General features: G+C 37.0%; 1 protein-coding gene and 1 non-coding gene across 2 annotated transcripts in view; one reads left to right on the plus strand and one right to left on the minus strand.

The window, feature by feature from the left end:
- Positions 1 to 38,146: 38,146 nt before the first annotated feature.
- On the minus strand, positions 38,147 to 40,948 carry LOC145165181 (ACT domain-containing protein ACR8-like). The gene is made up of 7 exons (XM_079083865.1): positions 40,637 to 40,948; positions 40,126 to 40,171; positions 39,918 to 40,032; positions 39,754 to 39,821; positions 39,088 to 39,660; positions 38,899 to 39,003; positions 38,147 to 38,812 (listed from the first exon to the last, which is right to left on the minus strand). Exons 1-7 carry the CDS (start codon positions 40,705 to 40,707, stop codon positions 38,441 to 38,443), a joined length of 1,350 nt encoding a protein of 449 aa, XP_078939991.1. The 5' UTR covers positions 40,708 to 40,948; the 3' UTR covers positions 38,147 to 38,440.
- Positions 40,949 to 72,059: 31,111 nt separating this feature from the next.
- The window catches only part of LOC145168107 (small nucleolar RNA R71), a 107-nt gene continuing 77 nt past the window's right edge, over positions 72,060 to 72,089 (plus strand). Inside the window, exon 1 of the small nucleolar RNA XR_013741694.1 lies at positions 72,060 to 72,089. This exon is cut by the window's right edge and continues 77 nt beyond it. This is a non-coding gene — a small nucleolar RNA (small nucleolar RNA R71).

A 72,089-nucleotide genomic window follows, 5' to 3' on the forward strand; every position in this document is an offset into this window, starting at 1 on the left:
TAGAAGCGATATCTGGGCCCCTCGATGATTTTGTTTTGACCTATGTACCGGGCCCGGTCAGAACTAAATTGATGTGTTCAGTTAAGTTCTATCTCAAACAAATTGGAAATCGGGAAACAAATGCTGGACAATAAGCAAGACCATGTTCGTCCGGCTGATATCTAGAACAGAGGATTATATGATCACTTATCTAAAATGGCGCTTCATAGTTCAACAGAGTTTTAAGAGCTACGATTGCTGATCGGTTCCTGAAGTCATACTTGCAACTATAGTTATTAGACTTGTCCAAGTGGGAGACTGTTGGAGATAGTGTCTAAGTCCATAACTATATTTGGTATGTACTTGACCCGACCCGGCATGGTCCATTTGGGTTGCACTTCACCCGAACAATTTACGGATAATCTTTTGAGAATAGTATAAGTTATGATTTATTAATATATTATAAGTTCTAATATATTAATATAAAATCATATTATTTAATTAGTGTTGATCTATAATTAATTTAGAATTAATTTAGAGATCAAAAGTATGACTAATTAAATATGGGCTCTTGTATTTATATAGTGTGGGCTAATGCTTATTTGGAATGGGCTAGGCTTGCATGGAAAGTCCATGGATACTCCATGGAGCTTTAACCCATGGATCTCATGGAAATGAAAAGACATGGGTATTAGGGTTTACATGGATGTAACCCTAATCCACCACACTATATAAAGGAGGCTTTGGTTCTTGAAATAATACTAGTTGATGTGTGTAAACCAAGAGGGCCGATTTCAAGAAGTTTGTGACTATTCTCTCAAGTTTCCAAGTTTGTGGTGATTTGTGACTTCCATTTGAGGCATCCACATTATTGGTGCTAGGCTCTCAAACTCCAAGCAATCAACTACTACTACAAGGTAAGTAATTCTACTAGTTTTATTTGATTCAAGTACCCCATGCCATGCTAGTTAGGATAAGAACCTTGGGAAAATAATTATTTGCATGTATCTTAGTCAAACATAGATCCAAGGTTTCTAGGGTTGCATGTACACCATAGGAGTGTTAGAATGCTCAAAACCTATCAAATTTTGGTTTAGTGTGTCTTGTAGAGTAGACACTACCCGAGAAAGAATTTATAGGAAGAATTGGAAGTAAAATTTCTATCGACCTATGAAAGAGTATTAGAATATGCTAGATCGAGCTTATACATAAAAAGAATTCTAGAAGGTGAATTTAAGTAATCCAAGATATGTTTGATAGAAACGCGAAAACCCTAGTTGAGTCTAGGAGAAATTGTTGTATGTATTTGTTTAAACACATTCATGTGTAATAAGTTGTTTTGTGATTTTGAATGGTGACTTGGAAAACTGCGAGACAATACTTGGGACGAGTATGAGTAGGTGTGAATGATAGTAGAGGCCTATACTATCGGAAGCACAGGACTCACGCTTGGATCAGGGAAAGTCACAAGGTTAGCAAGAAGCTAGTAAATGATTCCGTTTTATTCATGTGTGTCGTTACCTTCGTTTCGGTAATGACTAAGAAGATAATTATTGTTCAAATCTTAATGTCATAAAGAGTGGAGTCCGATTAATATAAATCTACAAAGATAAAGTTGATTGGTTTAGAAAGCCATGTATTGAGTAATGACGAAACTTTAGTTAAGAAGGAGATGGTCGAGATGGTGGATAGAAATATAACGATCTTCATTAAAGAATTGAGCAACCATTAACTAGAGATGTTACCTGTTATGAAGGCGATGAAGAATTTAGTTATTCATGGAAGGATTACAGTATGAAATCCGTGATTTAGTAATCAATCGAAATATTCTGTCATTTGACAAAATTGATGTGTATGTCCGAAAGCACGAATTAGAGATACGTGGTGATATTCTTTCTATTCCGAAGCATCCACGTGTTGATCAAACTCTTTTTGTTTTCTTTATTCCATCAGCTCGATTTATTCGATCTGATTTTAATACAAGAGTTTGGTTCATTATGTGTCTTGTGCGTTATAAAATCAAAGGTCATTAGAATAAGACCATTCGAGTTGTTGTTATAGCAAAAGTAAAGGCCTTATCTTGGGTTTAGTCTATAAACCAAGAAGGAGCAGGAGTCTGCAATAAGAATTGAGTTTTAACTCAAAGATTAGGATAGAAGGCCCAATAGAGAATGATGAGCGGGTGCAGGTTTGAGCACCGCTAGTAACTAAGAAGTTTGAAGAGTTTGACAATCGTTTGGCAAACCAAAAGTTAAATATCGTACATTTTAGATTACCACAGAAGAAGTAAGTTAGGACTCGAATGTTGTGACTAGTAATTTTCTCGTAAACTTTAGATCTGCTCACATCTTATTTGATTGTGATGCCTCAGATTCTTTCGTGCCTTATAAATTTGCACATTCTTTTCAAATTGCTTGTTACGCAATTGTCCAATCATTTCATATAGATAACATAGGAAATATATCATTACTTGCTGATAAAGTCTATAGAGATAGCGTTATAGGAATTGAAAGTTATAATCTTCTTGCTAACCTAATTCCTATCTCCTTGCCCAACTTTGATATTATTCTCGGCATGGATTGGTTGTCAAAGAACCACACAAAAATCTTGTGCTACGAAGAGATAGTATGCATCCCTATTGAAGAAGAGGATTCTATTTATGTCTACGTTGAAAATAATAACTTCTTTCTTAAAAACTCGTAAATTTATAACGAAGGGATATTCTACTTATCCGGCTAATGCAGTTGATATCTCAAGAAAGGGGAAGAAAACTGTAAATGATGTTTCCATTATTAATAAAAATCTTGATGATCTACCCGATGATTTACCTGGAATACCTCCGGATAGGCAATCAGAATTCCGAATTGACCATATGCCTGGTGCTACTCTAATTGCCAAAGACTGCTATATAGAATGATAGCATTTGGGTAATTGTCGACCAGCTGACTAAGAGTGCATATTTTCTCGCCATACGTACAACGGTTCTAATGGAGAAATACGCACAAGTTTACTTAGACGAAATCATCGCGAGACATAGTGTGCCACTAAAGATTATTTCCGATCGTGATACTCGCTTCACTTCTCAGTTTTGGGCGAGTATGAAATGTGAATTGGGATCTCGAGTTGCTCTCAACACAGCTTATCATCCCTAGATAGATGGTTAGACGGAGAGAACAATCCAAACAGTAAAAGATATGTTTCGTGCATGTGTCTTGGAGTTCGGTGGTAATTGGGATAAATACTTACCTCTTGTCGAATTTTCGTATAATAACAATTACCACGCTTCAATCAAAATGCCACCATATGAAGCATTATATGGTCGTAAATGTCGTACGCCATTATGTTGGCGAGACATAGGACATAAGTCCTATACAGAAAAGAGAAGATGACCCATAGAATTCCAAGTGGGTGATACTGAAGGTAACCCTGTGGAAAGGTATTATGAAATTTGAGAAAGAAAGGAAAACTAAGTCCTAGATTTGTTGGTCCTTTTAAAATCATCCAGAGGATTGGTAAAGAAGCGTACCGCTTCGAATTGCCTGAAGATTTGGCAGGTATTCATGATGTATTTCATGTAATACATCTACGTAAATGCTTGAGCGTATATGATGAAACGGTTCCATTAATAAATTAAGTAGAAGAGATCTTAAATGAAAGAACGACTAATCTACGTAATAAAGAAGTGAAGTTGGTGCTTGTCAAGTGGAAACACCATCGAGGCCCAAATTATACTTAGGAAAAAAAATAATAACAATGAGATAAGAGTGAAATATCCTCATTTGTCTAAATCGTTGTAATTTTGGGGACGAAATTCTCAAAAGGAGGATGTATTTGTAACATACACGTTTTGAAATCGTGTTATATAATTTGAAAAGTTAATAATATTATGAAATATTATGTGAAATTGAGTGTTGAGTTCTAAGAGATAGTTTTTACTAGAAATGAAGTAAAACTATGTTTATAATCACTCAGAAAATATTGGGAGTCTTATGAGATTCCAATTAGAAGCCAAATAGTAAAATTTAGCGAAAATATAAAATTTGAAATAAGTAAAATTTTATTATTGAAAGTTATAAAGAATCTCGTTAGAAACATTTAGGCGAAAATCTCGTCGAAATCCGAGTTATAACGAAGAAGTTATGACCAATCGAAGATCCGCGACAAAACCGACACGGCACCGAATGACGTAAAAAGTGAGTTTTTGATAAACTAATTTTTAGCCTTGGTGATGAAAAAATGAAAGTCGTAGTATTTGTTAAACCGAGAATTTTGATATAAAGAACGCCAAAATCTGACTTCGTATGAGGAAATTATGATATTTCTAAGTTTCAGTTTAGCAGTAGACAGCTAAAAACTCGAATTTTAGATTGAGCGATATTTAGCCGACACAACCTAAACGATAATTGAAGATCTTGTCAATAGTAGTACAACGGTAAAAAGTATGACGAAAACGGACGCCGGATGAAGAAGTTATGAATTTTTAACGGATTTTCCTGTCCCGGTCTGTTAAAAATAATAATACTAAAAATAAAGTCAAAATTAGCCGACGAAGTCTAAACGAAAGTTGTAGAATATATTCCCGCCTACGCGTGCATATAAAGAACGTCAAAAACGGAACCCGTATGCAAAAGTTATGGATTTTAGAAGGTTTGGGTGCAATTTCCGAGAAATTCGCATGGATTGGAGCCGACCACATCACCCTCGCGAGATCACGCCTCGTGTCCGACACGCGTCGCAGTCCGGTTCGCCCTGAGCTTCGGTCCAATGCGCGTCCGACGCGCCTCGCACCTGGCCTCCTCGCATGCGTGACGTCTGGCGTCCGAACCAAGCTCCTGCTGCCGCGTGGCCTTCGCATCTGCTGACTCCCCTAGCCTCGGATCCGAACCTTCGGATCTCACCCTATAAATAGGAGGGCTGCGAACCCTCCCGAGAGAAATGGGAAATTAGCCATTTTCACCCCCCTTTTTAATATTTTTATTATTTTGACATCCCCCGAAGCCCCGATATCATTTTTAACACCCGAAACACGCCCCGAAGTGCCCATGAAGCCCGAGAAATTTATCTTTTCGGTTTGAAGCTCTACCTTCGCAAGGCCCAGTTTTTCAATAAATCTCCCGATTTTCAACGAATAAAGTCATATTTAGAGCCGAAATGCTGCACAAATTATTATTTTGACCCCCGGTTATTTCAAGGTGAGTTTAATATATAGGAACAATTGTATGTTATGTGTTATATGTGCTATGTGCTTTTCAGTGTTATTATTCCGGTTTATTTTCCCGTGTTATTTTTATTCGCTATTTTTAATAGCAAAAGAAATACCTTTGACCATGTGATCAGTGAAAGGACTTAGATTCATATTGGTACTGGTATATAGCCTCTGGCCATGTAGAACATGTCTCCGTAAGAGAATGATTTCTATTCTATGGTATTGGCAGAAGGTTAGACAGGGCTATAAGCCTGAAATCTACCAAAATGTTAATCCGAAGTTGTATGTCTTTTGTGCCATTTGGGCCAAAGCTTTATTGATGTATATCAAGTATGGAAATTGTTATGTCTCATTGATTGTATATTTTTGAATCAAATCAATGATTGATATGGAAAGTTTGTCACATGATTCACATATGCCTTTGTTGTTCCTTGTTCCTCTTTGCTTCTGCTATATTGAAGTATATATATGGCATAACGTTATATTGTATCTATTATTGAACTCACTAAGCGTCACCGCTTACCCTCTCAATGTTTAACAAATTTGCAGGAGATAAGTAACCAGTGTAGTCATATACTGTTGAAAGGTTTAGAATAGTTGTAATATTACTTTTGTATTTAGGGATCATGTATGTATAAAAGTACAGTATCCTGGGTAGCTGTGTAATATATAACATTTTGTAATAGTCGGTTTGTATCTAATCGTTTGTAATCACTTTATCAATGTAAAATATTGTTTTTATGAATATGCAAGTAGCATGTTTTGGAGTAACTATATTGTCAAGTATGAAAGTTTGGGTCTTTCAGAAATACGAAAGTGAGGGCCTTTCAATCATGGTATCAGAGCCAGGTTTAAGTGAACTAAATTCCATGGATTGGTATTTAGACTTAAACTATTGGAAGTTCAATATATGAACTGAATCATTGTAAATATATGGATACAAACCATAGGAAATACTTAAGTGGGGTATTGGGTAGTGATAAACCCTAGTATTCTAAGATATTAAGTTACTTCAAAATTTTTAGAGAATTAGTTTATGTGAACTAGGAATTTTGAGAATTTCTAGATTTAAACATGGATTGTTAAGTAAAGATGATACAATATGTATCTAGTATACTTTAGGTTGAATACCTAATGGGGATAAGCACTAGAATATTAAGAGGAGATATGCCTTATATTCTATTAAGTGTTAAATGATAAGTAAATATAGCATGCTTTAGGTTTCATACCTATATTGCTATTATTTGAGAAAGTTTAAGGTCTGTTGCCGACCTTGGTTTAGAAAATTTTATGTTCAGAATTCTAAGTATTTTCGTAATAGAATTTACATGAAACTTTTCGAAGTGATAAAGAGACTTATGATAGTTGACATCGATAATTTTATAAATAAACGATCGCGAATATCGTAAAATAATAAATATGAAGTGTTATCGTAAATAGTGTATTAATACCAATAGAGTGGTAATATATATTTAAAGTATGTTTGATATATAATAACATCTTTGGAAGAAAGATGTGCGTTTGAAACACGTTTGGGTGAGATAAATGTGTTGGTACAAATCCATGAAGTTGTTCCATCGCTGTTCCGATTGAAGCAGTGATTGTTTATAGAGTCGGAAGAACCGAAGCTAGTGATAAATACTTCGACAGTATCGAAATTTATGTGGTACAAGATTTAGAAGAATTAAATGAAGATCAAAGGAAAGGCTAATGAAGTTTTCAGACTCAATAGGCCAATGCTTTGTGATGTAGTATGTAGTTCAAGTAGTAACATTATACAGGATGCTCAGACTTAGTATTTAATAATACTAAGTGATGATTCACTTCTATCACATCCTTATGAAAGTTCCATTGTGTGTTAAGCCGACTTTAACATACATGATTAGGATGGTGAATTAAGTCATTTAGTAATAAAAGGTTAAGTAACTTACTTGTTTAAGTAAGGTAGAATGCTTAATTGAAGAAGCAATACACTCATAGTATTGTATGAGAAGAAATGTTGTAGTTAGGAATGACAGAGAACCAAGTTGAAGCTAGTAGAACTTGTTGAGATGCAGCTATAATACAGACTTCTTAGGATAGACTTCTATGAAGAAGACTTAAAGGATACAACCATGAGAAGAAAACTTACTCATATACAGGAATGACGATGTCATGAAAGGATAATAAAACCAACAAATGTGCATGATGGTTTGCATGAGTTAGAAGATGATGCAGGTAGTTGAAGACCGTTTGTCTCCATGCTGCTAGAGTAAATTTTGTTGGAGATAGTGTCTAAGTCCATAACTATATTTGGTATGTACTTGACCCGACCCGACATGGTCCATTTGGGTTGCACTTCACCCGAACAATTTACGGATAATCTTTTGAGAATAGTATAAGTTATGATTTATTAATATATTATAAGTTCTAATATATTAATATAAAATCATATTATTTAATTAGTGTTGATCTATAATTAATTTAGAATTAATTTAGAGATCAAAAGTATGACTAATTAAATATGGGCTCTTGTATTTATATAGTGTGGGCTAATGCTTATTTGGAATGGGCTAGGCTTGCATGGAAAGTCCATGGATACTCATGGAGCTTTAACCCATGGATCTCATGGAAATGAAAAGACATGGGTATTAGGGTTTACATGGATGTAACCCTAATCCACCACACTATATAAAGGAGGCTTTGGTTCTTGAAATAATACTAGTTGATGTGTGTAAACCAAGAGGGCCGATTTCAAGAAGTTTGTGACTATTCTCTCAAGTTTCCAAGTTTGTGGTGATTTGTGACTTCCATTTGAGGCATCCACATTATTGGTGCTAGGCTCTCAAACTCCAAGCAATCAACTACTACTACAAGCTAAGTAATTCTACTAGTTTTATTTGATTCAAGTACCCCATGCCATGCTAGTTAGGATAAGAACCTTGGAAAAATAATTATTTGCATGTATCTTAGTCAAACATAGATCCAAGGTTTCTAGGGTTGCATGTACACCATAGGAGTGTTAGAATGCTCAAAACCTATCAAATTTTGGTTTAGTGTGTCTTGTAGAGTAGACACTACCCGAGAAAGAATTTATAGGAAGAATTGGAAGTAAAATTTCTATCGACCTATGAAAGAGTATTAGAATATGCTAGATCGAGCTTATACATAAAAAGAATTCTAGAAGGTGAATTTAAGTAATCCAAGATATGTTTGATAGAAACGCGAAAACCCTAGTTGAGTCTAGGAGAAATTGTTGTATGTATTTGTTTGAACACATTCATGTGTAATAAGTTGTTTTGTGATTTTGAATGGTGACTTGGAAAACTGCGAGACAATACTTGGGACGAGTATGAGTAGGTGTGAATGATAGTAGAGGCCTATACTATCGGAAGCACATGACTCACGCTTGGATCAGGGAAAGTCACAAGGTTACCAAGGAGCTAGTAAATGATTTCGTTTTATTCATGTGTGTCGTTACCTTCGTTTCGGTAATGACTAAGAAGATAATTATCGTTCAAATCTTAATGTCATAAAGAGTGGAGTCCGATTAATATAAATCTACAAAGATAAAGTTGATTGGTTTAGAAAGCCATGTATTGAGTAATGACGAAACTTCAGTTAAGAAGGAGATGGTCGAGATGGTGGATAGAAATATAACGATCTTCATTAAAGAATTGAGCAACCATTAACTAGAGATGTTACCTGTTATGAAGGCGATGAAGAATTTAGTTATTCATGGAAGGATTACAGTATGAAATCCGTGATTTAGTAATCAATCGAAATATTCTGTCATTTGACAAAATTGATGTGTATGTCCGAAAGCACGAATTAGAGATACGTGGTGCTATTCTTTCTATTTCGAAGCATCCACGTGTTGATCAAACTCTTTTTGTTTTCTTTATTCCATCAGCTCGATTTATTCGATCTGATTTTAATACAAGAGTTTGGTTCATTATGTGTCTTGTGCGTTATAAAATCAAAGGTCATTAGAATAAGACCATTCGAGTTGTTGTTATAGCAAAAGTAAAGGCCTTATCTTGGGTTTAGTCTATAAACCAAGAAGGAGCAGGAGTCTGCAATAAGAATTGAGTTTTAACTCAAAGATTAGGATAGAAGGCCCAATAGAGAATGATGAGCGGGTGCAGGTTTGAGCACCGCTAGTAACTAAGAAGTTTGAAGAGTTTGACAATCGTTTGGCAAACCAAAAGTTAAATATCGTACATTTTAGATTACCACAGAAGAAGTAAGTTAGGACTCGAATGTTGTGACTAGTAATTTTCTCGTAAACTTTAGATCTGCTCACATCTTATTTGATTGTGATGCCTCAGATTCTTTCGTGCCTTATAAATTCGCACATTCTTTTCAAATTGCTTGTTACGCAATTGTCCAATCATTTCATATAGATAACATAGGAAATATATCATTACTTGCTGATAAAGTCTATAGAGATAGCGTTATAGGAATTGAAAGTTATAATCTTCTTTCTAACCTAATTCCTATCTCCTTGCCCAACTTTGATATTATTCTCGGCATGGATTGGTTGTCAAAGAACCACACAAAAATCTTGTGCTACGAAGAGATAGTATGCATCCCTATTGAAGAAGAGGATTCTATTTATGTCTACGTTGAAAATAATAACTTCTTTCTTAAAAACTCGTAAATTTATAACGAAGGGATATTCTACTTATCCGGCTAATGCAGTTGATATCTCAAGAATGGGGAAGAAAACTGTAAATGATGTTTCCATTATTAATAAAAATCTTGATGATCTACCCGATGATTTACCTGGAATACCTCCGGATAGGCAATCAGAATTCCGAATTGACCATATGCCTGGTGCTACTCTAATTGCCAAAGACTGCTATATAGAATGATAGCATTTGGGTAATTGTCGACCAGCTGACTAAGAGTGCATATTTTCTCGCCATACGTACAACGGTTCTAATGGAGAAATACGCACAAGTTTACTTAGACGAAATCATCGCGAGACATAGTGTGCCACTAAAGATTATTTCCGATCGTGATACTCGCTTCACTTCTCAGTTTTGGGCGAGTATGAAATGTGAATTGGGATCTCGAGTTGCTCTCAACACAGCTTATCATCCCTAGATAGATGGTTAGACGGAGAGAACAATCCAAACAGTAAAAGATATGCTTCGTGCATGTGTCTTGGAGTTCGGTGGTAAGTGGGATAAATACTTACCTCTTGTTGAATTTTCGTATAATAACAATTACCACGCTTCAATCAAAATGCCACCATATGAAGCATTATATGGTCGTAAATGTCGTACGCCATTATGTTGGCGAGACATAGGACATAAGTCCTATACAGAAAAGAGAAGATGACCCATAGAATTCCAAGTGGGTGATACTGAAGGTAACCCTGTGGAAAGGTATTATGAAATTTGAGAAAGAAAGGAAAACTAAGTCCTAGATTTGTTGGTCCTTTTAAAATCATCCAGAGGATTGGTAAAGAAGCGTACCGCTTCGAATTGCCTGAAGATTTGGTAGGTATTCATGATGTATTTCATGTAAGATATCTACGTAAATGCTTGAGCGTATATGATGAAACGGTTCCATTATCTGAGGTGAAACTAGATAATAAATTACGTAGAAGAGATCGTAAATGAAAGAACGACTAATCTATGTAATAAAGAAGTGAAGTTGGTGCTTGTCAAGTGGAAACACCATCGAGGCCCAAATTATACTTAGGAAAAAAAATAATAACAATGAGATAAGAGTGAAATATCCTCATTTGTCTAAATCGTTGTAATTTTGGGGACGAAATTCTCAAGAGGAGGAGGTATTTGTAACATACACGTTTTGAAATCGTGTTATATAATTTGAAAAGTTAATAATATTATGAAATATTATGTGAAATTGAGTGTTGAGTTCTAAGAGATAGTTTTTACTAGAAATGAAGTAAAACTATGTTTATAATCACTCAGAAAATATTGGGAGTCTTATGAGATTCCAATTAGAAGCCAAATAGTAAAATTTAGCGAAAATATAAAATTTGAAATAAGTAAAATTTTATTATTGAAAGTTATAAAGAATCTCGTTAGAAACATTTAGGCGAAAACCTCGTCGAAATCCGAGTTATAACGAAGAAGTTATGACCAATCGAAGATCCGCGACAAAACCGACACGGCACCGAATGACGTAAAAAGTGAGTTTTTGATAAACTAATTTTTAGCCTTGGTGATGAAAAAATGAAAGTCGTAGTATTTGTTAAACCGAGAATTTTGATATAAAGAACGCCAAAATCTGACTTCGTATGAGGAAATTATGATATTTCTAAGTTTCAGTTTAGCAGTAGACAGCTAAAAACTCGAATTTTAGATTGAGCGATATTTAGCCGACACAACCTAAACGATAATTGAAGATCTTGTCAATAGTAGTACAACGGTAAAAAGTATGACGAAAACGGACGCCGGATGAAGAAGTTATGAATTTTTAACGGATTTTCCTGTCCCGGTCTGTTAAAAATAATAATACTAAAAATAAAGTCAAAATTAGCCGACGAAGTCTAAACGAAAGTTGTAGAATATATTCCCGCCTACACGTGCATATAAAGAACGTCAAAAACGGAACCCGTATGCAAAAGTTATGGATTTTAGAAGGTTTGGGTGCAATTTCCGAGAAATTCGCATGGATTGGAGCCGACCACATCACCCTCGCGAGATCACGCCTCGTGTCCGACACGCGTCGCAGTCCGGTTCGCCCTGAGCTTCGGTCCAATGCGCGTCCGACGCGCCTCGCACCTGGCCTCCTCGCATGCGTGACGTCTGGCGTCCGAACCAAGCTCCTGCTGCCGCGTGGCCTTCGCATCTGCTGACTCCCCTAGCCTCGGATCCGAACCTTCGGATCTCACCCTATAAATAGGAGGGCTGCGAACCCTCCCGAGAGAAATGGGAAATTAGCCATTTTCACCCCCCTTTTTAATATTTTTATTATTTTGACATCCCCCGAAGCCCCGATATCATTTTTAACACCCGAAACACGCCCCGAAGTGCCCATGAAGCCCGAGAAATTTATCTTTTCGGTTTGAAGCTCTACCTTCGCAAGGCCCAGTTTTTCAATAAATCTCCCGGTTTTCAACGAATAAAGTCATATTTAGAGCCGAAATGCTGCACAAATTATTATTTTGACCCCCGGTTATTTCAAGGTGAGTTTAATATATAGGAACAATTGTATGTTATGTGTTATATGTGCTATGTGCTTTTCAGTGTTATTATTCCGGTTTATTTTCCCGTGTTATTTTTATTCGCTATTTTTAATAGAAAAAGAAATACCTTTGACCATGTGATCAGTGAAAGGACTTAGATTCATATTGGTACTGGTATATAGCCTCTGGCCATGTAGAACATGTCTCCGTAAGAGAATGATTTCTATTCTATGGTATTGGCAGAAGGTTAGACAGGGCTATAAGCCTGAAATCTACCAAAATGTTAATCCGAAGTTGTATGTCTTTTGTGCCATTTGGGCCAAAGCTTTATTGATGTATATCAAGTATGGAAATTGTTATGTCTCATTGATTGTATATTTTTGAATCAAATCAATGATTGATATGGAAAGTTTGTCACATGATTCACATATGCCTTTGTTGTTCCTTGTTCCTCTTTGCTTCTGCCATATTGAAGTATATATATGGCATAACGTTATATTGTATCTATTATTGAACTCACTAAGCGTCATCGCTTACCCTCTCAATGTTTAACAAATTTGCAGGAGATAAGTAACCAGTGTAGTCATATACTATTGAAAGGTTTAGAATAGTTGTAATATTACTTTTGTATTTAGGGATCATGTATGTATAAAAGTATAGTATCCTGGGTAGCTGTGTAATATATAACATTTTGTAATAGTCGGTTTGTATCCAATCGTTTGTAATCACTTTATCAATGTAAAATATTGTTTTTATGAATATGCAAGTAGCATGTTTTGGAGTAACTATATTGTCAAGTATGAAAGTTTGGGTCTTTTAGAAATACGAAAGTGAGGGTCTTTCAATATTTCCTTGGTATATTCTCAGTATGGCGGTAGATCCGGACTAGTCAATTTGAAGACGATAAGCATCAAAAATGACTTTTTGATGGAATATTATTTAGAAGTATTAATCTTAACCAAGTTGTAGTATATGTCTCAGCTTGGCAGTAGACAGCTAAAAACTCGAATTTTAGATCGAGTGATTTTCAGCCGACACGACCTAAACGAGAATCGAAGGTCTCGTCATTTGTAGCACAATGGTAAAAAGACAGACGAAAACGGACGTCGGATGAAGAAGTTATGAATTTTTAACGGATTTCCTGTCCCGGTCTGTTAAAAATAATAATATTAAAATTAAATTCAAAATTAGCCGACAAAGTCTAAACGAAAGTTGTAGGGCGTAATTTTAACTACGTGTGCATATAAAGAACGTAAAAAAGGAGCTCGTATGCGAAAGTTATGGATTTTATAAGATTTGGCGCGAAAATCGAGAAAAATCCCCAAAACCGAGGAATTTCGCACACGTGGACTTCGGCCACGTGTCCTCGCTTCGCATCCGACGCGTGTCCGAAAACTGCTGAGTCACCGAAGCCACCTGGCGAGGCGTGTCACTTTCTTCTCGAGTCCGAGGTTCGGTCCAATAGGAGGCTGCCCCGTGTCCGATCTCGGTGTGTCATCAGGAGCGTGCCCGAACCCGGAGAGCCGTCCGAAGTGGTCCAATCAGAAGCCTCCAGCGAGGCCCTCGCATGCGCAGCCCACGTGCGAGCACCTGCGCGCCTTCGCCTCCTGCTACCGCGTGTCCCTCGCTGTTGACTCCCCTTCTCGGCCGACCTTCGGATCTCCCCTATAAATAGAAGGGTTGCGAGATTTATCGGGTAATTTTGAGAAATTGCCCCTTTTCACCCCCTTTTTCAATATTTTAGCCATTTCCACTTCTCCCGAAGCCTCGATATTAATTATAACCCCCGGAATACGCCACGAAGTGCCCGAGAAGCCCGGAAAATTTATCTTTTCGGTTTCGAAGCCCGACCCTTCGCAGAGCCCGGTTTCTCAATAAAACTCCCGGTTTTATTAGAAACGATCGTTTTAGGAAACGAATTGCTGCCCGATTTTCATTAAATCAGGTGAGTGTGTAGTCACTTTCATCTTACACATAGATATGAAGTATTTTATATAAAATACGTGATATGTGTATATATGTTGTTTTTTTTAGATGAATGTTGAATGAATGTTTTATACATGTTTAAAATGATTTAAAATGTATATATATTTTATCTTCAAATATGTTGGGTAAAACATGGGTAGATAAAGTATGAGGGATAAAAGTACAGTATAGATGTACGTTGGTAGCTATGAATTTAGTACAGTATAGATGTACGTTGGTAGCTATGTATTTAGTACGTTGGCAGCTATGGACTTAGTGCCTGTTGTATAAACCCTGGCGACTATGAGACGTAGTGCCTATTAGATAAACCCTGGTGACGATGTGACTTCGTGCCTATTAGATAAACCCTGGCGACTATGAGACGTAGTGCCTATTGTATAAACCCTGGCGACTATGAGACGTAGTGCCTATTGTATAAACCCTGGCGACTATGTGACGTAGTGCCTGTTGTATAAACCTTGGCGACGATGTGACTTTGTGCCTATTTGACATAAATTGCTAAAGGAAAGCAATGTTGTCACCCCGGTGTTTGTTTTATTTGACATAAATTGCTGAAGGAAAGCAATGTTGTCACCCCGGTGATCGTTTTATTTGACATAAATTGCTGAGGGAAAGCAATGTTGTCACTCAGGTGTTTGTTTTATTTGACATAAATTGCTGAAGGAAAGCAATGTTGTCACCCCGGTGATCGTTTTATTTGACATAAATTGCTGAGGGAAAACAATGTTGTCACCTAGGTGTTTGTTTTATTTGACATAAATTGCTGAAAGAAAGCAATGTTGTCACCCCGGTAATCGTTTTATTTGACATAAATTGCAGAGGAAAGCAATGTTGTCACCCTATTGGTGGTCTTATTTGACATAAATTGCTGAGGAAAGCAATGTTGTCACCTTATTGGTTGTTTTATGTTAGGTTGTCTTGTTTGACATAATTTGCTGAGGAAAGCAAAGTTATCACCCCATTGGTTGCCTTATTTGACATAAATTGCTGAGGAACCCCCGAAGCAATGTTGTCACCCCTAATGAAAATCCTTAGGCTAGGTCCCTTGTGATAGTTGTTTTAGGGACGTAAGGTGAGGATAACGGGAATGGGTAATTAGGGTTGTTTTTGGTTGATGAAATTAATAAATTATTTGTTGATTGATAAACTTAAAGAGTTTATTATTTATTGTGGGTTGAAAACCCTATATGCTCACCAGGCTTCCAAGCCTGACCCACTCAGCTTTTTATATTACAGGTAGTGGACCCCGAGCATAGTCAGATGATGACAATGAGTGATTTTTGGATTATAGGCCAGTAGTTATAAATAACTGTTGTAAGGCTTATAATGTCTTGTTTATGCTTTTGATCTGTATCGGAACATGACATCCCGAGGTTTTGATATAAAAGGAAATTATATATTTCTTAAAGAAAGGTTTTGACAAACTTTTATCATGTTTTGTTTTGCGGACCAATTCCGTAACATCTTTTAAAAAGATTTCTCTGATTTTATTTTAAAAAGCATAAACGAAATCGGTCTTTTCTGGCCGTGAAATTGGGGATGTCACATTAGAGGTTTAGGATTAGGTGTTGGTGGCACTAGGAGAGTTAGTATGAGTGTAACACCTGATTCCTGGTACGTATTTAATTCAAGAATTTCATGTATTTTTCTCTGGGACTCGACGAGTTGGTGGCCCAACTCGTCGAGTAGAGTTGTGATCCGCGGGGAGTTTAAGTGACCTACTTGACGAGTCGGGAGACCGACTCGGCGAGTAGATGTTGTTTGAGTAAAACCCTAAATTTGAAGGTTTGCACCCTATTTAAACAACTTATCTCAGCCTCCATCGTCCCTTATACTCCCAGAAGACATCATATCGAAACCCTAGCCTTGTTTGAGTATTCTAAGGCAATTTTGGTGCATTTTGGTGGATTGTGAAGCTTGAGAAGGGAAAGGAGCTTGGGAGTTCAAGTTGGAGCTTGGAGATCCAGAGATTGTGTTCCATTTCCAGCTCATTTAAGGTAAAAAGCTCCTGCCTTGATCTTCCATGTGTTTATTCATCTTTAGGGCTTGGATTTTGGGTATATTTAGGGCTTTCTAAGCCATTTTCGGGTTGTGAAGTGTTATAGGGAGTATTGACTTCAGATCTTGGTCATTGGAGGGGTCTCATGGCATAAAGGTGCCAACTTTATGGCCATGAGATCCACATGCATCTTTTAGACATCATTTGTAGTCCTTTAGGGCTAAAAGACCCATAAATGGACGTAAAGTTCGTGGCTTTACGTGCTATATCGGCCCTAGGAGGTCAGATCTACCCTTTGGATGAGATGAGCTTAACAGAAATCGAGTTTATGGACATGGACTTTAGTGGACTCGGCGAGTTGTTCTTGGGACTCGACGAGTCGGGTAGTGGTTCTCCAACCCTTGCTGTTTTAGGGATCTGGTTGAGTCTAGAGAAGGACTCAACAAAGATGGAGGAGATTATAGACGTGGGAATCATGGGCCTCGACGAGTGTTTGATCAGACTCGGCGAGTCCAAGGCAATCTTCCAATCTTTGAATATGGACTCGACGAGTTGTTCATACAACTCGGTGAGTCATAGACTGGACACATTCTTATGATGGAGATGAACTCGACGAGTTCAAGGTCGAACTCGGCGAGTCGGATGAAGATGGCCCCGATGGTATGATTGAAGAAGAACCCGTCGAGTTCTTTCTAAACTCGACGAGTAGATACGGGGATTGGTTTGGGTTAGAGAAGTATGGAATCGACGAGTTGGTAGACCAACTCGGCGAGTCAAGTCAACTGGATGTTGACTTTGACCAAAGTTGACTTTGACCGGATTTGAGTTGACCCTGGTTAGGGTTACAGTACAAGTTGATAACTTGGATAGGGTTGTCATGTAGGGATTGAGGAGTCGAGGAGAGTCGGTTTTCACGCCGAGGACAGTTCGGACACTACACGACTTTGAGGTGAGTCTTCTCCTAGTAGGGGTGGGTCTACGGCCACAATGCCGGCCCACAAGTAAGAGTACTGGTTAGATGATTGTCTTTGTGATAATTATCTGGGACTTGATATGTGTTATGCTTACTATGCTTGATATGGTTATGATTGTTATGCTTATTGTGCTTATTATGTGTTAGCAGTAGGAGGGGTGAAATAGTCCCTGGTTACCGGTTAAAAGATACCGAAGGGGAGGGTAGTTCCCAGATACCGGTTGAAAGATACCGAAGGGGAGGGTAGTTCCCGGTTACCGGTTGAAAGATACCGAGGGGGAGTCCAGCTCCCGGTTATGCTTGACAGTTACCGGTTGAAAGATACCGAGGGTCATGTATTATTTTGGTATGGGTATGATCGAGGAGCTCACTAAGCTTCGTGCTTACAGTTTTAGTTTTGGTTTTAGGTACCTCTTCGTCTAAGGGGAAGGATCCGGCGGTGTAGCAGCGCGTCACACACACACATGGGTTCCACATTGAGTTTCTGGGATTGTACTCTGATTTTCATTACTTCTGATGATATGGTTTTGAGACACGACATTATGGTTTTTATAAGTTGATGTAATATTGACAATGTTTTGGTAAACTGTTTTATGAATTACTTAATTAAAAATGAAAATTTTTGGCCTCGAAATTTCGGATGTTACAATGAGCGAGGAGGAGATCCGTGAAATCATTGCTACCAAGGTGGTAGAGGCGATCAAGGAGGCGATTCCAGATCTGTTTGGGTCATTCAAGACTGTGTTGATCGAGGAATTTGACCGGTGCTATGTCGTCATTCCGCAGGTAGCTTCTGCCTCAGCCACAACAGCCGTCACCATTGCAGGATCTTACGGAAGCGGGGTAATGCAGTACCGAGAGTTTAGTTACATGAAGCCTCCAGAGTTCAGAGGTGAAAGGGACCCGATCATCGCTTCGAGATAGATTTATGACGTGGTGGGATGTTTCTTCACGTGTTCAGGTCTCGAGAGCCAGAAGGTGAAGTTTGCATTGAATATTCTTCGTTGGGGTGTGAAGGATCGGTAAGAGTTTGTGACCCAGGGCTTTTCGCAGGCTGAGCGAGCCGCAGTGACTTGGGAGCCGTTTCTGGACATGTTCCGAGCGGGATCAATTGGTAGAGATTGCAGGCGGAGTATCTAAACATCATATTGATTTAGATCTGAAGGTTGGAGACTTGGACTTAATGGATTAAGTTGAAAAAGATGCACTTTTGGTCCCTTTGAGACTTAAAGACTAGATCTTGTTTGTTGGAACCATTATAATGGATAAAGTTGGAAACTTTATACATTGTGAAGCTATAAGGAACCATAAAAATGTGATATTGGTCCTTCTATCCCTTCCATGCAAGAGTTATGATGTCTTAATGGATTAATAAGTTAGGGTTTTGGCTTTTGGACCTTTTCTAGCCATAGAAAGTCATAAAGGTGGAAAATTCATTACTTAAGTCGATGTTTTGAGTCTAGATTTGAGCTCTAGACAAAAGGTCTTAAGTGATAAAGTACTTAATGGAGAAATAAAACCAGGTCGCGTATGTTGGGCGTACGCAGCTGCCATGGACTTTGACTTTCGTTGACTTTGACCGTTGACTTTAGGTCAAACTTGAGGGTTTTGGACTGTTAATTAAGGTTTTACTTTGTTTTGGTGATTAGCAGATTCACAGGAGCATGCAACACAGAAAGGGAAATGCGTCTTAGTTTTTCGGGTTCCTTTATTCCAGGTGAGTTTTGCCTCATTGTACCCGTGGGTCGAAGGCACCAATGCCGGCCCACTAGTTATGGTTATCTTTTAGTAGAAGGATGTCATAAGGATTGTATATAGTCATGTAGGATAGACTGAGGGATCTTGATCTAGGATTTCTTGCCTGTTCCTCATTTGGTTGTGGCTCTAGAGTAGGATCACCTGTCCGGGTGTCTATCTCACCTCTGAGTATATACGGTAATGTATTCCTTGGATTGTTGGTACATAATATATTGCTATGTTGTAGTGATCTGTTAGATCTATATCATGTTATATATGATGTTTCTATGTTGTAGTGACCTGTTAGATCTTTATCCTGGTATATACGATGTTGCTATGTTGTAGTGATCTGTTAGATCTGTATCCTGGTATGTAGGATGTTTCTATGCGGTAAGGATCTGTAGATCTGTATGTTTGATTGTACTTGTTGGTTATCATCTAGTGGGGTGCCCTAGGGACTGTATGTAGTCATGTAGGATAGCCTGAGAACTCTTGATCTAGGCTTTCTTTCCCGTTCCTTGTTTGGTTGTGGCTCTAGAGTAGGATCATCTGTTCGGGTGGCTATCTCACCTTTGGTTACTTATGGTTACACATTTCATGGAGGTTAGCTGGTAGTGGGACGGTATGCGGTATGAGGACTAGTAAGCGGTAGTGAGTTGTATGATTGTTGTTTGCTTGTATTATGTGCCTACTTGATCCTGATTGTTTATATGTCGACATATGGAAGTAGTGGGTTGTGGGGGTCCTACTTTGTGTTGTAGGCCAAGAAACCCGGTGCGGGCCATAAGCCGTAGGCACGGAGGCTCGGGAAGAGCAGTTGGGTTGAGGTGATAGGCCAACAAACCCTGGTTATTCCATCCCGATGGCTGATTGGACCCGTGGCATGTTGGCATTCTAGTCTGAGGACTGATTGGTCCTGGGCATTCCAACCGGGAGGTTGTGGGACGTTATGCATGCTTGTATGTTTATCGTATGGGATATTTTGGGGGAAACTCACTAAGCTTTATGCTTATCCAATTTTTTTATTGTTTCAGGTATCATCGATGGCTATAAGAAGGCGAAGGCGGGACTGTACACACTCATCAACAACATTGAGGATTTCATGTTCATTATAATACTCTGATTTTTAATAATTGTGATTAGGAACAGATGGTTTTCTTAAAATGATTTTATAATTGGGAAGTTTTACTTTAAATAAAATGAAAAATATTTGGTCGTGAAAACGGAATGTTACAAAAGAACAGGTTGATGCTGGTCAATATCATCAAGCTCATTGGAAGATTGTTATACTTCCAAGCCACCAGACCTGACGCGAAGTATGCAGTCAATGCACTAAGTCAATTTGTTGTTGATCCAAGATGAAATCACATGGAGGCCTTAAATCGAGTGTTAAGGTATTTGAAGGGGACAGCAGGACAATGAATACTTTTACCAAAGATTGGAGAATCAGTCTTAACTGCTTTCTGTGATTCCGATTGGCTCGGCTGCCCTTTTACTAGGCGCTCAAGAACAAGATATTTGCTAATGCTTGGAGGTGCTCCTATTTTGTGGAAAATGAAGAAGCAATAAGTTGTTTCACGATCTTCCGTTGAGGCAGAATATCGTGCCATGGCATCTACAGTCAGTGAAATTCTATGGGTTAGTAATCCTACTACCCTATACTGTGACAATCAAGAAGCTCGTCACATTGCAAGCAACCCTGTCTTTCATGAAAGAACAAAACATGTTGAGATGGATTGTTTTTTTGTTCGTGAAAGAGTTGTTTCTAAGGAAGTTTTACCAATGCAGATTGACAGCAAGATGCAAGTTGTGGATTTGTTAACCAACAGTCTTGGTACGAATCAATTCCAGATCTTACTTGGCAAGATGGGCATTATAAATCTTCATGCTCCATCTAGTCTTGTTTTTATCTCACATGTTTAGATTAGTTTGTTATCAAACCTATGCATCTTTTTATTTAGCCTTTATGTATCTATTTATTTAGCCTTTCGTTTCAATAAACGTAAGCTACAATTTAAACGTAAGCTACAATTTTCAATCAATACCATCAAAATTAAGAAAATTGTAATTTTCCAAAACTATATATAATATATATATATATATATAATATAGGAACAAAACTATAATTATCATAAACTACCACAATTGGGGGACTAAAGATGTAGTCAACCTAAACGTCCATATATATACAGTAACTGGACTAAAAATATAATTGTTCTAAACAGTATATATTATAAGGACTAAAACTATAATTATCATAAACTTCCACACTAAAGAGATTAAAACAACAATTAACCAAAAAGAACTGTAGTTATTTTAAACTATATATAATACATGGACTAAAATTGAATTATCATAAACTTCCAGTATTGATGACTAAAAGTAAAATTAACCAAAAAGTCCATGGTTACATCATTACGACTCTTATAATAAAGGTTATCTAAATCAATATGGATCAAAATAAACTACATATCTTACACCATATTTATTTGAAATTCCCAATAATCCACGTGAAACTCATTATCCCCATAAATGATTACAAAATGGACCATGATGTACCCCTAAAAGTTATGTGTTTTATACAGCGTGCTAACTTAGGCCATATACCCAGTGCAGTAGCACTGAAAGATAGAGGTATGCCCATCAACAATATCAACCATCGATTTATGCTCAACAAGAGGAATGTGTGAATCATGTATTATTTCGTTGTCCCTATGTGATAACTATATGGGAATGGATATTTAGGTGGTGCCAAATCCCTAATACACAATTCGCCTGTGTGGGGGAAATGATGGAGGTTGTGCATAACTCGGGAACTGTGTGAAGCGGAGGAAATCACTTCTTAGCATCTTCTATGACACTCTATGATGCAATTGGAAATCGAGGTGTGACCGGATGTTTAATAAACTTCGTATTGCTCCAACCAAGGTGGCAGACAACATAAAATCACTTGCCTTTTCCTCGATTAAGCATAAGCAAGTTGGGTGTTCATTTAAATGGATAGAATGGAGTGTTGATCTATTCTTATGACTATAATTGTATAGTTCTATTTTAAAACTTGTTTGTATCGTTTTCTGCCTCTCGTCTAGTTACTTGCTAGGCGGGGGTTGCAGTATCTTAATATAACCATTTGCCGATTAAAAAAAACAAATTGAAATTCCTATCTTTTCAACTCATGCTAATTAAATGTTTTGTTAATTGAAATTTTTTCCCTATACAAAAATATTATTTTCATGTGTGGATACTTACATTTTCTTTTTCTTCTCTTTTCGTTTTTGTTATCTAGAGTTTATGAAAATAGAAGAGAACATTCACATAGGTATTTAGCCCTAGCCATAACATTGAACATGCACACTTTGGTGTTTTAGTGTACCTATCGGCATAGAGTGTCAAAGTTTTATCAATGTATGGAAAATATAGTGAATCATTAACCTCTTTAATAGAAGATTTTTTGGGCAAGAATGGATAGGTGCGTGTAATACATCACGGTAAATGATATACCCATCGACACTGATTTGTCAAGTTCTCATCAGCGCCTGGTATTAGACACTGAATCATAAAACTCTAAAAAGATGATAGGGTAAAAAAGGATTGGTGCATGTGATAAACTACGGTACATAGCCTAACTATCGGCAAAGATTTTTCAAGCTCTCATCACAATCTGGTTTCATACGCTGAAGTATAAAGCTTTAAAGAAGAAGATATGACAAAAATGGATTGGTGCGTGTGTAAGCTACGGTACATAGCCTAACCATCGTCACATATTTTTCAAACTCTCATTAGCGTCTGGCTTCATACGCTAAATCATAAAGTTTTATGGAGAAGATTTGTAGGAGAGAAAACAGAATGTTTTAATCTCATTGAGGTGAAATCAGCGTGAATCATAAACAGTGTCAGCTCATCAATAAGAAGTGGTTTAACTTCCGTATCATAGAGCTGAGTTGCAGTCTAAAATCAAAGATTCACCATTAATTCCTTTAATAATGTACAATGAAAAATAGTTAAATAAAAATAAAACAAATAAATAGATAAATAGATAAAACAAAAGAATTAGTCAAACAAGGAAGTTTTCCACAACGATAACCATGCAACTTTTTCAGAAAATTAATAAAGACCCGATCCAACAAATCTTTTGACTTGAAGGGCCATTATTAAGCTTCCTTTCTCCGAGATATCTACCCCTTAGCACAATCTATAAAATAGATACAAACAAGATCAGGAAAATCACAACAAATAACAAAACATAGAGAAATGCCTCCACTCATTGAAGTTCTGAAGATGGATTCCAAACTTCATGTTCACCAAGAACATAAGAGATCCAACCAAACAGTCTTTGTAACCAACGAGTTATAAGATTCCAATCTTTGTAACCTTCAAGTTATGAGAGTCACCAAGACAATACTCGAAGGTTCCATTAATTGTGAAACGTGATAAAAGCGATGAGGAGCACTATCTTGCTGTAGAGGTCTTTGAATATCATATGGGAATTAAAGTGATAGTGGTGGAATCAATGAAAATTAGACATGCCATGCTACCTAACTTCACTTCATCTCATAGAAATAAAGATAGGCTGCGAGAGACGAGTAAGACAACTGTCTAGAAAAAAACAAGTTCGGACACAGTGCTTTCTTATCTTGACGCTACAGTAAGACACTTAGTGTCTTTCAGCATGATCATCAGCTTTAGGAAGAGTGATGTTGGTGCTGAAGAAAAGATGCAGAGCGAACTTCAACCAACTCTACTCAGAAGATCATGCACCAAAGGTTGGATACGCTGATCCTTTCCCAAAGGACAAATCAATGATGGTCATCGTAAAAAAGGGGGCAGAAGATCTTGAGATTTAGAGAGTAAGAGAGAAGAACACACATAGTAAATGTTAGTGATACAAAATAAAAAGTATACTCCTTTGGTAAATTGAAAGCTAGAAAGAAATTCTAGAGCACAAAGAGTTTTATAATTAAAGCAATAAAAATTAGAAGCTTATGATTAGTAGTTGAAGATAGCAAAAAGCAATGTAAAGAAAGCATAAAGTAGTATTGTTAAGCATATATAGATTCAAAGCATGTAAATGTCATTTTTCCTGAAGGCACTGTGCACGATTGAGTTCCTTGAGTCCATGACTTTTCCTTCATCACCGTCGAAAAGGACTTTGTATCCAACATCACACAGTTGGTTGATACAGATGAGATTGTTTCGAAGGCCTTTGACATAGAATTCATCCTCCAGTTCAACTATTTTTCTCTTTATTTTGTCAGGTCCTTTCACAGTTCCTTCACTGTTATCTCCAAAAGTGACAACATGACCATCTTTCTCCACATAATCATCCAAAAGAAACTTAAGACCAGACATGTGTTTAGATCATCCGTTATCTAAGTACCAGACATGTTCCTGACCCTGACACATAGAGGAGGAGTTCCAGTTTTGCAAATCTGACTTCCTCGCAACTTGATAATGATCAGTTTCAAACGTACTCAGGCTGTTACCATGGAATTCATCGATAAGGGCCATCAGACCTTTAACCTTTGGTGCTTCATCCTTAGACAACTCTTCTTCTTCAACCCATTACTCGGTTCTTTCCTGCTTTGAAATGAAGGCCTTTGGAAGAGAGATGTTTTCATTCTTCATGTGTGCCAACAACTTCTTGTATAAAACTGCATAGCTTTCAGAACTTTAAGGTTATTTCTTCTCCTTACAATCTCTGGAAAAGTGATCAGGACTTCCACAGTTGAAGCAATTTCCTACATTCTTTCTTTTAGAACTGCTTCTTCTCTTTGAACTATTCACCTTGGGTAGAAATCTTCTGGTGCCATTTGACCTATTTTCTTCATATCGTCTAACAATAAGCGCAACACTGGCAACCAGTTCATATGGAGATTCATCATCATGCATTTCACCCCGATTAGATTCATCAGAGTCGCTGACAACACTAGATTTTTCTTTCCTAGAGACCAGAGCCACAAATTTTTCTTTGTTGGAGTCCCTCGTGATGTCTTTACGAAGAGCCTTAGTTTCTTCGTAGTTTCGTAGATTTCCAAACATAGAATTGAGATCCATGGAGTTTATTTTCTCGCTATTTTTTAGAACATCAGTGTGATGTTCCCAGCTTTTCCCAAGAGAATCCAAAAACTTCAGAACAAACAAAGAGGAGTGTTCGGTGATGCCCAACCTGTGCATATCATTTACTAAACAATTAAAATTGTTAAAGGTTTGGGTTAGAGACTCACCTTGCTGAGCGGAAAAATACTCGTATCGCTGGTTAAGGTTATTGATGGTAGCTGCTTAAACTTCCACAATGCCTTAATAGATCACAGTCAGCGTCTCCATCATCTCCTGAGCAGACTCGTAGCTTTGAACCAGATGATACACATGATAAGGAAGATAATTTCCTATGGCTACCCTTGCTCTTACATCTAGACTTATAAGTCTTTTGTCATCATCTTCATATATTGTAACCCCCCGTTCTAAAAGTATTTATTTATGAATTTCCGAGATCGAGAGTAAGGGCGTTTCGGTCTTTTATGGGCAATGGGTTTCATTCGAGAAGGTTTCGAACTGGGGTGTGTTGCTAGAAGCGTGGGGCTTCTTGCCACCTTTACGTGGATATAAAGTTCGTCGGGAACGGACTTAGGATAGAGGAGATATTGTAAATTAAAGATATTGGCATCAATGGTCCCTAAGGGGGGGAAGTTTGGCAAAGGGGTCCCATGCATGCTAAGCATGCATGCACGTGTTTGGCTGGGTACGCCCAGCGTAAGTTGGATGTACGCCCAACGTAATGGAGTAAATGAACGCGGGAGTCCCTCGACGTACGCCCAGCGTACGCCTATCATCCAGAAACCCTAATATTTCGGGTGTGGAGGCTATTTAAACAACTTTAAGCGCTCATAACCCTCCCTTACCCTAGCCTCCACTGTTTAGAGCCGTTATCCCCAAACCCTAGCCAACTTCTTGAGTGTGTGAACTTTTGAAGTGAATTTGGAGTGTTTTGAGAAGAAGGTGTTGCATCTAGTGAGTAGAGGAAGAAGGCAAGCGTGTAGATCTGAAGTTTTCTGGTGGTTCAAGAGCTCCTAAAGGTATAAAGTTTCTTGCTTGACATCTATTTTGTGTAGATCTAAGTGTGGTGAAGTTTTGACACCATTCTTGTCCCAAAAACCCCCATTATGATGCATGATGTGTTTTGGTTAAGATGAGCTGTCCTTTCAGACCATTGGAGAGGTCTTGAGTAAGAAAAATGAGGTCCCAATGGCTTTGGTTGTCCCATGTAAGAAGTAGGAAGGTCTTAATGGGTTAAGACCTTGAGTTAAGAGCTTTATGGACGTCCAAAAGGATAAAGATTGAGACTTTATGAGTCCTAGGCCCTTTTTGTCACTAGATCTGGCATAGGGGCTTAAGTGCTTAAGCCATTAAGCACATGGAAGGATTTTTGGTGCAGACGTGCGTACGCCCCGCGTACCAGAGGAGTACGCCCAGCGTACGCCCTCTGTTGGGTTTTCAATTTTGGGCCTTGAGTAATTGGGCTGTTTATGGGCTAGCTGGGCTTGGGCCGTGACTGAATAGTATGGATGGAGTAAATTGGACCCAATAATTATTATGGACCTTGGATCTAGGCCCATTTGGTGAGGTGGGCCCAATTTAGTAAATTGGGCCAATATTGGGCTTTGCATGAGGATTTGGTTTTGGGTCTTGGCCCAATAAGAGGATAATGGACTTAATGAGTGTTGTGGGCCCTTGGCCTAGAAAGTCATGTTGGATTCTAACTTGGTGATTATCATGTGATAGTTGGGAGTCCCGGTGAGTCAGCGGTCAGAGATTTGCAGGATTTCGGCAGTTGCAAGGTGAGTTATCCTCACTATATCGACAGGGTCTACGGCACCAAGTCCGGCCCTTTATCGGATGGAAATCCGGGTGTTGTTGTTATGTTATTGTTTTGCTAGATCTGCATCCTGGTATTTAGGATGGTGTTATGTTAGTGACCTGGTTAAGGTCGGTACCCGGGATATAGGGTAATGCTATGCTAGTGACCGGTTAGGTCGGAATCCTGGTTAGGATGTTGATATGATATGTGATCTGTTAGACTGTTTGTCTGGTTGAGGATTGTTGTGTGATTAATTGTTGTATGTGCACATGGTTGTTTGATGGGGGTTGGGTTAAGGCGGGTCCTGCTTTGTGCTGTAGGCCAACATACCCAGGGCGGACCGGATGTTCCGAAGGCCCAGCGAGCGGTCCGGATAGGCTGAAGGCCCCAAGAGGGCGGACCAGACGTGTCGAGGCTCGGAGAGTGGACCAGGCCGACTGAAGGCCCGGTGTGGGCGGACCAGTCATACTGTAGACTCAGAGAGTGGACCAGGTAGATTGAAGGCCCGGTACGGGCGGACCAATCACACTGTAGACTCGATGTACATGACTAGACTCGGAGGGTGGACCAGGTGGACTGAAGGCCCGGTGCGGGCGGACCAGTCACACAGTAGACCCGATGTGCATGGCTGTTCTATTTGTGATATCGTATGAGTATGTTTATGTGTGGTTGGTATTTTGGGGGTAACTCACTAAGCTTTCGGGCTTACAGTTTCAGTGTATTGTTTCAGGTACTTCAGGAGATTGTGGCAAGGCGAAGGCGTGATCGTACCACTCCTCATGTTTTATGATTTATGTGATATGGTTCTGGGGGATACTCTGATGTTTAAACTATTTTGAAAACGAGATGTATGAACTTAATGGTTTTTGAATGAATTAAAATGTTTTAAATTGGCTCAATTTTTGTGGGTGTTACAAGTTGTGAATCCAGTCTCAAATCAAGGAGGGATTTTCAAAATGGTTTTCAAAAGGTTTTCGAAATAAGTAAAGGAGGATGCAGAGGGTACGATCAGCCAGAGCTAGTAAGTAGACCCCAAAATACCATACAAGTTATTTGATTATGTGATATGTTAGAACAGCATGCTAGTACTAGGCTAGGGATCTTCAGGAATTGCATGATAGAATTGCCTGATTATGTGATGCCTATTAGCCTAGGGTTTTCCTTATTTGAGATATGCAGCTTTTCCTCTAGGAGTGAGGATTGAGTGGGTGTGTGTATATATGGTTAGAGTGTTGTGGTGATACTTGAGACAAATATGGGTAGGTGTGGAAGGTAGTATGGGCCCGCACTACTGAAAGCACAGGACCCATACGCGTATCAAGGAAGTCACAACTCTCTAGGGTATCGGTTATGAGATAGTTCCCCGGGTGAAAATGTGATGTGTCTAAGGGTCTCGTTGGTGTATTGCTAGTATGGCGATTACGAGACGTTTCGGGGAAGGATCCGGTTCGGGATCAGGATCGGGAGAGGGTGGTCAGGATGGGTCAGTACCACCCGAGGTCATTGGTCAGATGAGCACGGACGAGTTGGATGCCAGGATTCGTGAGATCCTGCATGATGAGGTTGCTGCTATGTTCCGGGCCGAGTTGACGGAGATGTTTGGGTCGATCAAGACCGCCATGGTCGAGTACTTTGATGAGCGATATGCAGCTCTTGCGGAGGCGGCTGCCGCGGCAGCTACAACGGCTGTAGCAGTGGCAGGCGGAGGAACCGGTCGAGGTTTTCAGTATCGGGACTTCGATAATACGAAGCCCCCTACTTTCGATGGAGTTCAGGATCCGATCGTTGCTATGAGGTGGTTGTCAGACGTGGAGGGATGTTTCTTCACGTGTTCATGCCCTGCTGATCAGAGGGTGAGGTGTGCTATGAACCTGTTGAGGCTCGGAGCGAAGGATTGGTGGAGGTTGACTACGGGATCTTATTCTGACGTGCAGCGGGCTGCGGTTACGTGGGATCAGTTCCGGGAGATGTTCAGTACTCGTTATGTTCCACGGGTTGAGAGAGAGAGGTTGGCTCAGGAGTTCCTGGAGCTGAAGCAGGATTCAGAGTCGGTCACGGAGACCACCAGGATGTTTACTGAGAGGGCGATGTTTTGCCCAGAGTTTCCTTCAGAGTAGGCTCAGATGTCCCGATATCTGAGTATGCTCAAGAGGGACATCAGGCAGTTTGTGTCCACGCAAAGGTGTGATACCTTGTTAGAGCTGCAGGAGGCCGCCAGGCGGCGGGAGTTAGAGATGGAGTTGCAGTTACGAGAGCAGAGACAGGCCCCGGTGCAGTCGCAGCCGGCGCCGAAACGGTCCAAAACTGTTGACTCCAGGATTGGGGGTCAGAGTAGCCACACTTGTGAGAAGTGTGGGAAGGGTCATACCGGAGTTTGTAGGTCCGGTGGTGCGTGCCGCAAGTGCGGGAGAGAGGGGAATTATGCGAGGGATTGCCGTCAGTCGGCCCCGGGGCAGGATACGAGAATTTGTTATCATTGCCATAATGTTGGACACTTGAGGGCCAACTGCCCACAGTTTGCTGCAGGATCGGTGCAGGCTCCAGCACCAGCCACTTTGAGGATTACTGGTAGGGGTCAGGGTGGAGCGGAGCCTCCGAGGGCTCAGGGATGCGCATTTCAGCTTACAACAGAGGAGGTCAGGGCAGAGCCAGATGCAGCTGCGGGTATGTTTCCATTGTGATATCTTGTTATCTTGTGGATTGTGTAGTATGGTAAATCTGTCTGCCTTGTTCCGCATGTTTCATAGTATGATTGAGGATCTTAGTAGTTAGGAGTGGTAGTTAGTGTTCAGGAGGATTCTTGGTCGAAAGATAAGGTATATGATCTCGTTGCTTAGAATAGCGACTGCGTTGCGAGGAGTGTTCAGTTGAGATTCGAACTTCCTTGGAGTTCAGGTGTGCGATGGCAGAAGGGTTATACGGTGAAGGTTACTCACTCCCGAGGGAGTCAGTTCATGGATAAGAGGGAATATATGGAGTAAGGGCGATTGAGCCATGCCGGTTTTGGGAACGGTGGTTAGTAGTCGATGCACTAAGTGGGGGAGAATTGGAAAATTCTCCGGTGGAACAACATGCATCCAGGGATGGTTAGCTGTTGGATTTCAGCGTTGTGTTAGCCGAGAATGTGGAGATAGACACGTGGGGTAGGGAACAGACCATGGTTTTCAGAGAAAGTGATTGTTGAGAGGCCTGGGATCAGGCCGGGGTAAAAGATTCATAGAACGGATGTGGAGTTCGGAACCCCTAGAGGGCTAGAACAGACTGCATGGGAGGGATTCTCGGAAGGAATGGTTCAGGGTGATGTGCGACGGCATTTGAGCAGTCCGGATAGACTAAAGGCCGGGAGGCGTACCAGTCAGGCCGAAGGCTCGGGGGAACGGTCCAGACAGGCTGAAGGCCCAGGAGGGCGGTCCAGACATGCTGAAGGTTCTGAGAGTGGTCCAGATAGGCTGAAGGCCCGGGAAGGCGGTCCAGTCATGCTGAAGACTCTGTATGTGTTCATGGATCGATAGAAGGAGAATGAGTGAATAAGTCACCATGCAATAGTAACCAATATGGTTTGGCCCCAAGTATTGATCATGATGATGGAGGCAGCCGGAGGTTCAGGGAACGGTCCAGACATGCTGAAGGTTCTGAGAGTGGTCCAGATAGGCTGAAGGCCTGGAAGGGCGATCCAGTCATGCTGAAGACTCTGTATGTGTTAGTGGATCGGTAGAGTGGAGTTTAGCTCAGTGGCACTTATAAGTGCGGTTATGGTTGTGGAGTAGACTTCCTGGAAAGGAAAGGTATGTAACTCCGGAAGGAGTGTGGGTCCTCTGAAAGGGAGGCAGTGGAGTAAATGGATGATCGAAAGTGCTTCAGCTATTGGTAGTAAGCACTAGGATTGTACCAGATATATGGAAGCACATACGGGTTGGATGCCCGTTGAGGTTGTGGCAATGTTGGATGATGCGCAGGCATGTTTTCGGTCTCCTTGGAAGAGGAGGAGAATAGTCGTTCCAGATCGGGGAATGGGACAGAGGAAGGTGATTCAGCAGGATAACAGACCCGGGAGCAGTCTAGACCGGTGCTGAGGACTGCATAAGGATATTACAGTCGGAGGTCAAGGACCTAGAGATCGTGATAGGGAAGTGTGGGTGGATTGCACTCCGTTGTGTCGAACCGAAGGGTTCGAGGGTGACGCAAGGACAAGGTCCTTAGTTCCGAGTATGGTTGTAGGCTTGGGTTATGTATGTGGAGGTATTCCAACCTGGGGTATTCCATCATGAGGATTCGTTCCAGGTTGCTAGTTGTCAGGGTTATCGCTAATCTTGGCGAAGGAAGATGAATTAGCGTCTTGGCGGAGCTTAGTGGGTGTTGTGGTATCCAGTTTTCGCAGGTTGTGAATGAATGCGTAGGACGGAAGTAAGGTAGTGTCTTCAGGTGGCACTTAGTTGATGAGTGTTGTCATCAGAGAAAAGAAGCCGATGGCCGGCTTGAAGCAGTTGATCAGGACCCTGCAAGGGAAGAGATGGATTTTAGGGATTCGATAGCAATGATTGAAGGAATCTGGGCCGGTTTGAGATCAGTGGATGCATTGTGGGAGTATCATCCAGAAGTTCGTGTTGCCGTAGGCTTCGAGGACAAAGCCTAATTTAAGTGGGGGAGAATTGTAACGCCCCGTTCTAAAAGTATTTACTTATGAATTTCTGAGATCGAGAGTAAGGGCGTTTCGGTCTTTTATGGGCAATGGGTTTCATTCGAGAAGGTTTCGAACCGGGGTGTGTTGCTAGAAGCGTGGGGCTTCTTGCCACCTTTACGTGGATATAAAGTTCGTCAGGAACGGACTTAGGATAGAGGAGATATTGTAAATTAAAGATATTGGCATCAATGGTCCCTAAGGGGGGGAAGTTTGGCAAAGGGGTCCCATGCATGCTAAGCATGCATGCACGTGTTTGGCTGGGTACGCCCAACGTAAGTTGGATGTACGCCCAACGTAATGGAGTAAATGAACGCGGGAGTCCCTCGACGTACGCCCAGCGTACGCCTATCATCCAGAAACCCTAATATTTCGGGTGTGGAGGCTATTTAAACAACTTTAAGCGCTCATAACCCTCCCTTACCCTAGCCTCCACTGTTTAGAGCCGTTATCCCCAAACCCTAGCCAACTTCTTGAGTGTGTGAACTTTTGAAGTGAATTTGGAGTGTTTTGAGAAGAAGGTGTTGCATCTAGTGAGTAGAGGAAGAAGGCCAGCGTGTAGATCTGAAGTTTTCTGGTGGTTCAAGAGCTCCTAAAGGTATAAAGTTTCTTGCTTGACATCTATTTTGTGTAGATCTAAGTGTGGTGAAGTTTTGACACCATTCTTGTCCCAAAAACCCCCATTATGATGCATGATGTGTTTTGGTTAAGATGAGCTGTCCTTTCAGACCATTGGAGAGGTCTTGAGTAAGAAAAATGAGGTCCCAATGGCTTTGGTTGTCCCATGTAAGAAGTAGGAAGGTCTTAATGGGTTAAGACCTTGAGTTAAGAGCTTTATGGACGTCCAAAAGGATAAAGATTGAGACTTTATGAGTCCTAGGCCCTTTTTGTCACTAGATCTGGCATAGGGGCTTAAGTGCTTAAGCCATTAAGCACATGGAAGGATTTTTGGTGCAGACGTGCGTACGCCCCGCGTACCAGAGGAGTACGCCCAGCGTACGCCCTCTGTTGGGTTTTCAATTTTGGGCCTTGAGTAATTGGGCTGTTTATGGGCTAGCTGGGCTTGGGCCGTGACTGAATAGTATGGATGGAGTAAATTGGACCCAATAATTATTATGGACCTTGGATCTAGGCCCATTTGGTGAGGTGGGCCCAATTTAGTAAATTGGGCCAATATTGGGCTTTGCATGAGGATTTGGTTTTGGGTCTTGGCCCAATAAGAGGATAATGGACTTAATGAGTGTTGTGGGCCCTTGGCCTAGAAAGTCATGTTGGATTCTAACTTGGTGATTATCATGTGATAGTTGGGAGTCCCGGTGAGTCAGCGGTCAGAGATTTGCAGGATTTCGGCAGTTGCAAGGTGAGTTATCCTCACTATATCGACAGGGTCTACGGCACCAAGTCCGGTCCTTTATCGGATGGAAATCCGGGTATTGTTGTTATGTTATTGTTTTGCTAGATCTGCATCCTGGTATTTTGGATGGTGTTATGTTAGTGACCTGGTTAAGGTCGGTACCCGGGATATAGGGTAATGCTATGCTAGTGACCGGTTAGGTCGGAATCCTGGTTAGGATGTTGATATGTTATGTGATCTGTTAGACTGTTTGTCTGGTTGAGGATTGTTATGTGATTAATTGTTGTATGTGCACATGGTTGTTTGACGGGGGTTGGGTTAAGGCGGGTCCTGCTTTGTACTGTAGGCTAACATACCCAGGGCGGACCGGATGTTCCGAAGGCCCAGCGAGCGGTCCGGATAGGCTGAAGGCCCCAAGAGGGCGGACCAGACGTGTCGAGGCTCGGAGAGTGGACCAGGCCGACTGAAGGCCCGGTGTGGGCGGACCAGTCATACTGTAGACTCAGAGAGTGGACCAGGTGGATTGAAGGCCCGGTGCGGGCGGACCAATCACACTGTAGACTCGATGTACATGACTAGACTCGGAGGGTGGACCAGGTGGACTGAAGGCCCGGTGCGGGCGGACCAGTCACACAGTAGACCCGATATGCATGGCTGTTCTATTTGTGATATGGTATGAGTATGTTTATGTGTGGTTGGTATTTTGGGGGTAACTCACTAAGCTTTCGGGCTTACAGTTTCAGTGTATTGTTTCAGGTACTTCAGGAGATCGTGGCAAGGCGAAGGCGTGATCGTACCGCTCCTCATGTTTTATGATTTATGTGATATGGTTCTGGGGGATACTCTGATGTTTAAACTATTTTGAAAACGAGATGTATGAACTTAATGGTTTTTGAATGAATTAAAATGTTTTAAATTGGCTCAATTTTTGTGGGTGTTACATATATTGTCTTTGGCTTTTGCTTCTTCAGACCAGTTTCCACATTCCCAACCATAGTTTGATACATGGGATATGTGGACCATATTCGACGATATTGAGCATGTCATAGTCTATGGTCTCAAGAACAACCATGGCTTTTGTTTCCACATAGCGAAGTTGTGTTCAAAAAACAGAGGGATTTTGTTTACTACATAAGACTTTGGATTATATGAGGAAGACATGATAACTTGAATGTATCGAAAACCCGCTCTGATATCAGTTGAATGTTCGCTTGATTGGATACAAACAAGTATAAACACAACGAGAAACAAAAGAATAGAAGGACAATGATTATGACAAATATGGTTTTTCACTAAGAAAAGTGTCCTCATAAAGATAATGGTGCACAAAGCAGTCACAAAGACGATCACCAAGATACATTAGGGTTTGGCCCTAATGCATGACTATATACGATTACAATAAACGAAAATCCCTTTATTTTAGGGATGTAATCTAATTTACGTATAGTCTGATCATAATCACCAAGATTACAGATCAAATATCTATTCTGTAAATACAAATTTCTCTATTATTACAATATATCTAATCGACTAAAATACAAAAGAATCGGACCATTATACAAAAGATCACGCTGTCGCTGAGACTGTGTAGACGCTAGCGCTGACGCTGACGCTTATGTTGGCATTGGAGCTGGTGCTTAAGTTAGCGTTGGAACTGGTGCAGACGCTGGTGGAAAGCGTGTGAATAATGTTTGACTCATCATATCATAAGGTGTGACCTTACAAAACTTTTTCTAAATATTAAGTAATTAACCAATTAGTTATGACTTATTAGTTTCCTGAACTTCCTTTTGAACGATTATTAATTTCACGGATTAATGTATACTATTACTAACAAATCATTTATAATACGTAACATATTTTTTTTATTATAAACAAAGGAAAAATAGTTATTGCTAATTTTAGGAAGAAAATTATGGACTAATTGCTCTCTTATTGTTTGCTGATCACTTCAAACTTTCTATGTTTCTCTTATACATCATTGTGGGTGTTGATGTTGATGTTCCCTTGATTTTGATGTTCCCTAAAAACATGGAATATAAGATCATACCTTTTTGCATAAGGTACTTTAAGTCACAAAACAGGGGGAATTTTGTTTGGTTGCAAGAATGACTAATAAGCATAAACAATAGAATGTAAGAAACCAAATTAATGTTTCCAAATGATCTCCCAAATATTAATAGGCAAAACCCTTGATAAAAATCACCCTTGAGTTGTATATAAATTAGATAATGAGAAAATTGCTCAAAAGTCCCGAAATAAGGCATCAGTGGAAACTGCTAAAAAGCGGTTACGCATCTGACACGACCCTGTGTCAGTTTTTCCTTGGGTGATACGACCCCATCTCACTTGAAAGTACAGTGCCCTCTTCTGAATAATCTTCAAATTATAATGCTAAAAAACGTCAAGTCTTAATGTGACACATCCCATGTCGAGTTTGCCTAAGATGACACGACCTATGTCATATTTTGTGAGCAAACTGACACAATCCGTGTGGGGTCTTCTATGATGAAACTTTATTTTCTTCATTTGGCTTCCAAAAATTCCACGAACTAGTAATTAGTGTAATGCAATGTAAAAGTATTTACTAATCATGCTAAAAAGGTGCATAAAATGCACCTAACAATAACTTACCTAGTAATAATCATCGTCTAACACACCTCCATATTGTCATTCAAGGTTTACATACCTCCATGCTCATATTGAGTTGTTGGGACCAAATTTTACAATGTTGATTTTAAAAAAGTGAACCTTGAATGACAATATGGAGGTATGTTAGGTTAAATACAATTATGGAACCTCCATATTGTGATTCAAGAGTGAAAAGTGAAAAAAGAATATTGAATAATAATATGTAGGTGTGTTAGCGGATGATTCTTAGTTGTTGGAACCAAAATCCATATGAGAGTTAAAAATGAACTTTGAATGACAATATGGAGATGTGTTAGTCAATGGCTGTTACCATGTAAGATATGGATGTGCATTAGAAATGATTATATTTTCTTTATTTATAATAAAAAAATATTATATTTATAAATAATTTGTCAATAATAATATACAATAATTTATAATTTGACAATATGGAGATATGTTAGCCGATGATTGTTACCATGTATGTGATGGTGTGGAACAAACCATATATTGTTCATGCAGTGGGAGTTATGAGACGATTTATGTCTAAACCATGGATAGAGCATTAGGAAGGTGTCCAGTGGTTGTTATACTACTTGAAATGGATTTTCGAGGCTGCTTTATGCTTCAAAAGAAAAGGGTTAGTTTTGGAAGGCTTTGTTCATGTTGACTTAGGGGTTGCATAGATTCGGGAAAGAGCAATTCGAGATATATGCTCACAATCGGAGGTACAACAATCAGTTGGTTGTCCATTTTACAAAATAGTGTTGCTCTTACAAAAAGAAAAACATAGTACATGGCGATTGCATAAGTAAACAAGGATTTATATTGTTGAACAACTTCGTGTCGAAACTTAGTCTTAGAAGTAGAGATTAATGCATTCACCTTGAAAAACGAGGATTGTTTCAAAGAGTTATATGTTCCTAAATTTATTCCTAGCTATTTTCATTTTTTTATTTCTATGATGTTTCATAGTATCTACGATGACAAACCCTTTAAAGGCTTTGATATTTTACCACATTAGGCTTTAAGGTATACTTACGATGCCTTCACGGAGCACCTTCCGCCACCTCAACAACGCCTTTAAACCATGCTATTGGGGGGGGGGGGGGAGGGGGGTCATCACCCAGAAACGAGAAGGAAGAAGAAGAGAAAAAGAATGATGAAAGAGCATTCACACATTACAGCTTATGACAATGACCATGACTGATCATGCCACGAAACACATAGGTGGTGTATTCACGTTATTATTGCATGCTACGTAGGCACCATGCTCCTGACTTTACAAGTACAACGTATACCACACAACCTTAGAGAATCCACAATGTATTGAACTCTACAGAGTTTAATGGATTGTCACATCATCATTCTACATTCCATACAACTTATTGATATTTCTTACAAGATATTGAACTCTACAAAGTTCAATGAAACGTTATAAAAAACTAATGTATAATATTTATTTAAGACTTAAAAACTTTCATTTTTTCCATTGAAAAATCCAATGAATGACCATTGAATTTTAAGTCCATTGAAGGTCAAAGTGTCATTTTATAATGATAGAGCTATATCTATTGAATGACAAATAAATTTGTCACGTCATTCAACTTTTCATTTAACTCACAACTATAAATGCTCTAAGTGGCAAAAAAAAATTTGAACTACAAATCTAACATACTCCTAAACTACTCCTTAATTTACCAATGTATCAGATGAAACTTGAACCTTCGATTTTAAAGAGAATGACAACATCTGATAACGTTAGGCTAGAAGTCATTTGGTTGTTAGTGACAAATGAACTTTCATAGTAGTTCTTTCTTTTTATAAAAATAGGTTGTAATAAATTATTTTACTTTCCAAAAGTATTTTATAAAAAGACTCTTCATAATTAATATATCTCCAATTTTTTATTGTTAAAAACCCCATTTTAGGTTTGATGTTTTTACTTTTTAGGCCATTTCATTTTTCTTGAAAATGAACCTTAACTAACTTTAACATCAAAAAGGTGAATGTTTAGAGATGCGGTTTCATGAAAAGGAAAAAAACCTAATATTCAACCTTTATTTTTTTTATTATTATTATTTATTATTATTGTTATTATTATTATTATTATTATTATTTGATATTGAATAGTAACGCCATTTTAACCGTTCTCAATGTTTTCGTTCGGTAAAAAATATACATTTTTCAATTTCTAATAGACTCTATGAATTCAGTTAGTCATGCATTATAATGATAAGAATCAAAATTATGAAAGAAAAGGGGAGCGGGGTTAAAAATAAATAAATACTTCATCCTTTTGAGGTTATATAACTAAAGACGTGTTTGTTGTCCAAAAAAGAAATAGAACTGGTTTTCTCACATGACAAAAACCTTTTAGAAGGAGTGTTGATTCCAAGATGTTGCAATCGTCGCGGAAATCTTTCCAAAAGATTTTGAAGGATTAAAGCCGAACCATCTTAATCCTCAAATATCATCCAATTCCATCAATCATGTCAATATATGTCATTGTTTTTTCACTTTGCACGTTACTACCCTTTTTTTCTATCATACAAATTAATATATACACATAAATAATATTATAAAAGCAGAGTCAAATTGGTCAAATAGTAATTGTAGTAGATATAAAATAAGTTGTATGTACAAACTACTAACTAATAACTAATGTCTATTAGGGAACAAATGGATGCAAGTGTAAACCAATCACCTACCTAAATAATAATTACCCATCAATCCATTTCCCCTTCTTCTATCTGTGTGTAATGTGGCCCCCTTTCATTTCATCAACCCAAACCTAACATATGTATGTGTCCACCTACTAATCACCAACCTTCACCAATAATATTTCTTTCATCTCTTATGTACAAAACACAAATTTTTTTTTTAAAATTCTCAAGAATACGACTTTATCAGCCCTAAATTATAAAGATTCTTTTTAACTAAACTCCCAAGTGACAACAAAACCGCCCCACCAAGTCCACTTCCACCTCCATGTTGTTCTTCATTCTCTCCTTTTTGTTGATTCCTAAATGGTAGTTCCTTTACCCTTAGGCAATCCGACCCGATTCCTTGTCGGACCGATTCTATCATTCTTGAATCCACGTCATTCCCAAGTGCATCCGTCACATAAAATATGTTTAAAGCCGTTCCCATTGTTGTTGATATTTCGGCTCTTGTCACATTTAACGCGTTTTCTCTAAATGTTCGTGTCACTTCTGCTAATAGCCCCGGTCTATCCGTCGTACATAGCTCAAGCCTTACACCCTGAAAAAATAAATTAAATCGTTAGCAGACTGTTTCTTTTTTACTTAATGGACTTTATCAGTTAAACAAACATTGTAACTTCATACCTCGGATGCTCTTCTCTCAATGGCGGCTTGCAAGCAAAGAGTCACGCGTTGCTTTTCGGCTTCGGAACTAATCGGGGTTCCATCCGTATGTCTAATAAAGAATTCCTAAACCATAAGAAATTGACACAAAATATTTAGCAAAATAAACAAAAAACCGATTTTATGCCAAAATGGTATAAGAATATATACCAAATATGCTCCGTTTTCTGTGGTGTTAATGGTTGCGTGAAACACGACATATTGCATATCGGTTAAAGTGCAAAGAACATCGAATAAAAGCTTGGGGCGATCTTTGCACTGAATGTTTAGAACCGAGTATCCTTTCTCCAAACAGTTTTGAACAGAAACCAGTGGCGAATGATCTTCGCCACTGGTTTTTATGTTTGCAGACCGCTCGTAATCGCGGTCTGCAAACATCATTTGGTGTAGGCGTCTCTCAGTGTGAGTGATTGCCATTGAAACCGAAGTTTTTGCACTGCGGATATCGTTATCGCCTTTAAGTACGTTTCTTAACCTCGCTTCGATTTTCTCAATTTTGTGAGAATCTTCAATCGAGCATCCGGAATCACAATCTTTTAAGTAAATGAGAGCCGCGATCCGGCCATTGTGTGTCCATACTTTGGATTCAACCACATCACATTTGAGTTCCGAAAGAACCGCAAAAACTTCGGATAGAAGGCCGACTCGGTCGGTCCCGGTTAACTCGATTGCTGTCATTCCATCGATCGATTTGGATCTTGTGTTGCGAATGGTACCGAGTGACTGTGAAAAGAAATACAATTATGGTAAACTTAAATATTTTTAAATAAGAAATAAATCTTAAAGAAAAGGGTAAAAAGGAAAAAAGTAAATTACATGTTGAATGCAATTGATGATGTTGTTGTCCGTCAATTTGTTACCACCCAAATCGGTTACATGAAAAACTGTAGATAACGAGATGACAACAGTTAATTATCAACTGTTAATTCTACATGAACAAAATTATTGAAAAAAATAAATAAATATAAAAGCTTAATTACCATCCATGTTCCACCTTCCATCGGATGAGACATAGCCTTTTTTAATTAGAAGATTCAAATCTGTAAGCACTTGAACAGCCTCTAGAAGAATTCTATCTTTTCTGGCACTATCGATCTAAAGATTATTAAAAAAAAAGGATTAGTTTAATTGTCAAATTGTAAATTGATTTAATATGGAAATTGGTCAACTCTAAGAATTCAAACTTACCATGACTAGGGTTGCGTTTACACAACCGGCATTGTCGATCATGACCCTGAGATTGACAGAAAAAAGTTGATTAAGACTTGTCGTGGGAAACCATAGCGTGAAAGAAAATTCGAATTTTGAACTGGAAATTAGAGACAAGAAAAGGTATTGGTCTTTGAAAAGTCAAAATTGGATTGTGGAACAAATTAGAACTAATTTTATCTTTACAATTTTGGGAGGCTTAGAAAAAAAAAAAAAAAAAAAAAAAAAAAACCAGAAATCAATTTTATATTATTATTATTATAATAATCACCCAATAACAAATCGTTGTTTCCCTTCAAACATACCGTGATTAGAACACTAAGCTTGTAGTAGCAGTTGAAGAAAGTGAATTAAAAATTTCCGGTCGGAAAAACGCAGATATATCATATATGTCGACAAAATTTGAAAAATTACTCTGGAGTGTTTAATTAGGTCATCAGATTACAAATACAGAACTTAATATCTAAGAAGTAACAGAGGAGATGCTGACCTTGGAGTGTTCATTCGCACAAGTAGCTTTTCAAACTCATCCATATAAGGTCTCCTGTCCATCTGCATCATTTTGGCTTCGTCTTCCTTACAGGAGATGGATATTATTATGCAGATCAGAAATAAGAGATGAAATAGGTCTTGATTTCAAGTCTTGTTTGCTTTGGGAACGATTTCAACAAAGGAAATAGCGGTTTACAGCTAACAGAGAACCCAAAATCGAAGAAATTCTTGACTAAATCGCCATGGAAAATAGAGCTGTTAATTTCTCTCTCTAGGATCTGAACCACGCCTTTGGGTATTATGGCATCCGTTACCCTGGTATTTATATTATCAGTTTTTTTTTTATTAATGTAATAAAAAGGAAATATTTACTCTTTAAGCATGAAACAGGCACATGGCGTAACATACGCTGCCCGAATCCGAGTGCCCGTTTTTCGAATTTCTTTCTTTACAAGTCAACTTGACACCTCAAAGGAAAAGCCTGGGAATTGCCATCTTTTCAAAAAAATTAAATTAAATAATTCATTTTAGGTTAAAATTGGGCCCCGTGCCAGCTAGGATGGATGACGCGGCCATTTAAATCGACCACCTCCTTTGCTTTACTTCGACTCTAAACACATTATATGGTGTGACGTGGCACCAGCAGTTATAAAGAAGCAAATTTTAGTTTATTAATTTAGTTAAATTTATGTTTAAGTTTAGTTTATAATTATAAATTTATAATCACTAGTTACAATGGAGTGGAATTGCCGACCGAAATAATGACGGCAACACGGCCCGCATTTAAGTAACAAACACCGCCTCAATTGGCTTTTTCATTGTCTAACATTTACGCCGGTTGGTTTTAAATTTATTTCTATTAATTCTATTTCATCAAACAATATTTATGGTTACCAAGAAAATGGGCGTCTATGGAATTGGAATTTACCAAATATATCTTATACATCATGTAAATTCTTTTTTTTATTTCTTTATACCATAAAAAGGAATGAGAATGGCGTATATGGTAATTATTTTTTCTTGGGATGGGGGGAGGGAGGAATACCTATTTACCCTTTATTTTATACCATAACAGGAAAAGGAAAATCCATTAAAGATTATTCTCATTTCCATTTTCTTGCATAAGGATCTCCTAGTAAGATGGTATGTTATATAGTGTGAATTCAGAATCAATAAATGGTGAATCAAACGTTGAGGCTTATAGAATAATAGAATCATAAATAGCACTAACGAACATATGATATTTGATGGAGATTATTTCTTTTAAAAATATCTATATCTTCTGATTATTGAATAATACATAGAAATAGAACAATGATACTTGGGCTACACACATGGCCATGGACCAAGAATGCACACATAAACACATAACATTCTATTAACAAATTCATGTAGTTGGGACGGAAGATGGCCGATTGAAAATTTAAATTGGATCTACATACCAAGGTGATGTGGGGATATGAAGAACCAAGACATGTCCCATAACTACTTTGTCTCAGACAAAATGTATATTGATCTTAATGTGTTTGGTGTGTTGATACTGGATATGGTTAGAGTCTTAGGTACACATCGCTAACGTTGTCACAATAAACGACTGTGACTTTAGTTAGAGAACAATGTCGCTCGCATAGTAGATTACGTAACCAACAAATTCCATCAACAATATTGGCAACACTTGGTATTTGGCTTCAGCGTTGAAGCGAGAAATGATGTCTTGTCATTTGGAGGACCAAGATGTTGGTGATTTTATATCATCAATATTATTTAAGTGTAATAGGATTAAATTTGTTGACCAAAAGTGATCTTGTTGAATATTGAACAAGTTAGGATGGTGTAGGAGTGCACACTTGTTTAAGTTTTTCAAGATTCAAAGTACATTGTTATTTAGGGGCGAAGCCCCTAAACGAACGGGGGTCCGGGGGCAGCGCCCCTGGGGGGGTCCAAGGGGTAGAGCCCCTGGCTGGGATCGAGCTGTTAGAAAGTTGACCCTTTTTCCCCAGAGATCCGTTTAATGACAGGTTTGGTAGTTTGACAGTTTGTAACTGTCTATTGACAGTTTTCAGACAGGAATGATATATCCGTTTTTGGTCATTTTTCTGGTACATCTTGAAGAACATTTTCACATACATTCTCAGATTTCATTCTCTGAATTTCATCCAATTGAGTGTTCGATCTGTACCATCGAAATACTTCAATTTGATAGTGAATCACGACTTTCAGAGAATCCAAGCAATCTATTCATCCCCTATTTTCTAACATAAGATAGCATGTTGTCGCCAAAAACTACACAATATCCTGGTGTTGAAGGACATGTAGTGGGACAACCCACCCAATATGTATTGGAATAAGTTGTAAGCATGTGCGATGGTGACACAAATATTTGAGTCTCGTAATTGAGAGTGACACGGATATACCACAAAATACGTTTGAGAACATTAAGGTGAGGTTTCTAAGGATAATGCATAAACAAGCATATTTATTGTATGATATATGAAATGTCGGGCCTAGTAAATGTGAGATCTTGTAAAGCACCGGACAAACTGTGGTACAATGTGAGATCGACAACAGAAGGTCCTACATCATCAATTTTTGCTAGAGTATCGGATGTTATATCAACTATATACTTTCATTGGGATAAAATATGTCGTTTTTGTCACAACATACAACGATGTAAAAGAAATAGTTGAGGCTGCCAAGGTATGCGTGATGCGACAATCTACTTATTGAGACTAGGAGGGGATGTAATGATAACAATGTTGTCGATATACAACAAAAGGTATGTTGTATCAGGTCTTCTATAATAAATGAATAATGATAAGTTTCACATGCTATGAGTAAACCCATGGTGAACCATGAACTGAGTAAAATGATGAATTCATGCTTCTGGTGCTATTTTAAAACATATAAAGGTCATTTTAATAGACGAATATTACTAGGATATTGAGGATCACGATAACTTGGTGGCTGAAGCATGTAAATTGTCCCCTGGATATGATAGTGTATGAAGGATTTTTCACATCAATCCGGTGAACTAGCCAATGATGTGAAACCGCGAACCTGAGAACTGTGTGTGTAAGGTCCCAAAAATACTAAGTAAAATTTTTCTTTAAGTAAGCCCGAAACCACTATTCATTCATTCCAAAAACCCAATCAAAGTATAAAAATGTATCAAATAGTTATCAGAGTACAAAACAAGTCATAAGATTCGGAACACTGGTGGATGCGATGTAATAACGTTGAGTTCTTCCCTTTGGAACCGGAAGTACCTGAAACAATAAACATGAAACCGTAAGCACAAAGTTTAGTGAGTTCCCGAAAATACCGCACATTGTACATACATATCAACTCGAAGCTATAACGACTCTATTTCACCTCCGAGTCTATTTCAACTCAGTTAGTGTTTTCCAACCGAACGGGTCGACTTTACCCCCGAGTCTATTTCAAATCAATCGGTATTTTTCAACCGAACGAGTCTGTTTCACCCCCGGGTCTATTTCACCCCACATACATAAAGCATATAGGCATATCAACAAGAGTCATAAAGACAAAAAGCACATACATGCATATCAACAAGTATCACAAAGACAACTATCATCCTACAAACATAATCTAGTGGGCCGACATTGGTGCCTTCGACCAACGAGTACAGTGAAGAGACTCACCTCTCAGACGATAATCAATTAATACTGCTTTCACTGCCGAAAATACTGATGTTATACATCACTTATATAGTCACACAAGGTAAACCCTTAGCCCTCCTTCCAAAACTAGGAGTTTGACCAAAAGTAAACTCAAATCAAAAGTCAACGGTCAAAGTTGTATTCAGTTGACCGCCACGTCGCGACCATCCATGACCACGTCGTGACCCATAAACGACAACACAGAAGGTGGGTTCCCATACGTCACGTTGTGGCGACCTAAGGCCATGTCGGGGGCACTGGGTTCTTAAAAACTTAATGGGTTAAGATGTTTTCTTCAATTCCAAGAGCTCCAAGATTAGATATGGTCTTTCCTATGGTCTATATGGAAAAAGTTTCCAACTTTATCCCTTAAGACCAGCCAAGAGATCAAGATCTCAAAACCTAGGTCCAATAAAGGCAAAACATAACATGGACTTAATCATTAAGCACTAAATCTTGAAAGTTCATTGTCCATCAGTTCCAGAAGAGTTTCTAGCACCAACACTAACATAAAAATTCATGCTTTACAAACATGCATGTCCAATGCATGTCTTGAACCCATATTAGGTCAAAATAAAGGTTTTATGACCAAGACTTCATGCATGACACCAAAACCTATTCTTACTTCAGATCCAAGGTATTAGTCACCCCAAATGTATCAGAGATTCATAAAGTTGCAAATGCTATGAGATCTCCCCATCCCAACTCACCAAGACATGAAGAAAAAGGGACAAATCTAGAGATCTGGAAACTTAACAATATAAAGATTGAGTCTTAGACACTCACCAAGGTCCAAAAGATATGCTAGAAGATGAAGATGATGCTTGCAAGGTGAACTACCACACTGAAAGGCTTCATTCTCCTTCAAAATGCCAAAAACACCACAAGATTCTTCAAAAAGAGTTCAAGGAGGTTAGAACCAATTAGGGTTTGCAAAAGGGATTGTTGGAAGCTGAATGATCATGAAACCCTAGCCACCATGTCCTTTAAATATGGCCCAAATACCAAGAGTTAGGGTTTTCTCCAAAAACAGCTGCCACGTCGTGGCAACATATGGCCATGTCGTGGCGGTCATTAAAGCCCCACGATCAAAAAGGAACTGCCATGCCGTGGTGAAACCTCCACCACACCATGCCACCCAAATGCAAACTCAAAATTGGGAGTTCACTCGTACCTGAAACAGGTGTTACAAATCTCCCCACGTAAATTAGACTTCGTCCTCAAAATCATTTCTTACAACTTACTATGTTACATTTGACGACCCTACCAAAACTTTCTAAATACTAATTAGGACTGAGAAGTCCTCTTGTGCAGACAACCTCCTTCTAATATTGATATCAAACCCCCCAATCTTAGCAGAGATCACATATCCTGACGAAAAATCGAACCTTAATTCTCTGTCCTCGACCAACTAAGGAAAATCTTGAAAGATCTAGTATGCTCAAGAATCATATTAAAGTGATATTGCTATTTAACATATGATACTAATGGGTCACACGGACAACTTGATATAATTGATTATTTATTAAAAACTGGTTTTAATAAATATTAAATAAACTCTTATAATTAAATTGGAAATTATTTATTTCTAGGAAATAATAATTTTCATTAGCAAGCAACATTACATAATTCATATGTTATGAATTAATAAGTCATGCACAACATTTTGGACTAGGTAAATTCTTTTGTCTTTTACCATAAAGTTAAAGTGTATATTTTATAAACTTGGTTTATAAAATATAAAGGATTTTGTCTTCTTACTAGCTTTGATTTTCTAAATTAAGAAATGAACAAACATGGTATGGCTTTCATGTTAATTTAATGAAAAGTAATGTCTTACCATACAAGCATGGGGGACATGGTGGTCTATTGACATGAGAGGGCTTAAATGGTTAAGAACTTATGTGTAAAATAACTACTTTATGAAGGCTTTCACTAGTTGATTCTTGGACACACTAAAACCGTAAGATGCTAAGGGGGTGCCTCACTCTCTCATCTTTTGTTCGTGCATGAAGATCACACTCTTGCTTGTGCTCTCTTTATCTTCTTATTTTGATAAGAACATAAAGCTTAAGAGTCTTAAGAGTTTTATACAAAAGAACTAGCATTCTACATCAATTTGATATATTGTTGGTGTCTCTAAAGTTCATCATTCTTCATAAACTTCCAAGCCTCCCAAGAGGATCCACAGAACTACAAGTGTTGTTATTTCCTCATATCTTCTTTGGTTGGTGTGATTTAATCTTTCTACAACTTGCAAGATGATCCTTAGTGGGTTTACCTTGTTTATGTTATTCAACAATGATCAAGTCTTCCGTTGCCAAATATCATGTTTTTGAAACTAATTTTGAATAAAAACCCAATAATTGGTATCAGAGCCACCTTGCAATATTGGTTAAATTTTTTAATTTTTGGAAATCTTAGTTTTTGGAGAATATGGATAACTTGGTTTTGTATAAAAACAAGTTCATATATATTTTCTATGACAACTTTATAATTGTTATTTTATGTGACAAAAGTTTTCATGCATCGTTTGTCATTAAAGTTGTCTTAGAAAAACAAAGGTTGTCTAATGTGTATCTTTATATGTATGATGTGCATAAACTAGCCAAGGAACATTGTGTTTGTTGTGTTGGTTGTTTTATAAAAATGGTTGTAATAATTTATTTATTCATATGACATGTAGTAAATTAAATAGATTAGTTTTATTGGTTTATTTTTGTAAGTAATAGATCAGTTGTTAGAAATACTTTATTTGTACAAAAATGTAACAATAAATGAAGTTGGAGCCATTTTTTGAAGATCAAAGTGCAATATTCACGAGTATAAGGTGTGCAGAATTTTCAGTGACAGTTTGCAAACTGTCGCTAAATGTTGTTGCTGTTGCTGTTGACAGATTTCTCAAAGGGTTGTTGAGCATTTGCGACACTTTTTGCAGCACTTTCTGAAAGTGTTGCATATTGCTGAAATATTGTTTTAAAGAAGTTTTTCCAATCTTTTACAAGCGATGAGTGTTTTCTCAACTGAGAGTTTCTACAACAACATTATAAGAATATTTTTAGTCTCTTAAAATGTCCCTTTAGGAATGGACTTGACATTTTTGTGTTGGCTCACAAAAAATATCACTAGTTGGTTATGTTTATGCACATATAATTTTATGCATGTTTATATTGTTTATTTTATGCAATTATTATGTGTGGTTGATAAATTAGTTTTTCACATGCTTAAATAGTTTTGGACAAAATAAACATCACTTGGAGTTTGGTATTCAAAATTTATAATGTGGACATAAGATGTAACAAGTTATTGGTTTAAAATAAAATCCAGATTTATAAAACGTTAATAATGTCAAATTTTGAAATACTTAAATATAAGTTTTAAAATGGTGATTTTTATAACTTATACAAACTCCAAATATATAAGTAATAAAAAAAAGTTTTATTAAAGATATAAAAGGTTCAAATGCACTTAAACTTAATACTGGTTATAAAAATTGAATCGCGTTAAAGTTATATAAAAACTAGATTTTTATATAGAACCTTTAAAAGTGATTTTCTTTTTGAAAATTGATACCATGGTTTATTACATTCATGTAATAACCATGATATCATATGTTTTTTAAAACTAGAATTTTAAAACTTACAAAAGACCCTTTTACAAACCTCAAATCTATGCAATCCATTTTGAAGAACACTCGCACATCTCTTGTATGCACTAGTGGGTTAAAGGATACATAACCACTTAGTGTTATCTTTTGATGGCCGGGGTGTATACGCAATTTCTATAACCAAGTTATAGGCCGATCACACAAGTTTTTCAAATTGGATGACTTGATCGGAAATCTTTTGTGCTAAAGGATACCTAAGGAAGAGAGATCTGAGGCATAGATGGGATCAAACATGTCTAATTAAATTTTTTACTAGCAATCCCATAAATCTAGGAATTATATAGTAAGATATAATTGATAATCGATATATACCTGGTTGAATTCAAGTGGATGAGATAAAGGATACCTAACCATTTATTTGTTTTGCAACTTGGATCCTAGACTTTGATAATTAATATTTTTGGAAACTTAAAGGGTATTAATTATTAAAGAATTTAAATTGAAAATTCTAAATGAATTTTGTTAAAATTTTGTAGTTAAATAATCAATTCTCATTACCATTAAATTGTCATTTTCTTTAATGACTTAATGAAACAATAACATTCAATAGAGACAACTTTAATGAATGGGTTCATGTATTAAGAGACAATCTCGTGAGAGATATGAAATTATATCCTCTAAAAGGTCCTAGTCCTAAACTATTTGCTTTAAGCAATAAGAATGAACATGATACCTAGTAAAGGCATCGCTGTGATGCTAAAGATGTTTCTAACATCAAATTAGGAATAGTTCAAGGCCAAAAAGGTATCACTTTGTGTGATCTAGGAGGCCCATGTTTTATGGACTGAACACCTTTAAGCCCAAGAAATCCAATAAGGCCTATAGATGGATCTTGTTTCTTTTGTGGAGAAACTGGACACTCGAAGAGGAACTACCCTCTTTATCTGGAAAGAAAGTCTGAAGGAGACTAGTACTTCATGTATCTACTTGATAGAACTCATACTTTTCATATAACACTTAGGTACTTGGTCCTTAAATATTAATCTAATATTTGTAAATGGCTTGCAGATATTTACAGAAGAGTAACCTGCTGAGCACAATCAAGTTTTGACTACACTCTAAGAGTTTAATTTATTAATTATGCTAGGAACATAATGCACTTGTATTATGAAACAATGTTTGTTTTGGAACAATGTATGTGTTAATTTAGCTTGCCTAAATATATGTCTCAGTTAATTTATGAATGATTGACTATTTACTTTAATTGTTTTTCATAACAATCACATTCATATTCGAAAATGATTAAAATTCTTTTTATGAGACTAGATCTCTTAATAAGAATCAAAAAATAAATATCAATATTTTATAAATAACAAGTTCTATATGCAAAATACTTTTGACTTAAACTTTTTTTAAATCAAACTCATATTTGACATTGTTATCTTTATTATATAAATAACATTCATATATTACAACTTCAAGAAAGGGATCTTTGAATGCAAATAATGTAGTTTATTTGACATATGTAAATCTTATTTATATATAAAAGATTCCTAATGATATTTACAGTAAGTAGTAGGGAAAATTAATTATTAAGGAACTATACACTATGGTATATGACTTTCTTTCTAATAAGTGTAAGATTTAGCACAAGATACCAAATCAACTTTATTAATAACTATAGTAGTTTCAATTATATTTTACATGGTAAATCATAATTGTGAAACCTTTGTTTAAGTTTTCAAATATAAAGTTGAATTACAAACCAGTAAGAATTATAAAAGGCCTTAATGATAACAAAATATGAATTAAATCTTACTTGGTATGATTTACTTTCTAATTGGTAGAAATGTCCTCCTTTTATTTCCTTGGGATAAGACATATAACACCATCAATTGTACCTTAAGTACAAATACCAACTATAAGTATATATAACATTTTCTTTATAAGTCATTGTATGGAAAGGCTTCATCCCTATTTTATTAAATGTTTTACAAATTTAAAGCCTATGTTGGACTAAAGCTTCCAAACCCAAAATCTACTAAATACATATTTATAAAATACTCTAAATCTGGCTTAGATTATTATATACAAACCCATCAAGAATAAGTTCTCTTATTCCCTTGATAGTTGAGTTAGTAGAAAGCAAGCTTTTAATGACAAAGCAAGTGGGAGGTACATGAAACTTGAAGCAGCTCAAGATACAGAACTGATGTAGTTATAATTGGTACTAGTTTTAACAAGGATTGTTAAACTTGAATAATAACCATTTACAGACACAAATTGTTTGCATTAGTGGTAGAAATCATCTATGACTTGAGAAATGTGGAATCTCTCATTGATTAGCTTTTATTGATGGTTTCTAGAAAATCCATCAAATACCAAGATGCTACGCCAGATCTCGAATATGATTAATGACTTAGAGTCATGAACATGAGATATAATCCATGTATGATAATCAAGTATGGTCTTGATTGAACTCCCTATCTATAGCAAGGCTAGAAGGAGTAAGTGGTTCTTCTAGAAAGAATACATTACATGGATAACTATACACATTTAAAGCAAGACTTGTTATAAAAGGATTTTCTCATACTCATGTCATTGACTGTTTCTTATCATACTCATGACATTGACTATGATCAAGCCTTTTTCACAAGTAGCTATGATTAGATCAACACGGATATTGTTTACTATAAATTCATATTCTCAATATGAAATATAGAAAATAGATTTCAAGAAAGACTGCTTTTCTTAATAGACATCTACTAGAAGATATCTATATAGATTATCCTGAAGGTTTTCTTAATCCATGTTATCCTAACAAAATGTGTAAATCTTGAGATCCACTTGTGGATATAAAGCAAACATCTCAATGTTGCAATCATCATTTTAATGTAAAACCACAAGGTATGTTTTTATATCAAAATGAATAGAACATATGTGTTTACTAAGAACTAGTGGGAGCATAGTGATATTCCTAATATTGTATTAATGAAACATACTTAATCATAAGAGATTACATTCTGACCATGTCAGGCCTTTTTCACCTTGACTCGGAATGTATTTCTAAAATGAAAGACTTAGGAAGTACAACATACATTCTTGGAATATAAAATCTATATAGATAGAAAAAAATGAATGTTAAAAGTTTTATATCTTTATGCATATATGGACAATATCATGAAAGGGATCAAGATACAAAATTCCTTTGGATGAATCTTGGTATTGTCATGTGGCACTAAGTTTTGAGTCAACCTCAAAAGGGCCTACCTCATAGGCTTGAACTAGCTGAAATGATTTATATTCAATTTGCTTGGAAAATGAATCCATCATTTATGCCATATTATGCATAAGACTTGATATATGATCATGCTATGAGCATATCATAATATACCAACTGAATACATGGTTAAGTCACTAGATGATTATAGAAACTATCTAAGAGTACATTGGAAGAACTAAGAGAATGTATATGAGACATATAGTTTAGAATAAAAATCTTCATGTAAAGAGCTACATAAGATTCTTATTCTAAACAAATGTATATAATTATGAATTATAATTAGATTACGACTTCATTGAGGGATGAAGAGTAAGTTTTGTTGGAATGAGATCCAACCAAAACAAAATGACACAATATACTATAAAATAAGAGTACACTACTTTAGAAGTTCAAATCTAATATGATTGGATGAATGAGTTCATTGAAAAGCAATGTTGATCTCTGCAAATCAATGATCACATAGAAATATTTGTGACTTCGAGAGTATACTTAATCGAGCTAAATGACTCTATGTCACGAAAGAACACCAATCATATACTCCAAGACATTTAACTATACCTAAAGTAAAGTCAAATATGGAGATGATAGTATTTGCAGAGTTCACAGAAATTAAGTTTAGTCGAACCCATTAATAAAGTCCTTCTTTTGAGCTAAGTATGAATGGTCACACTTCAACCATAAGACTTTATTATTCTAAAATGAGATTTTGATTTGGATTTTGTATTTGGATATTGGAACATTATGACAAAAACTATTATATAATTTTTTCATATACTGGGATATGATCATAGCATCAGTACTTGTTGTGTTCTATAATAACATGTTTAATCATGAATAATATTATTATTCTAAAAGTTCATAGTCGGTTATAATTGTGGGAACAATTATGAAGTAAGACTAATATGAATTGGATTGGTTGAGTTTCAGCGGATGAAGGTAGGCAATGGGTTGTAACCAAGTTTCATAGGTACTTGTCAGAGAACTAGTGTTGAACTGACCAGAATCAAGATCATGGATCACTATCATGAATGATACTTGATTAAAAGGTAATATCTTTGTATTCTTAACACTTGGGATACATATTGGTGTTGGGATTTGAGCATTCTAACACTCCTAAGTGTACATGCAACCCTAAATACCTTGGATCTATGTTTTCTCTATTATACATACAATTATGAACATCCAAGGTATTATCCTAATCTAGCATACAAAATAATAAATATAACAAGATAGAATACATACCTCTTTGATGTAGAATGACTTCATGAAGCTTGAGTGCCTAGTGCCCCAAGTGTGACACCTCAAATGGTTCACACAACACCAAATGCACATGGAATGACTTGAGAGAAATGGAACACTCCTTGAAATCGTCTAGCCCTCATATTCACACATTAGTGCACGATTTCTTGAGCCATGGGATTCTTTTATATGGTGGCTATTAGGGTTACACCATGTAACTCATAACTTTACCCATTCCTTATGCTCCATGGATTTTAACCTCCATAGAGTATCCATGGGTCACCCCATGGACTTAGTCCAACATAAGGAATCTTGGATCACAAGCCCACATATATAAGAATGAATGATTTACACAATCAACCCATATATTTAATTAGTCTCCTTTTGATCACTTAATTAATTCCAAATTAATTCTTGATCAATACTAATTAAATAACCTTATTAATATATTAGAACTTATAACATATTAACCAACCTTAAGTGTTATTTCTCTCATTATAGTCTATCCAAATGCATGATGCCATGCAACCCAAATGGACCATGCCGGGTCGGGTCAAGTCTTACCAATTATAGTTATGGACTTAGACATTAATCCAACAGTCTCCCACTTGGATAAGTCTAAAACTATTATTGCGTATGACTTCAGGAACCGATCAGCAATCGTAGCTCTCAAAAGCTTCTGTCGAACTCTGACCTTGTCGATGAATTCTGACCTTTGTCAATGACTTGTCCATTAGATAAGGGATCATATATTCCTCCATTCTAGATATCATATGGACTGAGACATGGATTATCAATCATTCTCTCTGTCCATTTATTGTTTCCCGATTTCCGATTCATGATGACTGACTGATTGAACAAATCAAATCAGTCCTGGCTTGGCTAAGCACTCACATGTATCATCTTTAAATCATCGAGGGGCCCATAGATATCGCTTTTATCCCGAAGGTAAAAGGAATGGATAAACTTCGACTCATATGGCTTGTTCTACTACTTGTTGAATCATACACAAAGGCACGTTTTATAACATCGAGTTACCAATGCGTTTTCGTGCAATCAATGTATAACCAACTCATAGTAACAACTCATATCTCTAGGTTTGAAGAATATAAGATATTATCGTCTCATGATCACTCGTGATAAAATCCATGAAGTGATTCAAATGAGCGTGGGTTGAATCCAATACTCAGAACTTATGAGCACTCATGAGTGTTGTAGCACCACTTTGTCCACCAACTTGGACCTCTACAAACCAACCCATGACAGTCTTGATTCATATCTACTTCCAACATATGACCGACTGTGGATGGTTTGAATAACTTAATCATTCAGGAAGAGCGACTTAGTTATTCTGGAAGTCAAAACATGCAAAGTGAAACACAAGAATAAATGAATCAAATATGGTATCAAACCCTATGAATATAAATAAGCACTTTTATTTATCACCATACTGATTACTCATTATTCATTGTTTCGGTTTTATCAACTTTATACTTGAATTTAAAACAATAGTTGTCCCATGCTCCAAGCATGTACACTATGTTTTCTAAACACTAGTCATGCCATACACCAAGTATGCATACTATGTTTGTCTATGATCTTTACTTTGTAAAATAGATCAATTGAACATCACTCCAATGATCCTCTTTTCACAGTCCCAAATCCTTACTGCAAATGCAAGAATTCCAAATTCATGCCATTTACTGAAATCTGTTAGATTCTAAACTTATATGCATTGATCCTCTTAATGATTATGCACGAAGTCAGAAAGACTTTACAACATTCATTACAGAGCATTCCAAAGGAGATCAACTCCTTGGAAACATCCTTCTTTCATTAAGTTTCCTAATCTTACACAAATTGAATAATTTCTAACTTTGAAACATTTCCATATTCCATTTTGACTATCACTTCTGAACAAGAGTTGCCTCCTTACAGATTATGTCAATATGGTCCTTCCAGAATTAACATTATACTTCCAACTGTCCTTGAGCAACCAATCTTTGGTAAACCTTAGATTGTCCTCGACAATTGCTTAATCATTTTAGTCATATCCAATTCTAGACCTTTTCCCTTCATAATGCCCTAGGCATTTGGAAAATTTTAGAAAGGATGAATATAGCACATGTAATCGATCCTATATCTGAAGCATATGGGACACGATTCATGATGTCTCACATAAAGACTAAACCAGTCATTTGCTATAATATTTCCATTTCAATTTGCCAAGTTCTCAAAATTCAGATTATGAAAAGGGATGCCGTAATCATAATCGAATTTTAGAACGCAAATAATGGACCCATATATAGAATTTCCTTATGTTGAGCCATTCCAACATGAAATTCATATATATATCCTTGATTAAATACGATTAAAATCTCAATCTAAGCTTTTAGAATTGAAATGAAGTATAATTTCCTCTCCCTTAATTATAGCAAAACAACTTTTTCAACCCCTGCAACCTCACGAATTGAAACTTTTGTTTTCTATAATTAACATTGCTAACTTGCAACCTTTGTCATAATTATCATGCTCCCACTAACATGATGATTATTAGCATAACACTTATTCTCCCACTAGCTTTGACATGTACTCAGAAATCAGCTGACTTTCTTACCAAAGTTCAAATTTCTGATACTAGATTGTTTTGATAAAACTTTATCAAAATCATACACCTCTCTTAGATAGCTCACATGTATGTCTAAACAATTTTAGAACTATGAAAAGGGATGCTGTAATCATAGTCTCAATTGTTTAGACCTTTGCCACTTCTCACAAGTCCATGTTAGTGTGTCGGTAAACCACACACGCTCCACTAACGACTTTGAGAATGCAAATATCACAATTGCTATCTAGCTAAAATCTACTTAGTGAAAGTGTTTCCTCACCATCATTTTCATGAATCGGAGAGAAACCTTATGACACTTAGATTTAATAGTGTATGTGTTCTTATCCATGTGAATTTGTCAAAACCATAATCACAAGACAAGGTTAGTGACAAATCCAAACTCATATTGATTAAACTTGTGCAATCTTAAATTCTTGCCATTTGGCAGCTCAGGTGCCTGCCATTGCTTCTAAGTAGATGTGCAACCAATTGAGAACTCTCAGAACTCCTATGCAAAGCCAACTTGAATAGGCACAAAAATTTCAACACGATAGGTTATAAACCTCAAGTCGTGTGCTAGTGAAGGACTTTAGGTTTTATTCTTGATTAAGTCTTGAAACTTTCAAGAGCTTTAAGACTCCCACTGTCCTCTTGACATATAAGAATCCCTTGTCATATATTCAAGAGATAGTGCAGATTCTTTATCAAGACTAACACTTTACACAATTGGCCTAAGTTGGTCTCTGTTTTATCAAAAACATCACAACTTACCAATTTCAAATGTACAAGAGTAGATAACCTTTTACTCTTATATTTGACTAGTGTTAACAAACCCTCTTTAAGATATGTCACTCAAGTTACAATCTTGGAGTATGACTCTAAGAATTGTTTTGGAACGAAGTATGACTCATCTTTTTGATTTAACCATTTCAACAATTCATGACTCCTCTTCTTAGTCATAAGAATGCACTAAGATGACTTTAGAGGACCAATTGTGATATGGTATCTTAATCATTAAGATGATCATAAACATGATACTAAAGTACTCTCCCATCTTTTCAGATTTGAGAAACTTTTATCTTTCTGCCATACTTTGATTCTTCTTATTCGTTCTGTCTCACATTGAAACTTCTCCAATGCTACAGACTTATACTTAAACTTATAAGTATAACCATATTTACTGAACTTAAGTAAATCATGACGAATAGTCTTCTTGATCTTTTGTGGTGGACTTGACCAGTGCACAAGAACGTGTACTCGATCCCTTAGTCCTTTCCTTATTCACATAAGGAATTAGTCTTAATTTTCCAAGCTGAAAGTTCTCATTCATCATACTATACAACTTGCATGATTCCAAGTTTCGGTCCAATTGAACCTTGAGTGATGAGAATCTTTCCTTATTTGGTAATATTAGACACTACCACAACCGAAAGAATCAAATCCATTTTTCCAATATTGCTATCAATGGAATCTTATAAGCAACAACTTTTCACAAATGCCATTGTAAGGATACTTAAAATAAATAAAATCAAAACCTTTTTCTTTTATTTTAAAACTTTGCGGAAAAACTTATCCTTACAATCCATATGAAAACCTTGTTGTTATCTATTCCTAAGCAATATAAATATCATAACTCTTAAGTAATAGCCCAAAATTCTGATCACCGAACCATGCGATTGAAATCCATCTTCGCGATCAGAATCAGCATGTACTTAATAGAGTTAGACAATGGACTTTACCTGAAGTAGAGCCAAACTTATTGACTTTAACATCCTTAGGTAAATTTGGCAGCTTCGTAACCAATGCCCCTTCCTTTGGCAATAGTTACCTATGGACCCTTGATAATGGGACTATCTCAGACTTCGCCTCTCTCTTTACCATTGGGTCAACCGAGTTGACTATGGCCGATCCCTTTCCATTGGGAAGAGAGAGCTTTACTGGATATCCAATGTCATCATTGTCAATGTCCATAGCGTTTTAGGAAGTTGATCTTAGCAAATAGATAAGATCATTAAGGGTCTTGTCTTAGTCTGTTTCATAGGATTCCCAAAAGAACTCACTATGTGACTTAGAAAGTAGTTGAGCCACCAACTTTCTCAAGACTTTGACACCCAACTCTCCCGGCTTGTCAATATGTGACTACATCTCCAAGATGTGATCACACCTAGACCTTGCCTTGCCAATAGGGCTTGAGTGACCTTAAACTTTTTAGGAACTTGTGGGTTAGGGAGAATAATTGGAGGAGGTGAAAGAAGTATGATATCCATGGGACATCATCTTCATTTAGGAAAGCTTGTTTCAAGAGATTTGGGAAGATCATAAATGTATAGACCAGACATCTTTTTGGGAGATATTCAAGATAGTTGATTTAAAGTCCTTAATATGACACCCAATATGAAATATTAAGGCTAGGACCCAACAAAATATTTTATAACTTAGAAGAGGGATGCCGTAATCCAAGCTATAAAATATTTGAAGGTAGGTGAATGACGATTCACCAATTTCCACCATGAAAAACGAAATAATTTATTAGGTTTTAATTGGATTTGAAAGTCCTAGATCTTTGAGATTCATTGAACTGTTCAAAGGCATGTTTCAATCTCGAGTGTGCCCTTCAGGTTTTGTGACTGGGATGCCGAGGATCACAAAACAAGGTGTGAATAACCATGCAAATATACTTGGTACCCTTAATATTTACCCCTTAATCAGTGTGCCGGTTAACCACACACGCTCCACCGATACTATGATAAATATTAAGTTACCCTTTGCCTACCTTGTTAAGTCCAGGTTAGTGTGCCGGTTAACCACACACGCTCCACTAACGACTTAAGCAAAGTGCAAAGTGTAATTTCATGGGTTAGCACCAAATTCACATTTTCCTAAGTAACTAAGATTGGGTATTAATAAGAGTTTAGTTACTTAGTATTTATCATTAATACTTTTAATTTAATGAAAGGAGAATTATAGTCCTTGTCCTACCCGTTCGGCTAACGACCCTCCACCAGTCAAGGAAGCGGTGGGTGAGAGTGGACACCCATTAAACTGCCATTTTATAGGCAGTAACCTTATACCCCCCTTATACACCGGCTTCGTGAATGAGGCCTACTAACGGTAAGACTGACTTTACTCTTATACATATATATAAATATTATTAACTTATAATATTATAAAGTATAAGGGTTGAATTTTAACTTTTAAAATTCTAAGGGCTAACTTGGAATTAAAGTATTCATAAGGAAAACTTTACAAATTCCAAAACTTGAGGGCAAGTTTTGAAAATATTCAAAACTAATTAATTCCATAACTTATGTGTTTAAAGTAGTTTTAATTAAAAAAAAACTCTTCAAGTTCCATAACTTGAGGACAAGTTATGGAAGACTTTAAACTAATTAATAAAAAAATAACTTTTTTTTGTAACTTATGGAACTAATTAAGGTTACACTTTTTTTTTAATTTAATGAAGAGACTCTTGAACCTCCATAACTTGAGGACAAGTTATGGAGTCACAAAACCATTTAATTAGAACTAGACTCTTCATTTTGTAACCTTTGCCAACTTTTATGAGTTTTATGATTCTTAAATGTGACTTTTCATATAACTTGAGGACAAGTTACAAAAACACACTTTGGAATCAACTCTTAGATTAAAATGGATTGTAAACAACTATTTCACACAACTTTTCTATTAATCTAAGAACCTCATAAGAACAAGATAATTCAAATCATCAATCTTCAAGAAATTAGCATGAACATACAAACTAATACAAATCTTGAAATTATGACAATTATCTTAGAAATTGGATTAGCATGAACATTACCACATCAAAAACAAGTTTATAAGTCCAAAAACATCTTAGGGTAATGTTCCTAGTCCAATTCCAGCCAAAACAATCGAATATATGCATCCAACTCGATTTTTCAGCTACGTTTGCAAGTATAACAAGAAAACAAGCCTAGACTCTGATACCACTGTTGGGATTTGAGCATTCTAACACTCCTAAGTGTACATGCAACCCTAAATACCTTGGATCTATGTTTTCTCTATTATACATACAATTATGAACATCCAAGGTATTATCCTAATCTAGCATACAAAATAATAAATATAACAAGATAGAATACATACCTCTTTGATGTAGAATGACTTCATGAAGCTTGAGTGCCTAGTGCCCCAAGTGTGACACCTCAAATGGTTCACACAACACCAAATGCACATGGAATGACTTGAGAGAAATGGAACACTCCTTGAAATCGTCTAGCCCTCATATTCACACATTAGTGCACGATTTCTTGAGCCATGGGATTCTTTTATATGGTGGCTATTAGGGTTACACCATGTAACTCATAACTTTACCCATTCCTTATGCTCCATGGATTTTAACCTCCATAGAGTATCCATGGGTCACCCCATGGACTTAGTCCAACATAAGGAATCTTGGATCACAAGCCCACATATATAAGAATGAATGATTTACACAATCAACCCATATATTTAATTAGTCTCCTTTTGATCACTTAATTAATTCCAAATTAATTCTTGATCAATACTAATTAAATAACCTTATTAATATATTAGAACTTATAACATATTAACCAACCTTAAGTGTTATTTCTCTCATTATAGTCTATCCAAATGCATGATGCCATGCAACCCAAATGGACCATGCCGGGTCGGGTCAAGTCTTACCAATTATAGTTATGGACTTAGACATTAATCCAACAAGTGGGACTTAAGTGTAGGGAGTATTGTGCTTAGATATGGTCAAACGCTGGTCCTTAATCGGGCAGTTATAAAAGCTATTTTTAGGTATGGTATGAACTATGAAAGAGGTTTATGTAGTCAATATGTGATTTGTTCATCTTATGTGTTGAGAGTTAGACATCTAAGGCACATTACCAAAAGTTGAACACTAGATGAGATTGATTGTGATCCGTATCTCATATTCAACATGATGTATGTGACAAAGGGATAATTGATAAACTTACCTTATATACACCAATTGTAGCTAGGAGCGTTTTGGGAATTGGGCGTTGATAGAATGGCACACAGTCGTATCTTGATGGGGGCAGTGAAATGTTGTTAGATGTTCACCACTCTCTATATTAGTCTAATATGAATCTTGCGCAAGTGGGAGATTGAAAGATCTAGTATGCTCAAGAATCATATTAAAGTGATATGGCTATTTAACATATTATACTAATGGGTCACACTAACAACAACCTGATATAATGAAATATTTAATAGAAATTGGTTTTAATAAATATTCAATAAACTCTTATAATTAAATTTGAAATTATATATTTCTAGGAAATAATAATTTTCATTAGCAAGCAACATTACATAATTCATATGGTATGAATTAATAAGTCATGCACACATTTTGGACTAGGTAAATTCTTTTGTCTTTTACCGAAAAGTTAAAGTTTATATTTTATAAATTTGGTTTATAAAATATAAAGGGTTTTATCTTCTTACTAGCTTTGATTTTCGAAATTAAGAAAGGAAGAAACATGGTATGGCTTTCATGTTAATTTAATGAAAAGTAATATCTTACCATACAAGCATGGGGGACATGGTGGTCTAGTGACATGAGAGGGATTAAATGGTTAAGAACTTGTGTTTAAAATAACTACTTTATGAAGGCTTTCACTAGTTGATTCTTAGATACACTAAAACTGTAAGATGCTAAGGGGGTGCCTCACTCTCTCATCTTTTGTTCGTGCGTGAAGATCACACTCTTGCTTATTCTCTCGTTATGTTCTTATTTTGATAAGAGCATAAAGCTTAAGAGTCTTAAGAATTTTATACAAAAGAACTAGCCTATAAGTGACACAAAGTGGTTGTGGAGACGTAGCCTTAAAATGCACGACATGCACCCTTTTTGCACGTCGTGCACCCCAAAAATGCCTATAAATAGCAACATTATGTTCATTCATTCCTCCACACCTCTTGTATCATTCTTTATTGATTTCCTTCAGTTATAGCCCATTTTCTCATAGTTTTAGCCTTCGGCGAAGCCCTGCGATCCCTGGAGTCATAGTAGCTAGTGAGTAAAAGCTCTGTCGGTATAATTTCCTAAATTTTGTCAGGAAGAACCTCTGTAAGTTAAGCTACATTGTAGTCTTTTTAGTGTAACTTGTATTTATAGTAATAATTCGTTATTAAGAACCTATAAATAAGATTTATCAGTGATTCCAAGTCATAGTACTGATTGATTTAGTTGCAGGAGAGGTTTCTAGAATGGTCACATTGGTTTGGTTGTTGGATTTAAGAAAGGCTATACGCCAAAATGGTCCTGTCTCCTAATTATCCTGCCTGGCTGATTCCTACATGATAGATCTTGATGTAGACATTAGGATTAGTGAGGAATCTAGACTATAATTTATAGTCACCGGAATTACGAATCTAGACTAAGGCTTAATACTCTATGCGTCTAGGTCTTTTCAAAGTACGAAGTGAAGTGCTGCCAAAATCTTCGGTCACCTATTTTCATCAAGTGAGTGCATAGTTACTTTCATCTTACACATAGATATGAAGTGTCTAGATAAATACATGCTTATGTGCTTATTATATGTGCTGAGAATACTATGTATTAAATATGATATTATGAGATGATATTTAACTGATTTAATCATATAAGTATTATACACTTATAAATATGTATTGGGTAGTAATATGTGATGGTAGATAAGAAATGATAGATAGGTGATGATAAATAGGTGATGATAAATATGAGATGAATAGGAGATTCCCTAACCTTGACTTGCGATGTTGCGATATAGTCATCTACCAGAGTATAAATGATGACCACTAACTAATCTAAACAAGTTATGTGGAAACACTGGCAGGATTATAACCTATAGGTGATGAATTACAAGTTCAGGCGATGTAGTAACTATGTATTCATGTGATAATACTCTAACCCTTACTGGACACATATTGGGGGAGTAATCCTCAAAATAGTACTGTCGATGCAATGTAGGCGATGATCAGGAAAAGTCCTTAGAAACAAACATATGAGGAAATACGATGTAGGAGATGATAGGTAAATGTGATGTAGGTGATGACCCTTAGGATAAATCCATGGGGAAGAATGAATAATAAAATGGGGATGAGTAATTAGGTTAATTGTTTGATAATTAAACATATTAACTATATTATTGTGGGTTGAAAACCCTATGTACTTACCAGGTTTCCCAACCTGACCCACTTAGTTTCTTTGTATCACAGGAAGCAATATAAAGTTACATGCATAATGAGAGATTGAATGAGATATAGACCGTTAGATTATTGAGACATTGTAAGTCTTCGTTTATGTTTATGTTGTGTATCAGTTATGACATCCCAAACTTTTATAAATCAATGAAAAGCATTTCATTTGAAACGCCTTGATCTGATATTATATCATGTCAAGGATATTTTTGGGAACAATTCTGCAACAAATTAAATACTCTATTTTAAAATAAGCATAAATAAAATTTTAAAACGACCCTAAGTTTGGGGATGTCACAGTTGGTATCAGAACATTAGTTTAAGCGAACTAGAAATTTAGAGGATTTATAGACTTAAAATTAGAATGCTAACTGATGATTGTGAGATGTGTGTCTATTATATTCTAGCTAGTGCACCTGAATTAACACAAGCACTAGTTCACTTTAGGATAAGATGCCTAATTTGCTTATATGTGCTAAATGCTTTGAATTATAGCATACCTTAGGTCACCTATCTAAATTTCTATTATCTGAATAAGTTTAAGGTTTATTACCGGCCTAGAATTAGGAAATTTTATGTATTCAGATTTCTAAACATTTAATTATGGTATTAGAACTGACATATAACTTTTCGGAGTGATAAGAAGAATTATGCGTATAAAATTTCTCTATCTATATTCTCGTCTTGGTATGCTAAATGCCATTTTGGTATCAAGAACGTCATGGTGAGAACTCGGAGTGGATTAGGAATCAGTAACGGGAATCAACAGCCTGAGCCTCTATAATCGAACGTGCACCTGGAGCAGTATTAGTATATGAACCTATCACCATGGTAATGCTTAGGATTCTTTTAGAAGAACAGAGGGAAGAAATGAGACAGCTCATTCAAGAAGTTGGAAGAGAGCCTACTGTGCCTGTCTTATGGCTGAGTCGTTTGGAAGCCCAAGTGGTTAGAAGGAATAACCTTAAGGTGGGGATTGAAGGAGAAGGATGCATATACAAGGATTTTATGGCTGCCAAACAACCAAGCCTTTCTGGAAGCCCAAAGCCAGTAGAGATTATGGACTGGATCTACGAGATGGAGATGGTATTTAAGAGATGTAACTGCAACAACAAGCATAGGATTGTCCTTGCAGTTCGACAACTAAAGATTTAGGTATTAAGATGGTGGAAGTTGTTGGATGATACCATGCATAAAGAGATGTCGGTAAGATGTCGTGGGAAGAATTCCTTGTGAAGTTGAAGAGAGAATATTTCACTGAATAAGACCTTATGGAGATCAACAATGAATTCCAGAACTTAAACAAGGGCAAGAGCCATCATCGAGTATGATGCAACTTTTACAGAGAAAATGAAGCTAGTTCCTTACCTAGTTCCCATCGAGCTTTCCAAGGTGAATAAGCTTTCTAATGGACTACTGGCGGACTTTGGTCTAATGCTCAAACAAGCAACCACATTGAAAAACGCTATCTAGGCAGCTAGGAAATCTGCTATCTAGGCAGCTAGGAATGTTGAGACCTAGATAAGGGAGAAAGTCTGGAAAGGGATGAGAAATGAGAGAAAAGAAATCTTGAAGGATCTTCAAAGTTTGATAAGAAAGGAAGATTCTCGAAAACAAATCCCAATGATAAGAAGTTTGGAGGTAGCAGTGATGCTAGGTGGTGCGAAAAGTGCAAAAATAAGCACTTAGGAAGATGCGATGGAGAAGTGACCTGCTACAAATATGAAAGGACGCATCATTATTCTAGAGATCTTACAACACTTTCACAATTGCCTATCAGCCTAGTGAATGCTACGACTACCCCGCAGTCTTGCAACACTTCTACAACTACGATGGGCCCACCCCATAGCCTTGCCAACTACCTATAATAATACCTAACCAAAGGTCATTATGAAATAAATTCCCCATCCTGTTGAACTCTAATCAGGTGTTCGGGTCATGCCTCGAACCCCAAAGCCTTTTTTGGACAAGAACAGGCAGAGAGGTTCTAATATAACCCTCAACCCGAACCTAGTTACATACCCCTAATGCGCCACTACCGATGCTTCACTTCCTTGGGCGAGATAGTCTAAACCTTCCGACTTTGCCTCCTTAATTATAACCGATCAATGAACATTACTCCTTGCATAAATCTCAGCTCAAACCATAATCAGAACTGGCTATACACTTGCTTTTGGTTATGATGTTCCATGTAGACATGCACTTGGAAATATTTCAATTAATTCCCAAACATTTCTACTCTACTTGGATTTAGCTACAATCTAACAGTCTTCATAACCATTCGAACTTCCTAGTCAGCCTAGAACATCACCCATTTGATCCTTGACACCCAATCCTGCCATTACCGATCATAAGAGAGAGGCTGGATTCCTAGAACAATTTCCAAAAGGTTTTACTATATGACCAATATCCATAGAGATAGAACTCCAAGATTCCAACTTGTGATCACAACCTATATCAATGAGCAACCCAACCATAAACCTTATCAAACCAAAACAATATCTTGATTGTAGTAACAAAACAGATCCTTTATAAGCACAACTTATCGACATAACTCCATGAATTGAATAAAGTTGTTCTAATATCCTAACCTGCAACTCAAATGTCTGCTACTTTATACTTACCAAAAAAAGATTGAACCCAAAGCATCGACAACTGATACAAATCGAGCACCTTTGAACAGTCAAAACAACTAAACAAACTCATACAAAAATGTACCACCCACACCCAGAAGTTGATGGATCATGACAGTTCCTACCCTAATAGTGATAGCAATCGATCCAATCGAGCTAACAAACCCTATAACTGACATCCAACTTGAGCAGTACAAGCACCACTGAACTTTATCTTTGTTGTCTCAACATGGATAACCGACTACACCAAAATATTTTCCTGGAAGCTTCCGATGCGAGAACCACATGAACATCCCTGAAAGCATTAAGTTGACAACAACTCACCTTGCACACGCGTTCTGAAAAATCTCTTATACCTCTCATCCACGAAAGATATTAATCATCTTGAATTCCAAAAACAATTAATGTACTCGCACTGCAAATTTCCCCGACCCATTGTGATGAAGCCATCAAAATCCATCTGGCTGCCGATACTCCAAGCAGGATACCCAGGTCGCTTCTACCCATAGTTCACACCATCGCTGACTGTCCCCTCCCGAACTGACGCCTATAACCGGCTCAACCAAATACTCTTCTAACATGAGTCTTGATATGAAAAAGTGGCATATGAAAAAACTCTTGATCAATAATAACTAGACAATCAAAGAAGAAAATACGATCCTTAGGTGGAGACTTAGCTAAACCGAATATAACTTCTTACACACAATCAGATGATCATAAATGTAAATACTAAGAGCATGAAGTAAATGAATACGTTACATACCCACGAGGTCTTGAGGTCTTGACTCCGCCTCCTGAAAAACCACGAATGATAGGGTATGAGCCACCCATTTCGTCAAACCTGGGCAATTTTCCCTAATATGACTAAGATGATGACAATGAGAATATAATTCTACCTCCAGGATGCAATATTGGTGACCATGGCCTTTCTGTCCACACCTGCCACATCTGAACTTGCGGGGTATAGGCTCGTAGGTTCCTCCACCCTTAACATAAGTGTCATGGTCCCTCAGGTCTCCAATACTTGGCACGACAACAATAAGCTTCTTAGATGTTGCTAGTAGAGTCGAGTCACGAGTCCACTTCCTCTTTCCCAGCTCAATCTCCCGCTCCTGTGTTACCTTATCAATCATGTCAGCTGACTGGACTGATGTGATCTGCTCCTCAGACTTGGCAACCAACCTGTCATAGATACGTCCAATAATGCCAGGTAACTCCTCTTGTAAGGTCTACGAGACCTCAGCAACAATCCAATAACGGGCTCGATCCCTCGAAAGTCAGGATGCAAATCCCAACTTCAATACCTCCTGACAGAGACTAGTCCGCTAAGCATTCTCCATGTCAGCGATTCATGATCCATTGCCCACTAGCAATAGGGTCCTTCTACCTGAATGACTCTGGGGCTCGGCAAGCCTTGAAATCCCGACAAGATAGAGTCTGTGCCTTAATCTGACCAGCCGCAATATCTGCACGAAAAGCACCAAGACACTCGTCCAACTACTCCATGATCCCCTCCTTGATGGTACCAAACATCACAGGAGTCGTATCCAAAATATCGTGAGTGATCTCATATGATACTAACTCGTGAATCCTCTCATCAGTTGGCTCAACACCAGAGCATGCACCTTAACTAGAACCAAAACCTCCTCCGTGAGTACTCATCACCATTATTGAAAGCAACCATACAATTATGAAAATATACACAAAGAATCCTCATTCTGAAGGCTTCCTAAAATCTTTGTGGCTTTCCTTGATTCGAGTTCGGATTCTATACTTTCAGTAGTACATGCCCAATAATACCTTCCATACTGTTAGACGGGTTGTCGCACCTGATTTAAACAAATAAAATAATCACTGTTGGTTGCACTAAAAATATAGCACATGAAAGCAGGGTCGAATCCTCAGGGACACAACCTAACGGTCAATGCCTTTTTGCATCAGACACATTCTAGTCAAAACAAAAATTATTAAAAGGGGGTTTCGAATTAAACCAAAAATAAACAAAATGCAGTGATATTAAATTAAAGAAAAATCAATAAGAAAAACGATTTCAGTTCCACTGCGACTTTCCTAATCATGCAATTAGTTTAGATCTGGTTATTTGAGTTGCATTATATCTAAGCTGGTACTGAGATAAACTAACAAGCTCTAGTATAATCTCTTTTACCTAAATTAGTTAATCAAAACAAGCTCTTTGAATTAACGATAAATTTTTATTGTTCAATTAAACAAGCTCTTAATTAAATCAGAAACGCAACTTTATGTTCTGTGTAAAATTCCCAGCATTACACAATACTTCTCACAAGCTCGGAAGCGTAAAGGTATGATTTTTTCAGTTTATACCAGAGTTAAATCCCAACACGGAACCAATCTGATATTTGTTACTTTTTACCAGTTGACAAGAATAATTACAGATTCTATTAACTGATTAACTGGAATGATAAAACCCTAGCTAGGTGATTAGACTAACAAGAATTAAAATCAAACGTTCTTTAAGCTCAAAACTGAAAAATCTAGATAGAAACACAAAAACAAAACCAGATCTGAAAACTAATCACATGAAAAGTACTATTCTAGATAGAATTGAAAATTAGGTTTTAGCCAGACATGGTTAAAAACGAAACTAAAATAGTAGAAAGAAACATTTATTGATAAATCTAGATAAACTAAACGAATGCGATGATTTGCAGTCTTCAGATCTTCATAAATCGCTGAAAGTATTCAGAAATCGTCTTCAGAAGGGTATTTTGTCGTCTGGAATCGTCTAACCCCCGAATATGATAATGAGGGTCGTAATTATATGCGAGACGGAAACTTCCAAAGAAAGATACCGAAAAATGCAATCGCATGTTGACTATAAGCGATCGCAGGTTTTTGAATTTATTCCAGATTTGCCCCTAAATGAGGCAAGATGCTATTTTCGATCTTTATGGAACTTTGGGCCATTTATGCAATCGCAGGTATTGTTTTTTTTTTCTTCAGATGACTTCTAGATGACTTATTCTGACCCTGGGAAACTTCGTGGCAAAAATGCTATCGCAGAAAAACATGTGATCACATTTTTGTCATGTGTAATTGCAGATTTGGCCTTTTTCACAAACATCAAAGTCGTCCGAAATTGTATCTACTTTTCAGAACATTTTGTATCTCGTCAATCGTAGTTATGGTTCATGAGATATGGTCAAAATACTGACAGGGGGTCAAAGCTGCCAACAACATCCTTTAGCTTCAAATTGTAGCAATCTATCTTCGTATGATCAATCCGATCGAATGTTTCTTGACCAAAACATATTCCAGGAATTCCTTAACATCCTACTTCAGTTCCAACTCCATTTAGGTTCCAAATATGCATCCAACTTCTCTTAAAGTACTGCTCCACTCGAACTATCTGAAAATGACACAAAAATGCTAGCAGTACGGAAATTCTGATAAAAGACACGAGCTAAACATTATTTAAATAAATGACATGCAAATGTACAAAATATGATGCTAAATTATAATAAAAACTATCCTAAAAGATGCATAAAATAACATCTAACAAATCTCCCCAAGCTTTAACCTTACTTGCCCTCAAGTAAGAAAAAGATAAAACATTATAAACAAATGGAAAGATGTAGATGAACTAAAAAGAATTTAGAACAAAATAAAAGAAAATAAAAATACTTCACTCTTTTTTTGTTCACATGATCAGATTTCACAACGAGGAAGCTCTAATGAAACCACTACCTAGACAACAGTCTCAATACCTTTATTGCATATTCAAAATTCATATTTAATAAGTCAAACCAAGCTTGAGCAAATAATTTTTACGCCGAATTAAATTTGTGAAAACAGTGTATTTTTAAAAATAATTTCACGAAAATTCGTTTATAAAAACTTAGCTTGGCCAACCCCTCCTTTTTTTTCCCGAACTCATCCAGTAAACGCGGTAAGCTCGATTATGGAAAGAAAATCCAAGCTTACCCCTATGATTCCACTATCGAGGGATCAATCTCATTATACCACACATTTTCTTTGTCTTGATCAACTCTTTAGATTTAACTTGCTTGGTTCTTGATTTCGACTTGGATTTGACATTGAATTGTAGATTTCTTCAAGTTTATTGATGTACCATTTCTAACATATGTATTGACTGGGCGCTGATTTCACTTTGAGGCCCACCATATCTTCAATACTTCAAAAATGATAATAAATTGTGGGTATAACAAGAGTTCCCTCCCAAACTCAAAAGGCGTAGAAACTATAGGCTTCAGTACTCCAAGGAAAGATAAGGTTTATCCAATCTAGGTTCTTTTTAATGCATTTAAGGAAAATATTTCTAAAACACGGTTCGGTTTTCCATCCCAGACTTCCATTGTAAAAATTATCCGACTCTTATGTTGATTCATATCGAAAACATTTAAAGCACTTGAAAAGATAATTCTTAAAAATTGATTGTAATGAGACTGTTATTTTCGGTTACTATTACACTTCATCTTATCAGAGCTATCGAATGTAAAAAGATATCCCATCTCATGTAAAATTTTTAATTTTTTAAATTTTTTATGCAGAATGTAAAAATAAAAACAACTAGAAATAACATCGTTTTGGGTTTTTCTATATTTTATGAATGCAAAAAAAAAGTAAAATATTTTTTGGATTTTCGAATTTTTATACAAGAACTGCAAATTTTTACACTAATTTGTTAATTTTCACACTAACCCCCTCCCCAAGCTTAAAATGATGCATCATCCTCAATGCTCAGAGAGAAATGAACAACTCAATAAAGCATATAAAAGCAAAAAAGGTGTAGCAAGGAATGAATGTACCTGATAAGTTTGTAGAAATTCTAATTTTGACGATGAATGTGGCGAAAAATCCGAATATCAGCAACTCTGCCGATCCTCTAATTTCCCCAAGCTTGTTTGGAACTGCGACCATTTCTTTGGTGAAAGCATACAAAAAAATTAAAAAAAACTACTCATCGGGTTGCCTTCCGGAAAGCCGCCCATTTTGAAAGTCGTTGGCTCGACTTTGCCCAACCAAATTTGCTAATTGGTGTGGTTGGGAATTCTTTGAAGCTCAACTATCTTCCTTATCACTCCAGATCCCTTCAAATATAGTAAGGTGGGTGGATCTGGAACTTGTTCAGCAAACTGAAAAGACTCCAGATTGTATTCATATAAGTCTTTCATATTTTCAGATTTCTTTCTCTTTCTGATCTTCTGTTTCTTTATAGAAATCTCCTATTTGAATTTTTCAGATTCTTTTCTTTTCATATTTATACCAGAAATCACCTTTCCCTCTTTTTCTTTCTCCAAAACCATTTCTTTCATAATCGTCTCTGATTTTTCCTTAGCAAAAATGAGCTTCTCTTTCACCTCCTCAAGCTTTCCATTTTACAACTCTTCTGATATGTATAATAAATTTATGTCTATAATTTTTTTTTTGCACAGAAACATTAAAAAAACTCACAGAAGCCCTGAGATAAAGAACTGTTGGTACCCAGATAATTTACAGAATTATTATCACAAGGAAAAATAACATCATTAATTTTAAAGTTAACCATTTCCTCATCAAACTCCATTGCAATCATGCCATTAAAAACATGTATTTTTGTTTTTGCAGTTTTCATAAACGACATTCCCAAAATGATAGAATTTGTATCTGAAGTGTCCAAATTTCCCATGTCCAAAAATATAAAAATCAGCGGGAAAAATAAGATTATCCACTTGGACAAGAACATCCTCCAATACACCTTTTGGGTGTACTATCGAGTGGCCAACCAACTGGATAATTGTCCCGGTTTTCTATAAAGTTCCCATTTTTTATTTTTCAAAAATAGAATATGGAAGGAAATTGACCGAAGCTCCAAGTTCAAGCATAACATTTGAAAAATTAAGGTTCGCCAACTTACAAGGAACTGAGAAAATTCTCGGATCCTTGAACTTTGGAGGCAAACGTTTTTGAAAATTTAAAGAAATATTTGTGCCAGCTTTTATAGTTTCATTAAATTTCATTTTTTTTAGAAATACATAAATCTTTCAGAAACTTGGCATAACGAGGAATGTGTTTTATAACATTTAAAAGTGGAATATTTACCTAAACCTTACGAAAAAATTTCCATGATGTCCTCATCCTCTCTTTCGTGCTTTGTATTCTTTAGTCTTGATGGGAATGGATGTAAAGGCTTGTATTCTTTCAGATTTGACTTCACTAGTGTTGGAGTTTATTTTTCTTCGAGCTTTTCAGATTCTTCTTCAACCAACACCTCTTCATATTCTTCCTCTTCTTTTTCTGTTTCTTTTACATCTTCTGCTTCTACCAGAACTTCTTCGTATTTCTCTTCAACTTCTTTTTCTGGTTCAGATGTGCCTAGATCTCCATAACTTTTCCCACTTCTCATGGAAAAAACACTAACATTATGCTTTGGATTATTTTTAATGTGGCCTGGTAACTTTCCTTGAGATTTCAAACGACCTATAGAAGTGGCAAGGTGAGACACCTTCTGTTCCACATTCTTGATACTGGCTTCGGTTTCTATCTGGAATGCTTGGGTGCTTGTGGCAAGACTCTTCACTATATACTCTAAGGCCACGATGGAACTGTTGGGTTACTGATGTGTGTTCTGATTCTGAAAATTCGAATTCTAAAAATTATGTTGATTTGGATTCTGAAAGTTTTGTTGTTGAAAGTTTTTCTAAAAGCCCGACTGTTGATAATTTCACTGCTCATGGAATCCGGGTGGCATCTGATATTGTTGTTTCTACTGAAAATTATTCTGATAATTGTTATGGTAGCCTCCGATAACTTTTACTGTAGTTTTATCCTCTTGCAATAATGGACACATATATGTTGGATGTTCCGTCTTCAAGCAGATCCCACATGGTTTCTTTGCAACTATTTTTTTCCTTTGTCAAGAGCAGAACAACTTTTGTCAGTTCAGAAATCTGAGACTCCAGATGGGAATTGCTGACTTCCTTGACACCCCTTGGCTGATGTGGATACCACTCGCCTTCATTTCTGGAATGTTTTGACTCTATTTCCAACTACTCGATCATCTCTCGGATTTCAGTTGGCGTCATATCGCCTAAGGAACCTCCACTTGACGCATTTATTAGACGCCCTCTCCATGGGTGTGAGAACTTCACATAAATAATTATAGAGTTGGTAATCACTGATCCCATGTTGTGGGCACCGAACCAACGAC

This window comes from Lactuca virosa, chromosome 3, assembly GCF_052849685.1.
Source record: "Lactuca virosa cultivar CGN04683 chromosome 3, Lactuca_virosa_CGN04683_v6, whole genome shotgun sequence".
Lineage (NCBI taxonomy): Eukaryota > Viridiplantae > Streptophyta > Magnoliopsida > Asterales > Asteraceae > Lactuca > Lactuca virosa.

Coding starts and splice junctions, on each gene's coding strand:
- LOC145165181 (XM_079083865.1), bottom strand. CDS start 40,707: ATGATGCAGATGGACAGGAGACCTTATATGGATGAGTTTGAAAAGCTA. Junction 40,172..40,636: donor GTGCGAATGAACACTCCAAG/GTCAGCATCTCC, acceptor TGTCAATCTCAG/GGTCATGATCGACAATGCCG. Junction 39,004..39,087: donor CAGAAAACGGAGCATATTTG/GTATATATTCTT, acceptor CTTATGGTTTAG/GAATTCTTTATTAGACATAC.